The sequence below is a fragment of the Vitis riparia genome, chromosome 15, assembly GCF_004353265.1.
Source record: "Vitis riparia cultivar Riparia Gloire de Montpellier isolate 1030 chromosome 15, EGFV_Vit.rip_1.0, whole genome shotgun sequence".
Taxonomy (NCBI): Eukaryota; Viridiplantae; Streptophyta; class Magnoliopsida; order Vitales; family Vitaceae; genus Vitis; species Vitis riparia.
The window spans coordinates 16,011,950-16,084,038 of NC_048445.1; the positions used below are offsets into that span (position 1 = coordinate 16,011,950).

The following is a 72,089-nucleotide window of genomic DNA, read 5'->3' on the forward strand; positions in this document are numbered from 1 at the left end:
TCTTTATGAATTGTGATTAGGCAAGTTATTTGATAACTCTTGTTGAAGTTTGAGTTTTAAATCTTTAATGTTCCATGTGAGAGTATGATCATCATGCCACTTGAAATTTTTTGGAGTGATCAGCATGATGTTGTAAATTATAGTACTGTTTATTTTTATTTTTCTCTCATTCATTGCTAAAGGACTAGCAATATGTCGGTTGGGGAGAGTGATTACTACTCAAAAAGTGCTATTTTATAGCTTGTAATTAACTCTTTTAAACACTTTTGAGTAGTAGTTATTACCTTTTAACTCAATTGGCATGTTAAGGACCCTTGCAATCGTTTCTAATCAAATTGTGTTAAGTTTTGGTGTTTTTCATAGCTTTTTTATCACCAAAGCAATCCAAGAATGAGGAAGATCTTTGTATAGTTCATGGCAAAGCAAGTTGAATCTCAAATTCATGAAGAAACTAAGCTTTGGAGCTTCATAACCCATTGCCAAAGACAAACGAGGATGCAAGGAAGAAAATCACAGAAGATATCAACCATCCAGTAATTTCGCAAGTTGTGGAATCCAACTTGCGAAATTTTCGCAACTTGCGAAATAGGAAGAGGAAAGGAATCGATGCAGGACAAAGAGCTGATTAGTTGCAGGACAATTTTGCAACTTGCGAAACCACAATTTCAACTTGCAAAATGGACAATTTCAACTTGCGAAATTTTTGCAAGTTGCATTTGAACTTGCGAAATCCACCTGTAATCTGAGATATTTGCACACCGACTCCGTTTGATGTTTGTCTTCAGATATTTGTGTGTAAACCCCTATTTTCTCCTTGTAACCCACCAATGACTAGTTTTCTTGGTTGGAAAATTAGTAGGAGGGGTGAATAGCCTCTCTATATAATATCTATTGTAATTTTATTTAAAAAAAAAAATCTCGGGGGAGTTTTACTCGGAGACGAACTTTGTATAGTTTTTTAGAAAGTAATACACAGAGCTCTGCTCTGCCTTACCTTCTCTTTTTGTTTTCTCTTTTATTTTTATTTCTAGCAAATCAAACTCTGATGATGTTTTCCCAAAGGATGAGTGGCTAGGCTTTTTGTTTCTTGGAGTGAAGGAAGATAGGTAAGGTTCGGGATACAAAAGTGGAAGTTTCGTTGTTTCAATTTTTAATGAAGAGAAAGTGTGACCCGGTAATGGTTTTTATCTTTTTACTTAACTTAAAATCCCTTAAAATCATCTGATCCAACACTTGGTAAGGCAAATGGACTCCGTCCATTGAGATCCACTAGTTTATATCTTGCGAGCCTCTAGGAGGTGGTTTAAAGGTAGGATTATCTAGAATAGCCAACACTTGGTAAGCTTTTGGACTCCTATGAGACATCCATTAGTTATCTCTTGCGAGCTTTTGATGGGTAATCCAAGGTTAAGGATCACCTTGAATGGCCAATACCAGGTGAGAGGTATGAACCATTGCAAGATGATTAAGTGATAGGGATTTAATGTTTGAAACCATTAAGGGGAAGCATCTGTACCACACCGGTTCAGGAAATAACTATATGTTAAATCCCCAATGCGAGGAAAAGATCCAAGTGATTGGAATCTCCCTTTTTGTATAAGGAACCCGAGCCTAGTGATCTAAAACTCCAAGAAGCACTTTTCTTTGTAAGTAATTTCAGTTACTTTATTTTTGGTTTCACTTAAAACCAACATTTTCACACATACTTATGTTTTCTTTTAAAGCTAACCTTGAAAAGAAAAAACACCAATTTAGTTTTGAACTAATATCAGTTGTAATTTGAAAACCCATCCCTGTGGACGATCCTAGAGCCACTATGCTATGCTAGCTAATGCTACCCTAGTATATGGTGAAATAGGTTTATAAATTTTGTTGATTACTCTTGTCTGAGGACTGAAATCAAAGCACACCAGTTGATTGAACACCAATCAACAGGGCATACACTAGCTGGGCACGAATCAAAAGGAGAAATGAAACAAATTTTGTTGCTTCCCGAATTTTATCCCCTTGATACTGTCCAGAAACATAGTATTTATTGATCAATTGTTAATTTGTTACCATATATACTAATGAGGAATGAAACTGGTAGAGAACTTTTCATATATTACTTTTGGGACACCAAATCAAGATGCATAATGTTGTTGCTAAGATTTCAAGTGGTAAAAGAAATTATATTAATTGCGAAACAAAAACATTAGCAATTAGATTAAGATACAGAAATCTCATTCTTTTAAAGGTGATTTAAACCATTTATAGTTTGACTATTTGAGAAATCGGTATACTTGACTTCTCTTTGGTTTGTTGATTACTACTCAAAAAGTGCTATTTGATAGCTTGTAATTAACTCTTTTAAACACTTTTGAGTAGTAGTTATTACCTTTTAACCCAATTAACATATTAAGGACCTTTGCAATCATTTCTAATCAAATTCTGTAAGTTTTGGTGTTTTTGTTAGTAATTTGATCACCAAAGCAATCCAAGATTGAGGAGAGTTCTTTGGAATCCATGGCAAAGCAACGGAAAGCTCAGAAACATGAAGAACCAAATTATTGAAGCTTTAAAGTCCTTTGCCATAAGAAAATCCGGAATGCAAGGAGGGGAAGCAAAGAAATCTAACATGAAGCATTCTAGATGACATTCATGTCAGCCACTTTTGGAGCACTTCCTGGAGTTCAATTTATACATGCTATATGTCGTTTCGAAGCTCAGGAAGTCAACAATCCAATGCTTTAAATGGTGCGCAATTTGGAGTTGAAATGAAGGAGTTACAGCCATTGGAAGATGATCACTCCAAGCTGAAGGAAAATTTTGCACGGCTGCGAAATCAGCCTTGGGCTGCGAAAATGTTGTCCTTTTGCTGCACAATTTCGCAGCCCTCTTGCACGCACAGCTGCGGTGTTCTCCTAAAGCTTCCCGATATTTGCGACCGACATTTTGAGATATTTTGCTTTAGATATTTGATGTCTAAATCCCCAAACTCTCCTTGTAACCCACCTATCATAGGATTCCTTAGTCTTTAAGTAAGAACAAAGGGTGAATAATCTCTTATATATAGTTTGTAATTTTCTTTACACAATATCATAATGTAATCAGCGAAAGGAAGAAAAATATTTTACAGAGCACTTGCTTTGTTTTTCCTTCATATTTTTGTTTTCTCGTTATTTTTCTTTCTAGCCAATCAAACTTTGAGGATGTTTTCTCAGAGGATGAGAGGCTAGGCTCTTCGTCTCTTGGAGTGAAGAAAACCGGGTAAGTTTCCTCATGTATAAATTGGAAGTTTTGTTGTTTTAATGTTTAATGAAGAGAAAGTGTGACCCGTTAATGGTTTTTATCTTTTTAGTTAACTTAAAACGCCTTTAAATCACCTGGGCCAACACTTGGTAAGGCAAGTAATCTCCCTCCATTGAGATGGACTAGTTTACCTCTTGCGAGCCTTTGGGAGGTGGTTTGAAGGTAGGATTTTCTAGAATAGCCAACACTTTGTAAGCTTTTGGACTCCACAGAGACATCCATTAGTTATCTCTTGCGAGCTTTTGACGGGTAATCCGAGGTTAAGGATCACCTTGAATGGCAAATGCTAGGTGAGAGGCATGAGCCATTGCAAGGTGCATCAGTGAGAGGGAATTAGTGTTTGAACCCATTAAGGGGAAGCATCTGTACCACACCGGTTAGAGAATTAACTATATGTTAATTCTCTAATGAGAGGAAAAGAAACAAGTGACCGGAACTCCCTTTTTGTACAAGGAATCTGAGCCTAGTGATCTAAACTCGAAGAAACACTTTTCTTTGTAATTAAAATCAGTTACTATTATTGGTTAGTTTAAAACCAACCCTTTTTTCACTCAAATATCTTTATGTTTTCTTTTAAAGCTAACCTTGAAATGAAAAAGCACCAATTCAACTTTGAATTAATATCAATTGTGAGGTGAAAACACATCCCAGTGAACGACCCTAGAGCCACTATGCTATGCTACCTAAGGCTATCCTAGTACATGGTGTAATAGGTTATAAATTTTGTTGATTACTCCCTTCTGAGGACCACAATCAAGGAGCACCAGCTGGACACGAATCAAATGGTACCACTTTCAGGGACCATTGAGAGGACATGAATCAGCTGAGACACCAATTGGGAACGTATCATTTGTCCCCTCAAGGATACAATAATCTAAGTGATTTGTGGCATAGCTTACATTGATATGCATAAAGCATATAACTTAAAGCTTCACAAAGAAAACTTTTTTTTTTGCCAAGAGACAAAAAAAAAAAAAAAAAAAAGGAAGGCAGAAGATGACTAAAAAAATGTGTTAAGTTATATGACATTAGGAGGAGGATTCAAGACTCGTCATAAAGTTTGAAATCTTCAACAATTTCAAAAGAATTCAATTTCTTAAATTTTTATAAGCTAAATCCCATTCACATAAATGATATTTAATACATTTCAATTTCAATAATTTTACATTTGTAACTACAAATTTAATAACCCATTATGCCAACTTTAAACTTTGTAACTTTCATATATAACAATAGTGTTAGTAACTAGTTTAGATTGACAACTTTGTTCCAAATATTCTTGGATCTGACTTTAATATTTAATAACTTCATGTGATTTACATTGGCCTTGAAAACTTTAAATTATTGTTAATTCCTCCTTAAGTTCATTCAAGTAACTATGCTTGAGTTTGTTCAGAGAATAATGACATTAAAAGGTGTATGTCAATTTTTATTAGATGATGTAAAAAAAAAAAAACAAATGGATTTTGGTGACAAGTGATCAAGTGATCCTTATGAATGCTTAAGCACTCATAAGCACTATTACATATTTTTATTAATTTTCTAATTCCAATTTTTTCATGAAAATTATTCAACAAACTATATAGAGAATCAAAATATTTAATTTCTAAAATTTTGAAGATTTTCAAAATTTGATAGAATCCACATATAAGTGAAGTGGAACTTCAAGGTACGAAGAATGTGAGGATCTCTCACATTCTTTATACCCTTCCTCACATTCTTCGTACCTTCTCCAATTTTTTAGTGTTTTAATTTTTTAATTTTGTTTAGGATAATTTACATTATTTCTAAGCTTAATTAATACCAATAAACAATATTATTGCATTTCTAAGTGGAAAAAAAAAATTCAAAAAATTATAAAATTTCGAGGGTACGAAGAATGTGAGGGAGGATACGAAGAATGTGAGGGGATTGAATCTCCATTTCCCTGAACTTTTAAAAACTTTTTTGGACCTCATATTGCTTGGATATTGATTGGATAGGTTGATTATACTTAGAGGGTGTTCAATTGATGCTTGAAAAAAATCAAAATCGAAAAATACTATGAAATTAGTAAGGATATGAAGAAAGTGAAGAATCCTCATATTCTTTGTACCCTCCTGAATCTCCACTTCTTTGAACTTTTTTTTTTATAAAAAAAGTGGACCTCATATGGCTTGGATATTGATTAGATAGGTTAATTACACTAAGGGGGTGTTCAATTGATGCTTGAAAAAATCAAAATAAAAAAATTCTAAAAAAAATAGCAAGGATACAAAGATTGTGAGGAATCCTCACATTCTTCGTACCCTCCCAAATCTCCATTTCTTTGAACTTTTTTTTTTATTTAAAAAAAATGGTCCTCATATGGCTTGGATATTGATTAAATAGGTTAATTATACTTAGGGGGTGTGGAATTGATGACCAGAAAAAGTGAAATTCAAAAATACTAAAAAATTAGCATGGGTATGAAGAATGTGAGGAATTCTTGCGTTCTTCATACCCTCCACTTCTTTGAACTTAAAAAAATAAAATTGAACATCATATGACTTTGATATTGATTAAATAGGTTAATTACACTTAGTGGGTGTGGAATTGATGCCCGAAAGAATCAAAATTGAAAAATACTAAAAAATTAGTAAGGGTATGAAGATTGTGAGGAATCCTCACATTCTTCATGCCCTACCAAATCTCCACGTCTTTCATTTTTTTTTAACCTCATATGGTCTGGATATTAATTAAATATGTTAATTACACTTAGGAGGTGTGAAATTGATGATTAGAAAAATTAAAATATAAAAATACTATAAAAAAAAATTAGCAATGAGTGTGGAATTCCATATTGTTAATAATTATATATATATATTTTTTGTATTTTCAATATTTCAACCAATATTTTATGTAATTAAATTTAAAATATAATAAAGAATTTATTAATACAATTTTCAATTAATAATTAGTGCACAACTATTTTAATTTTTAAACAATTTATACATATTTAAATTTATTTAATTTATTTTCATATTTTTATAAAAGTGTAGTTACACTTACAATTCATTGGAATTATTCAATTTTCTTTTCACTTCAAAAACCAAAATTATATTGCTTTTCACACTTTCAATATTCATCCAATTTTTTCCAGAAATAATTTCAAATTAAAATAAAATAAATGAACTAATTCTCAATTTATAAATTATATCACCAAATTATTTTTTTTACAATATATAGTTTATTTCAAATTTTATTTTTCTTCACTTTTAAGATTTATCATTTTATATTACAAAATAAAATAAATTGCAATTTCCCTTTCACAAAATTTTTATTTTTACAAAATATTCAATGTTTTCCAACTTTTATAAAATAATTCTTGAAATTATATAATTGGTTGTTGTAAAGATTTTAATTTTTTGTGGTGAATAGGATTAATTTCTTGGGAGACCCGATTGGTAACCTATAGACTAAGTTTTTTCCTTTATTTTTTTATTTACATAACCTTCACATGTGGCTTATTGCCATTGGTGGAAAATTGTGGGTATGGTAAGATTTCAGTACAAAGCATGACCATATATATATATGGGTATGGTAAGATTTCGGTACAAAGCGTGACCATATATATATATATATATACAAGGCTATTTCAAGGAAGGTGTATGTCTGGAGTATATGATATACAACTACAACCCTTATATATGTATATTACAGCTTGGGTACTGAGCAAGAGGGCATGTAAGCAGTCTGGCCATGGATGAAAAAGAAGAAAAGCAAAGTCAAACCCACATTCATGGCCAATTGGTAGAGATAAACAACAATTAGGAGAAACGAATACTTCACAAAGAAACAAAAGCGCAGAATCTAACAACTGGGTTTGCGGTCGTCCAAGCTTTATAATTTAGTCTATTATTATATTTCACCCATTGGGTCCATGAAGAGCTATTACATGGATATCCTGCAGAAATATGTGCCAAAGTCCTCCTAAAGGCCAAGACGTTTGATGATATGCTATATTAAAGCAAAGATACGTGGGCGAGCAAACGAAAAGTAGTACGGCAAAAAGGGGTCATAAATAAGGGATGCTTATTTATGGTCGTGAAAACATCAGTGTACAACAAATAAACCCAACAATTAATAATTAATATAAATTAAAACAATAAATAAAAATTAATATATGAATAATCTTACTTATGAAATGCTCGTGGATCCCTTAAAACATCAATAAGCAATCTGAAATCTTTAGTTTGATTCAAAAAGTCATGCAAGACACGTGCAATATTATTATGGATAAACTGAAGATCTAGTCCACATATTGTCATCACATGACCTTGTGATTTTTCCTCTACCATTCACCACTGCTTTATTATCCATACCAAATTCATCTTCCAGCTTCTTTGATGATACCAAGTATTGAATAGTTTCAAACATGTCACCGGATAGGAAATATTAACTAAATAAAAATAAAATAAAAAACCATAAAAAGTAAATAAAATATTTATTACAAAAATACCGTAGAATTGATATCAATTCTTGCATAAGTCTATGTCTGATTACAAGTTGGTGTTGTCGTATCCAATGTGGAGTTAAAAAAATATTATACGTTGTCCACATTTTACAAAACTATGATAGCCAAATAAAACATACTGCTTATCCAAAGTTCCCTCAATATCATAAGGATGAAATTCTCTGCTATTTGGATGCACCGTTTTCAAAGTCACCAACCTAAAATAATTTCCTTTTGCTTGCGCTTCATATATATTGTCTTTAATATGTTTGACATGATAGTAGCTAATAGTGCTACGGACGTTGAACCTGTCATTAATATCAATCATTCGTAAAAAAAATATATAGTAATTTTTTTCACAATCTATCCACTGTACATTGAGACTCTCAATGTGTTAGAAAAGTTAATAAGGAAAATAAAAGAATGGCATAAGTATGTTGTATGTAACACTTACTCTTAATCACATTTATGTGAAATGCTAGTAGCATATCGAATACCATCCCAAGAAAACCAAGCCAAAGAAGGTTTAACTCTTCGTTTAAAACTTGAGCATTTCCCTATACTACATTAACACATACATCTTTAAGATTTATATAAAAATTAATAATGTATAAATAAATCAGAAATAGATTAAAATTGCCACGACATCATGAGATACAAGATTCCCCATGAAGAAAAAAATTGACCAAGGGTAATTTGAATAATGAGAACTTGGCCATGTCAAAACCCTTTACAATTCTTAGCTATAATTTGGTCTATTATTAATTTTCACCCATTGGGTCCATGAAGAGCTATTACATGGATATCCTACAGAAATATGTGCCAAATTCCTCCTAAAGGCCAAGACATTTGATGATATGCTATATTAAAGCAAAGATACGTGGGCGAGCAAACGAAAAGTAGTACAACAAGAAGGGGTCATAAATAAGGGATACTTATTTATGGTCGTGAAAACATCAGTGTACAACAAATAAACCCAACAATTAATAATTAATATAAATTAAAACAATAAATAAAAATTAATATATGAATAATCTTACTTATGAAATGCTCGTGGATCCCTTAAAACATCAATAAGCAATCTGAAATCTTTAGTTTGATTCAAAAAGTCATGCAAGACACGTGCAATATTATTATGGATAAACTGAAGATCTAGTCCACATATTGTCATCACATGACCTTGTGATTTTTCCTCTACCATTCACCACTGCTTTATTATCCATACCAAATCCATCTTCCAGCTTCTTTGATGATACCAAGTATTGAATAGTTTCAAACATGTCACCGGATAGGAAATATTAACTAAATAAAAATAAAATAAAAAACCATAAAAAGTAAATAAAATATTTATTACAAAAATACCGTAGAATGTATGGGAGAGACAACCTGACCTTTGATGAGGTGCAATCCATTTTGCATGCTAGAGAATTACAAAAACAAGAAGAAACCAAGGATGAGTCGAGTGAGGGTTTAAACATCAAAGACAGATCTGACAAAGGAGAAAAGAAGGGCAAGAATTCAAGGGCTAAATCAAAATCCAGACCAAGAAGTTCAAGTGTTTTATCTGTCATAAGGAAGGGCACTTCAAGAAGGATTGCCCGGATAGGAGACAAAACATAGTCAAGAAAACTGTGAATGATGGTGATGCTACTGTGATTTTGGATGGATATGATAGTGTTGAGGTGCTAAATGTGGTAGAGGTGGACTCGGTCTAGGAGTGGATACTTGATTCATGGTGCTCTTTTCACATGTGTCCTATCAAAGCTTGGTTTCAAGACTTTAAAGAAGTTTATGGAGGTCATGTCCTGCTGGGCAATAATAAACATTGCAAGATTCTTGGTACTAGTACTGTCAGGATCAAGCACTATGATGGCATTGAAAGAGTTCTTGAAGATGTTAGGTATATACCCGAGTTAAAAAGGAACCTTATCTCACTTGGAATGTTGGACAAGTCAAGATATACATTCAAGTCAAAACCTAACTATTTGAGAGTGGCTAGAGGCTCACTTACTATCATGAAAGGGACAATTAAAAATGGGTTGTATACCCTTATAGGCCAGACTGTGACATGCAAGGTTTCTACTGTGCTGAAGGAGGATGTGGGGATAACCAAGCTATGGCATCAGAGGCTTGGTCACATCAACTACAGGGGACTACAAGAGCTGCAGAAGCAAGGGGTGCTGGGAAACTACAAGCTGACAAATTTGCCTTTTTATGAACACTACGTGTTTGGCAAGGTTACAAGGGTGAAGTTTGCCAAAACAGTACATGAAACACAAAACCAGTTGGACTATATACACTCTGACTTGTGAGGACCATCACGGGTACTGTCGTTAGGTGCAACAAGGTACTTTTTAACTCTTATTGATGATTACTTTAGGAAAGTGTGGATTTATTTTCTTAAAAATAAAAGTGAGACTTTCTTAAAGTTCAAAGAGTGGAAAATTCTTGTTGAAACTCAAGTAGGCAGAAAAGTGAAGAAGTTGAGAACAAATAATGGACTTGAGTTCCTACCAAATGATTTAATTCATTTTTTTCAAAAGGAAGGCATAGCTACAGATAAAAATGTTAGATATACACCTCAACAAAATGGCTTTGCTGAGAGTATGAATAGGACCACTTTGGAGAGGGTGAGATGTATGCTGTCAAGTTTAGGGTTGTCAAAGGTTTTCTAGACTGAGGTTGAGGTTGCAAAAAAAGTTGTCCATTTGATCAATAGGAGCCCATCATCAGCATTACAATTCAAAACCCCTCAAGAAAAGTGGACTGGGAAAGTTGTAGATTATCAATATCTCAAATTTTTTAGGTGCACAGCTTATGTACACACCAAAACAGATAAGTTAGAACCATGGGTTGTAAAGTGTATTTTCTTGGGGTATCCGAAAGGAGTTAAAGGTTACAAGTTATGGATAGAAACACAAGGCAAAGGGAAGTGTATAATCAGCAGAGATGTAACTTTTAATGAGCAAGATATGCCAAAACAAACTCCAGCCAAAGATGTGGAAGGGTCAAATCAGTTGCAATTTGAAGTGGAGCATGAGACTTTGCAACCTAAAAAGTCTACAGAGAAAGTTCAAGAAGAAGTAGTACAAGAAAGACTAGATGAACCAACTCAACGATTGGAGTCCTATAGTCTGGAAAAAGATAGGCAGAAAAGACAAGTTAAACCTCCCAAGAGGTATGGTCAAGCTAAGATGACAACATTTGCATTGAGTGTAGCTAAAGAAATAGTGGATATGGAGCCAAAAATGTACCAAGAAGCCATCAATAGCAATGAGGCTGATCAATGGGTAAAATCTATACAAGAGGAGATGGATTCCTTGAGGAAAAATGAGACTTGGGAATTGGTCACTAAACCCAAGGATCGAAAGCTAGCAGGCTCCAAGTGGGTTTTCAAAAGAAAGCAAGGGACACTACGGGAGGAGGCTCCAAGGTACAAGGCAAGGTTGGTGGCTAAGGGATTTTCACAAAAGGAAGGTGTTGACTATAATGAGATATTTTCTCCTATAGTAAAAAATAGTTCAATCCGATTGCTGGTGGCTTTTATAGCTCATGAAGACTTGAAGTTAGATCAACTGGATGTGAAGACAACATTCTTCCATGAAGAACTTGATGAGTTGATTTATATGCAACCACCCAAAGGCTTTGGGGAAGGAATCAAGGATGGTCAAGTATGTTTACTTAAGAAATCTCTTTATGGCCTAAAGCAATCACCTAGGCAATGGTATACAGGATTTAATAAGTACATGCTAGATATTGGTTTCAATCAGAGCAGCCATGATGGATGTGTATATTTTAAGCTAACTGAAGGCAGCATGGTATATCTTTTACTATATGTGGATGACATGCTGGTGGCATGTAAGGAGATAAGACACTTGGAGCAGGTCAAAGAGATGCTTAAGGCTAAATTTGAAATGAAATATCTTGGTTCAGCCAACAGGATTTTGGGAATGAAGATAGAAAAAGATAGGAGCAAGAGGGTACTTAGGTTATCTCAAATTCATACATCTCAAAGGTACTAAGCAAATTTGAGATGAATAATGTAAAGACAGTGAGTACTCCTCTAGGACAGCATTTTAGACTTTCCATAACACTAGCACTCGAGACTCATGAAGAGAACAGGTTTATGGAAAGGATACCTTATGCTAGCATAGTGGGAAGTGTGATGTACACTGTGGTGTGTTCTCGGCCTGATCTTGCATATGCGGTTAGCATGATAAGTAGATACATGAGCTACCTTGGAAAGCCACATTGGCAAGCAGTAAAGTGGCTTTTTCAATACTTAGCTGGTACTAAAAGCTTGGGGCTGATTTATGGAGGTAATAGTCAGTTGGGAACTCAGTTACAAGGGTTTGTAGATGTTAATTATGTTGGGAACATTGACGCTAGAAAATCTCTTACTAGGTATGTATTCATAGTGTTTGGAGGAGCAATGAGCTGGATGGCCAATCTTCAGTCAGTGGTTGATTCGTCCCCTGTTGCAGTCATGCCATTTGATTTTGGCCTAGACGGGTGTTATCAACAAAATTTATAAAACCTAAATCACCTTACACTAGGGTAGCATAGCTAACATAGTATAGTGGCTCTAGGATCGTCCATAGGGATGGGTTTTCATCATACAGTTGACTTAAATGAAGGAAATAAAATAGTGCTTTTTCTTATGAAAATTAGCTTTTAAAGAAAATGGAATTGTGGTTGCAAAGATTGATTTTAAGTTAAGCAAAAATAATAAGTGAAGTTAACTATAAAGAAAAGGTCTCTTGGAGCTTTAGGTCACTAGGATCGGGTTCCTTAAACAAAGGGGGAGATTTCAAATCTTCTCCTCGCGTTGGGGACAATAACATAAAGGATGGTTATCTCCCGAACCAGTTTTATATTTAGCAATTAAGAATTGATCCAAAGGGTTCATGGAAAATGATAGTTGCTTCCCATTAATGGCTTTAAACACTAAAGACTCTCACCTTGAAGCACCTTCCAATGGCTCGTAAATGATAACTAATAGACATCCATGGATCTAGCAATAAGCATCCATGGAATCCAAAAAGCTTACCAAGTATTGGCCATTTAAGGTGATTTTAAGGGATTCAAAACTAAACCTTAAAATAAAAACCATTAATGGTTAACAACTACTTTCATTTAAAGCAAGGACAACTCCCATCTTTGCATTCAGGTCCTTCACCTAGCTTCCATCACTCCAAGAAATGTAAAACCTAGCCACTCATCCCTTGAGAAATCATCCTCAGAGGTTGTTTGGCTAGGAAGAAGAGTGAAAACAAAATGAGAAGGAAAGGCAGAGCAAAAGCTCTATATATTTCTTACTCTTGGAAATTTACAAGTGTTCAATGAAAAACATCCATAATCTCTCATATGTCTCTCTCCTTATATATAAGCTATCTAAAAGATATATAAAAAGATATAAAAGAAAATATCTAGGTTGGTCACAAGGAGAAACTAGGAAATTACACAAAATATCTGAAGATAAAAATCTAATGGAGTCGGTGCACAGGAAGATTTCGCATACCATGCGAAATTTGGCATGGTGTGTGAAATCCTTTGGATGCCTCAAGTGGTTTCGCATGGTGTGCGAAATTTCACATAGCCATGCGAAAATGCTGGTTGTTGGATTTCTTTCTCTGGATTTCTTCCTTGCATCTATGATTGGCTTGGCAAAGGGTTATGAAATGCTCCAAAGCTTGGATTCTTCATGTATTTGAGCTTTAACTTGCATTGCCATGGATTTCACCAAATTCTCCCTCATTCTTGGCTTGTTTCAATGATCAAATAGCTACCAAAAACACCAAAACTTGCCAAAAACTTATTAGTAACCCTTGCTAGGTTCCTTAATGTGCCTATTGAGTTAAAAGGTATTAACTACTACTCAAAAGTATTTAGAATAGTTAGTTTCAAGCTATAAAAGAGTACTTTTTGAGTAGTAATCAGTGGTAGCTCTCTCAACCACTGAAGTTGAATACATTGCATTGACAGAGACTGTGAAGGAGGCAATTTGGTTGAATGGTATTACAGAAGAATTAGCCATGTACAAAGGTAAAGTTGTTGTATATTGTGATAACCAAAGTGTAATACATTTAGCCAAGAATCAATCCTTCCATGAAAGGTCCAAACATATTGATGTAAGACTGCACTTTGTTAGAGATATCATTATTGCAGGAAAGATTAGAGTTGGAAAAATTCCTATTGAAGACAATCCATCCGACATGTTGACTAAGTCTCTAAATGTGACTAAGTTCAACCACTGTTTGAATTTAGTCAACATTGGAGACTGTTGAAGACTTCCCATTAGGGAAGGTACTGAGACCTTAAGGTAGTTTAGACACTTGTCAACTTAATAGGTTGTCAAGGTGGAGTTTTGTAGAGTTTGCCAACTATCAAGTGACAAGTGGAAAGGCCACTGACTAAGCTCAACTAACAAACAATAAAGCTTGCTAACCTGGGTAGGAAATAACAACAATCTTGGGAGTATTGTTAGTTAGTTAGAGCTTTTGACTATTATAAAAAAAGGTGTAGACTCGAGAAAACTTGATCAGGGCATTCAATTGTATAGAATAGAAAGCAAGAAAAGAAGAGAGCTTTGAAATCCATAACTATAAGTCTGTTTCGGTTTTCCTGTATAGAAAGAAAGAAATAGAGGTGAGGAGGATTCTTGGGGAACAACTATAATTTCTTTGTTTTTTATTCTTATGTAAACTCTGGTTGGTACAATTTAATAAAGGCTTTAGGAAGTCAATGTGGATGTAAATCAAGTTGATCAATCCATGATAATTCTCTTGTGTTCTTGATCTTGGTTGATTGTGTACAAGCTATTTGATTTTATTCATAAGAGAAGTTCTTTGTAAATTGGTCGTCTCTTTTTGGTTTAGTTTATGCTCTAACAGTCCCTAGTTCAAGGTTGGTTTTCTCAATAAGAAGTATGTTTTTGGGCTTCATATCATAGTGGATGATCTAGTTCCTGCACTGCTCATGAAAATAAGCAATCCCTTGTACAGTAGCAATGTCTATATGGAAGCGAGTTCCCCAATCTAGAAGTTTGTCCCATCAATTCTTTGAGGGGAATATCCACTTATCCAAGGAACCGGATTTCATGAAATCATAAATCAGAAGCCTGTGAAGAATCATCAAATTCCAACCCCATTATAAGCTCGAAAATATAGTATATATGCTTGACCCCCAAAGAGGATGATAAGAATTTAAATATAGTTAGTTGTAATTGGTATTAGGCAATGAAATGAAATGCATACCGGTGAGAGCCTTCCAAGCAGTAGCCGTGGAGTCGAACTAGGTTCATGTGATGCATAGAGCCAAAGTGTTCACTTCAGTTATGAATTCCTTCTCCCTAAGAGGCAAAACCTTATCAAGCTTCTTCACTGCAACCGATGTCTCATCTTGTATACACTCCCAAACCCTCTTGAAAAAAAAAGAGAAGACAACATTAATCCTCATTGATCAAGTCTAATTGGCTTTGTTTAAGCAATTTCATCCATTTCAAAGTCTATATATGTATAAGTACATGCTGACATGTGCAAATTGCTGATTCTGCATTGCAAATCGTGGTAACTGAAATTCAATGGAGCAACAGACACAATCAAGGAGCTTTCCAAGGCTTTCTTCAAGGCCCTCCTCCTGTACACACTGTGGTATAACAACATGTAGAGGAGTGCTACAAGGCAGTCATGCTGAGAACAATTGGAAGAACCAAGACCTTGTCCCGGAGGCCATTTGATGAATCCCCAGATCCTATTGTGTTGCCTTCAGGTGATCCCTTAGGCCCAACCTTCATCATAAACAAGATTGAACTTGTGTCCTTGAATCCACCAAACTCCAAGTTGTTCGGCAGACAACACGGAAGTAGCACAATCAGAGTCTAATAAACAAGCATCACCGCACTTTAATAATGGGGAGATGTTGTTGTAATTTGCTATAATCAAATAAATGGGATAATAGAAGTTAGTTTGTAGCATTATCAACATCTTCAGCTTGGAAGCAGTCAAATTCCAATGATTATTATCACATTTTACGGCCAACACCGAAAAATTCTCTAAGCACTGGCTGTTGTCTCCTATCTTAGTAGCCCCGAAGCAGGCATGTACATGCAGGAGGCATTAGTCTTGCTTCTATCCAAGCTACACACCCTGTTACGGTAAACCCCAACAATATCACATGGATTAGAAACTGCAGCCCATTCAGGCACTCATTGGCAAGTGCCGTTTACATCATCATCCCTACGATACAACCTCAAATTCCCATTCATCTCGAGTATCAGTCTTCAAAGAACTAATGGCCTATTTGATTCACAGAACAAAATATTACTTTCTTTCAATGCATTCATAACCACAAAAATGTAGGGGCAAGGTTTACTTGATTCATCATCATGATACCCAATATTGATTATAATGCTTTAAAATAGATAGCAAAATTTCCCATTTTTCTGTTTGGTCAAGAATTTCAATGCAACCATGACATTATATTCCCCCATTTATCATATGATCGTGTTATAAGATGAAGGAAAAATAATAACAACAATTGCTTATCAAATTAGTTGTAGTAATAATAAATATAACAGTAACATCATCATCAACAATGAACTTCTAAGTTGTTGAAATGAAAGGGGAAACCTTTTGGGTTAGTATGCAAGTCGAAGGATTTGATCAGATTTAAGAGAAAATGAGTCAACCCTTAATCAGACTAATCATAAATCTAACTTGTAAAGAAGGATGTGAGTTGTTTAAGGCTCTTTAGAATATTCCAGTGATAGTTTAAGCACTAAATCTAACATGCAAATCTACAAAATGGAAAAGCCAGCATGGTTAGACAGATATCACAGAGCTATATGCAAATTTATTATTATGTCCTCAATAAAAACTTCCCAAAAGAAAATGCAAATAGTGAAATTTGAGATGGGTGTGTCAATACAGATCCCAAGAAGTAAAGGGAACTCCTGATCCTTGGTCCTTGTTCTTTGTTCTATGATGTGTAAGACACTTTCACCATCCATTATTCATCTGTTTCAAATTGGGACACTTACAAACGAACCCATGAGAAGGGAAAAAACTACATATAAAGTTCGCTTACCGTTCTGTCATTAAAAATCAAGAACTATGTTGCCGCATGTAAGGAGCCTTCAACCCCCATAGATACCCTATCTGTCATCAAATATCATCTGATGATGCCTCAACAGGCATTTTGACAAACACCCAAACCTTCACTGAAATCTCAATATATTAAATAAAAATGAGGTACAATGGGGAAAAAGTAAAGAAACAAAATTTTTTTAACAAACTTTCTATTGTTAGTCTTGGTGTGACTGATCCAATTCCCACCATTATCATCCCCTGAAGGTGATTGATGGCCAAAGCGACTTGCAGTAATCTGCATATGAAGTACCTCAAGCAATTTAATTCACAGTTGGAAATCAGACCTCGCTATGTGACAATAGCTTTCATGCTTGGACACCATAAAAACAGAGTACTCTATTTTCAGTAGTAGAATATCCCAATTCATACTATTGTGTATTCTAACACAGCATTTCCCCAAAAATAACAGCTCATCTTCTAAATCATTGAAGAATAACAACTCCAAAAATTGGTTACTCAGAGATAAAAATCTAGTGGCATGCAAACTCGTAGCCTTCTACTACAACGAGATGTTTTGAATAGCTAAAATGTTCTAAAATAGAGCAAATTGTTATATATATATATATATATATATTGTTGGTTAAAAATAAAGTGTAAGAAGAGTTACACTTTTGAAAAATAACTTTTGAAAATAAAGTGTAAGAAGGGTTACACCTTTAATGTGTGAATTAAACACATGATTAAGTTTTGAAATGTTACAAAACATGAAAGGTTGAGGAAGACAATGAGTCTTCTCATCTTTGTAACTTTATAAAACTTAAGAGGTTAAGTGTAAGAGAGTTACACATTTGAGATTAAATCATGTTTAATGTGTGAATTAAACATATGATTTAATTTTTTGAATGTTACAAAGATGAAGAGATTGAGGAAGACAATGGGTTTTTTCTCATCCTTGTAACCTTTTTTCAACCCTAAGAGTGTTATATATGACTTTTCTTCTTTTGAAATCTTATGCAGAAAAGTGAAAAGGCTTGATCAATCCCAAGACTATTTCCATTAATTCCCTATAGATTTCTAGAAGTGGGAGGAAATAGAGTATTTGGACAAAGTTCCAATAACTTGTTTGAGCCTTTCTTGTGTTCGTCTTCTTCTTGTTCTTATTTTGCAACTTTGAGATTTTTATTGTATCAAAGTGAGTGTTTGAGAGTATTTCTTTTCTCCATTGTATCCATATTTTTCCAAACAATCAAAGACTCTAATTTCAATGGAAGGAGAAACTATCAAGATTATGAACCAAGATCTTGTGAGGTTGGATCGTTTTGATGGTTCCAACTTCACTAGGTAGCAAGACAAGGTGAGATTCCTTCTCACAGCACTCAAGATTTTCTACATCCTTGATCCTACCTTGGCACCGTTACCGGAACCAAAGAAAAATGACACACCTCAAGTGGTGGCGGCAAGGAAGAAGAGGGAGGAGGATAAGCTCATATGTAGGGGTCATATTTTGAACGCCTTATCCGATAGGCTATATGATCTCTACAGCAACAACAATTCCGCGAGGGAGATTTGGGAGGCTCTTGAAAACAAGTACAAAGCCGAGGAAGAAGGTACCAAAAAGTTTCTTATTTCTCAATACATAGATTTCAAATTTTTTTATGAAAAGCCTCTCTTACCACAAATTCATGAGTTGCAAGTAATTGTGAATAAGTTGAAAGTTCTCAAAATTGAACTTCCAGAGGCCTTCCAAGTTGGTGCTATTGTGGCTAAATTACCATCAAGTTGAAAAGGTTACCGGAAGAGGATTCTCCACAAGAGTGAAGATTACTCCTTGGAAGAGATTCAAAAACATCTTCGCATTGAGGAAGAATCGAGATCAAGAGACAAAATGGTGGAAGAGTCCAATGGTGGGACTAACAAAGCTAATGCGGTTTCAAAGGCCAATCATCTTAGAGGTAAAAATAACAACGACAAAAGGAATTCCAGAAATTATATGAGCCCCAAGAAAAATCAAGGGCAATTTAAGGGCAAGAAAGGTCCTTGTTTTGTGTGTGGAAAACCCGGGCATTATGCTAGGGAGTGTAGGTACCGAAAGGACCAAAAATGGGCTATGGTGAATGCAATTGATGAGGAGATCATTGCAACACTAAGCGATGTGTGCGTTGTCCAAGGAAAGGTGCAAGGATAGTGGTATGATACTTGTGCCACAGTTCATGTTACCTATGACAAATCTCTTTTCAAGACCTTTGAAGATGCAAAGGGAGATCAAGAGGTTCAAATGGGCAATGAAGGAAGATCCAAGGTGCTTGGCAAAGGCACTATTGAAGTTGTTTTTACCTCCGGCAAAAGGGTTACCCTTATAAATGTATTGTATGTCCCCGATATGAATAAAATTTGGTTAGTGGGGATTTGCTTGGCAAACCGGGTATCAAAGCGGTGTTTGAATCCGGTAAGCTAATTTTATCCAAATCGGGGAACTTTGTGGGAAAGGGGTATTCTTGTGATGGGATGATCAAACTTTGTACCAATGACAATACCTATAAAATGGCTTCTACTTCCGCTTATATTGTGATTCAAATTCTTTATTTTTGTGGCATAATAGGCTTGCACATGTTGGTTTAAGCACTATTAAAAGGATTGTGAAATGTCATTTGATTGCTTGTGATACCAAGAAATTTGAAAAGTGTGAAATATGTGTTAAATCAAAGATGATTAAAAAGCCTTTTCATAGTGTTGAGAGATCATCTAATTTGCTTGATTTAATACATAGTGATCTTTGTGAACTTAATGGCATGTTAACAAGAGGTGGAAATAGGTATTTTCTTACATTCATAGATGATTGTTCTAGATTTACCTATGTGTTTTTGTTGAAAAAAAAAAGTGAAACTTTCAATGCCTTTAAAGTTTACAAAGCCGAAGTTGAAAATCAACTAGGAAAAAATATTAAGGTGCTTAGAAGTGATAGAGGTGGTGAATATTTCTCTAGTGAATTCAATTCTTTTTGTGAAGAATATGGCATAATACATGAGTGCACCGCACCCTATACACCTCAACACAATGGCATAGCGGAGAGAAAGAATAGAACATTCTTGGAAATGGTGAATGCTATGTTATTGCATGCTAAATTGAATTTCAATTTGTGGGGTGAAGCTTTGTTGACTGTTTGCCATATTTTGAATAGAATTCCTATGAAGAAAAATGAGATATCTCCATATGAGTTATGGAAAGGAAGGAAGCCTAATATAGGTTACTTCAAAGTGTGGGGGTGTCTTGCTTATTGCAAGAAAACGGATCCAAATAAAACAAAATTGGGTCCAAGAGCCATTAAGTGTGCATTTCTAGGCTATGCCTCAAATAGCAAAGCTTATAGGCTATTAGACTTGGAGTCTAATGTGATAATTGAATCAAGAGAGGTAGAGTTCTTTGAGAATTTGTTGAGTGATAGCAATTCTCAAGTACCTACTAGTGTTGGAGAGTCTCAAGAGGAGACACCTTCAAAGGTTGTAGAGCAACCCATTCTGCCTCGGAAAAGCCAAAGAACTAGAAAAGAGAAAGTATTGGGATCGGATGAGATTGAATCTCAAAGAATTTCCTTAATTTTACTTAGTAGAAGGAAATAGAGAAGATATTATAAGAAAAATTCCTATAGTACTTCAAATAGAGGAGGATCCCAAAACATACAAAGAAGCTATGGCTTCTAGAGATGTTGCTTTTTGGAAAGAGGCTATCAATGATGAAATGGATTCAATTATGTCCAACCAAACATGGGAATTGGTAGACCTTCCACCAGGATCTAAACCAATAGGGTGCAAGTGGGTATTTCGAAGAAAATATCATACCGATGGCATGATTCAAACCTTTAAGGCTAGATTAGTAGCTAAGGGGTTTAAACAAAGAGAAGGTATTGGTTATTTTGATACCTATGCGCCGGTGGCTAGAACAACATTGATTAGGATATTGTTTGCTTTGGCATCAATTCATAATCTATTTGTTCATCAAATGGATGTCAAAATGACATTCTTGAATGGGGATCTCAATGAGGAGGTCTACATGGAACAACCAGAAGGTTTTGTTCTACTGGGAAATGAAAACAAAGTGTGTAAGCTTGTCAAATCATTATATGGTTTAAAACAAGCTCCCAAACAATGGCACGAAAAATTTGATCATGCTATTCTTTTGGATGGATTTAGACACAACAATGTGGACAAGTGCTTATATTCTAAGACTTGTGATGACTATATGGTCATAGTGTGTCTATATGTGGATGACATGTTAATCTTGAGTGATGACATGAAAGGAATAATAGAAACGAAAAGGTTTCTATCCTCAACCTTCAAGATGAAAGATCTTGGAGAAGTTAATACTATATTGGGTATCAAAGTGAAAAGAAATAGTGGGGGTTATACTTTAAACCAAACCCACTATATTGAGAAAGTAGTTAGCAAATTTAGTCATCTCAAGATTAAAGATGCTAATACTCCATTTGATTCAAGTATAAAACTTGAAAAGAATGATGGTAGATCGGTGGCTCAACTTGTGTATGCAAGTGCAATTGGAAGTCTTATGTATGCTGCTCAGTGTACTAGGGCTGACATTTCATTTGCAGTTAGTAAACTAAGTAGGTTTATTAGCAATCCAAGCGTGGAACATTGGAAAGCTATTGGTAGAGTTCTTGGTTACCTAAAGAATACCAAAGAACTAAGCCTCCAATATTCAAAGTTTCCTGCTATACTTGAAGGGTATTCAGATGCAAGCTGGATATCGAGTGTGGGAGATAATTTATCTACCACAGGTTGGGTGTTTACACTTGGTGGTGGGGCTGTCTCTTGAGGATCCAAGAAATAGACTTGTATATCACACTCAACCATGGAGGCGAAGTTTATAGCTTTAGCTGCAACTGGAAAAGAAGCTGAGTGGCTTAGGGATCTCATGATGGACATCCCTTTTACTGCAAATAATGTGTCAACAGTGTCGATACATTGTGACAGTCAAGCCACACTAGCTCGTGCGTACAGTGGAGTGTACAATGGGAAGTCTAGACATATAAGCATTAGACATGAGTATGTGAGACAATTGATTCAAAATGGAATCATCTCAATCTCATTTGTGAGGTCAAGTGGAAACTTGGCGGATCCTTTTACTAAACCTCTTACAAGAGATTTAGTAAGGATAACATCTAGAGGGATGGGACTAAAACTCCTTAAATAAAATTCACCAATGATGGTAACCCAACTTAATACTAAGAAATGACTAGTCTTAAGTTCAATGGGTAAAAACAAGTCATTGATAAGTGGGTTGTGGCAGCATTAGAACATGTGAGTTCCATCTGTGATGATTAATGCCGGTTGTTACCATTGGAGGGTTAAGCTTAAAGCTTTTAATGAAATTCAGTCTATGTGTGACAAGCATCTTAAAGGTAACAAGGATGCTGGAAAATTTCACCTATGTAAACTTAGGGGTGGTGCCGCCTCTCATGAGAGTTGGAGTTTCTTTCAAGAAAGTTCATGAATGGATTGAGCACATGGCCATAAAAGTGTTAAGCAAGAAAATAATGGGCACTTGTGTGGTTAGTGGAAGTGTGTGTGTTGTTACCGGTTTCGTTACAAGGAATAACTGGTTCAATGCTATAAGCAACCTGGGATTTCAACGGAGCTTTGTGACAATTACACTAAGGTAAAATTCAAATCGAAAGATATTTTATTTTATGCATTTTCACTGTTAAGGTTAAAAGGGTTGATGTTTATTTTTAACCAAGTGGGGGATTGTTATATTTATATATATATATATATATATATATATATATTGTTGGTTAAAAATAAAGTGTAAAAGAGTTACACTTTTGAAAATAACTTTTGAAATAAGTGTAAGAAGGGTTACACTTTTAATGTGTGAATTAAACACATGATTAAGTTTTGAAATGTTACAAAACATGAAAGGTTGAGGAAGACAATGAGTCTTCTCATCTTTGTAACTTTATAAAACTTAAGAGGTTAAGTGTAAGAGAGTTACACATTTGAGATTAAATCATGTTTAATGTGTGAATTAAACATATGATTTAATTTTTTGAATGTTACAAAGATGAAGAGATTGAGGAAGACAATGGGTTTTTTCTCATCCTTGTAACCTTTTTTCAACCCTAAGAGTGCTATATATGACTTTTCTTCTTTTGAAATCTTATGCAGAAAAGTGAAAAGGCTTGATCAATCCCAAGACTATTTCCATTAGTTCCCTAAAGATTTCTAGAAGTGGGAGGAAATAGAGTATTTGGACAAAGTTCTAAGAACTTGTTTGAGCCTTTCTTGTGTTCTTCTTCTTCTTGTTCTTATTTTGCAACTTTGAGAGTTTTATTGTATCAAAGTGAGTGTTTGAGAGTATTTTTTTTCTCCATTGTATCCATATTTTTCCAATAGCCCAAGCTGGACAAATTTCCAGTCATTCTCTATGAACGCTTCACCATGTGGCATGGGGTTAGTCATAAAAACAAAGCCTAAAAACATAATAATGAAAAAATGAACAGAAACCTAAGCCCCGAACAATAAGAAATTGTTGCAGAATTCAACTGCATGAACAATTAGTCTGTTCAGATACAAGAAGCATGTAAGCAGTAGAGAATTAAAAAATAAAAAACAAAAGCTAAATTTAACCTCAAATAAAAAACAATGGAATGTACAATCAATGTCTCGGAATCTTACCACAACCATTTTTGTTGCTTAATTAATGACCAGTTGCACTTCCATCCTGCTAAATCACATATGTATTCAAGAATGGTTGGTAAAGGCTTTATGATTACCAGGCACCATCCTGCTAAATCACATATGTACTTAAATAAGAACACAATAAATTGAGAAGAAATTGGATTAAAGTAGTCTTCTGTCTTGCATAAAGGTTTTAGTTTTATCAAATATTATCTAAATTATTTTAAATAACAATTTCGTTTTCCTGTGTTTAGGAACAAGTATGGCTAAGAGTATGATATTGCTTTCCAATGCATGTTAAATTCTAAAGTTAATATCTTTTAATTTTCCAAATATCTGTAAGTATGAATCTTATTGTAGCTAGTAATATGGTCATAATGATGAAGTTCACCATGAGTTAAAAATAGAGGAAAAATTGTGTAGTTATACTTTCTATCTAAGCAGAGTATGATTTTTCTTCCCAAGATATTTGAATAATTTACCATGTAAATCCTGACAGAGGGCTCCACCATGTGACCAAAACGTCATCACTGATGTTGGGACATTGGAAAAAAGGGAACCGTGGGCCAATGTTTCTACTTTCCTTGGATGTATTTTCAAACAACTTGCACACCAGAATTAGACTTTAGCGTGCCGATTCTTTGCATTGTGTCTACTTTTTTTAAAGGGAAATAGTAACCCGGAGAGAAATAAGAATCCAGACAAGAAGAGGGAAATGTAGGGTTCGCAAACCTACAAGGGGTCTATTTGATACATACGGTGAAATATGGGGGAAAATCATGAAAATTTCACTGCCCAAAATGTGTACAAAAAGGAGCCGAGCTGCTGCTATGATATCAAAACACTATGGCAGAAGAATTGAAACTTTTCAGAACATGGTCAAGTTTTTTTGCTCTGAGGATTGTTTGGGCTCTCAAAATCAAAGGCGTGGAGTATGAAACCATATTTGAAGATCTCTCCAACAAGAGCCCTTCACTTCTCCAGTATAATCCTGTCCACAAAAAGGTTCCAGTTCTTGTACACAATGGAAAACCCATCGCTGAATCGCTTGTCATTCTTGAATACATCGATGAGACATGGAGGGAAACTCCCTTGTTGCCTGAAGACCCTTACGAGAGAGCCATGGCTCGCTTCTGGGCCAAATTTGGTGACGATAAGGTTGTTCTTGTTCCTTGGTTGAAACGAAATTGGTAAAGACTTTGCATAGAGTTTGATCCATATTCATTTGTTTTGTTTTGGATGTAGGTTTTGACATCAATATTTTGGGGTGTCTTCCTCAAGGAAGGGAAAGAGCAGGAGGAAGCTATGGTTGAAGCCATGGAGCATCTCCAGTTCTTGGAAGACGAGCTGAAGGGGAAGAGGTTCTTTGGGGGAGAGAGGATCGGGTTTGTTGATCTTGCCTTGGGATGGCTTGCTAACAGGATCAGCATATTTGAAGAGGTAGCTGGCCTGAAAATGGTGGATGAGGATAAGTTTCCATTGCTGGCGGCGTGGATGCAAGAGTTTGCAGATTCTCCCATAATCAAAGACAACTGGCCACCTCGAGACAAGATGATTGCCAAGTTCCAGGCCCTTCGTGATGCCAAACTTGCAGCAGCAGCATCTAAATGAACCGCCTTCCTGAAATAGCATAAATAAGAATCAATTAATTTATGATGTGTCATGATTCACATCAATATGTGTTTGTCTGCAACTGAAATTAAATTTCTGATACAAAATACTCTCAGTATTGTGTTGAATCCGGCATCCATGAGATCTAAGATTAAAACTCCTCAAAACAGTTTCATATAAAGTTTTTTTTTTTTTTTTTTTTTTGGGTAATGGTAGAACATGGCACTGGATAGCGACCTCTCCAAGTAAGATGAAGGAAAGATAATAACAACAATTGCTTATCAAATTAGTTGTAGTAATAATAAATATAACAGTAACATCATCATCAACAATGAACTTCTAAGTTGTTGAAATGAAAGGGGAAACCTTTTGGGTTAGTATGCAAGTCGAAGGATTTGATCAGATTTAAGAGAAAATGAGTCAACCCTTGATCAGTCTAATCATAAATCTAACTTGTAAAGAAGGATGTGAGTTGTTTAAGGCTCTTTAGAATATTCCAGTGATAGTTTAAGCACTAAATCTAACATGCAAATCTACAAAATGGAAAAGCCAACATGGTTAGACAGATATCACAGAGCTATATGCAAATTTATTATTCTGTCCTCAATAAAAACTTCCCAAAAGAAAATGCAAATAGTGAAATTTGAGATGGGTGTGTCAATACAGATCCCAAGAAGTAAAGGGAACTCCTGATCCTTGGTCCTTGTTCTTTGTTCTATGATGTGTAGGACACTTTCACCATCCATTATTCATCTGTTTCAAAATTGGGACACTTACAAACGAACCCATGAGAAAGGAAAAAACTACATATAAAGTTCACTTACCGTTCTGTCATTAAAAATCAAGAACTGTGTTGCCGCATGTAAGGAGCCTTCAACCCCCATAGATACCCTATCTGTCATCAAATATCATCTGATGCTGCCTCAACAGGCATTGTGACAAACACCCAAACCTTCACTGAAATCTCAATATATTAAATAAAAATGAGGTACAATGGGGAAAAAGTAAAGAAACAAAATTTTTTTAACAAACTTTCTATTGTTAGTCTTGGTATGACTGATCCAATTCCCATCATTATCATCCCTTAAAGGTGATTGATGGCCAAAGCGACTTGCAGCAATCTGCATATGAAGTACCTCAAGCAATTTGATTCACAGTTGGAAATCAGACCTCGCTATGTGACAATAGCTTTCATGCTTGGACACCATAAAAACAGAGTGCTCTGTTTTCAGTAGTAGAATATCCCAATTCATACTATTGTGTATTATAACACAGCATTTTCCCAAAAATAACAGCTCATCTTCTAAATCATTGAAGAATAACAGCTCCAACAATTGGTTATTCAGAGATAAAAATCGAGTGGCATGCAGACTCGTAGCCTTCTACTACAATGAGATGTCTTGAATAGCTAAAATGTTCTAAAATAGAGCAAGCCCAAGCTGGACAAATTTCCAGTCATTCTCTGTGAACGCTTCACCGTGTGGCATGGGGTTAGTCATAAAAACAAAGCCTAAAAACATAATAATGAAAAAATGAACAGAAACCTAAGCCCCGAACAATAAGAAATTGTTGCAGAATTCAACTGCATGAACAATTAGCCTGTTCAGATACAAGAAACATGTAAGCAGTAGAGAATTAAACAATAAAAAACAAAAGCTAAATTTAACCTCAAATAAAAAACAATGGAATGTACAATCAATGTCTCAGAATCTTACCACAACCATTTTTGTTGCTTAATTAATGACCAGTTGCACTTCCATCCTGCTAAATCACATATGTATTCAAGAATGGTTGGTAAAGGCTTTATGATAGCAGGCACCATCCTGCTAAATCACATATGTACTTAAATAAGAACACAATAAATTGAGAAGAAATTGGATTAAAGTAGTCTTCTGTCTTGCATAAAGGTTTTAGTTTTATCAAATATTATCTAAATTATTTTAAATAACAATTTCGTTTTCCTGTGTTTAGGAACAAGTATGGCTAAGAGTATGATATTGCTTTCCAATGCATATTAAATTCTAAAGTTAATATCTTTTAATTTTCCAAATATCTGTAAGTATGAATCTTATTGTAGCTAGTAATATGGTCATAATGATGAAGTTCACCATGAGTTAAAAATAGAGGAAAAATTGTGTAGTTATACTTTCTATCTAAGCTGAGTATGATTTTTCTTCCCAAGATATTTGAATAATTTACCATGTACATCCTGACAGAGGGCTCCACCATGTGACCAAAACGTCATCACTGATGTTGGGACATTGGAAAAAAGGGAACCGTGGGCCAATGTTTCTACTTTCCTTGGATGTATTTTCAAACAACTTGCACACCAGAATTAGACTTTAGCGTGCCGATTCTTTGCATTGTGTCTACTTTTTTTAAAGGGAAATAGTAACCCGGAGAGAAGTAAGAATCCAGACAAGAAGAGGGAAATGTGGGGTTCGCAAACCTACAAGGGGTCTATTTGATACATACGGTGAAATATGGGGGAAAATCATGAAAATTTCACTGCCCAAAATGTGTACAAAAAGGAGCCGAGCTGCTGCTATGATATCAAAACACTATGGCAGAAGAATTGAAACTTTTCAGAACATGGTCAAGTGTTTTTGCTCTGAGGATTGTTTGGGCTCTCAAAATCAAAGGCGTGGAGTATGAAACCATATTTGAAGATCTCTCCAACAAGAGCCCTTCACTTCTCCAGTATAATCCTGTCCACAAAAAGGTTCCAGTTCTTGTACACAATGGAAAACCCATCGCTGAATCGCTTGTCATTCTTGAATACATCGATGAGACATGGAGGGAAACTCCCTTGTTGCCTGAAGACCCTTACGAGAGAGCCATGGCTCGCTTCTGGGCCAAATTTGGTGACGATAAGGTTGTTCTTGTTCCTTGGTTGAAACGAAATTGGTAAAGACTTTGTATAGAGTTTGATCCATATTAATTTGTTTTGTTTTGGATGTAGGTTTTGACATCAATATTTTGGGGTGTCTTCCTCAAGGAAGGGAAAGAGCAGGAGGAAGCTATGGTTGAAGCCATGGAGCATCTCCAGTTCTTGGAAGACGAGCTGAAGGGGAAGACGTTCTTTGGGGGAGAGAGGATCGGGTTTGTTGATCTTGCCTTGGGATGGCTTGCTAACATGATCAGCATATTTGAAGAGGTAGCTGGCCTGAAAATGGTGGATGAGGATAAGTTTCCATTGCTGGCGGCGTGGATGCAAGAGTTTGCAGATTCTCCCATAATCAAAGACAACTGGCCACCTCGAGACAAGCTGATTGCCAAGTTCCAGGCCCTTCGTGATGCCAAACTTGCAGCAGCAGCATCTAAATGAACCGCCTCACCACGCCTAAAACAACCATTTGGAGTTCCTGAAATACCATAAATAAGAATCAATTAATTTCTGATGTGTCATGATTCAAATCAATATGTGTCTGTCTGCAACTGAAATTAAATTTTTGATACAAAATACTCAGAGTATTGTGTTGAATCCGGCATCCATGAGATCTAAGATTAAAACTCCTCAAAACAGTTTGATATAAACCTTTTTGTTTTTGTTTTTTTTTTTTGGTAATGGTAGAACACGGCACTGGATAGCGACCTCTCCAAGTCAAAGTCCAATCAAACACAATAAAATATCCATAGGATAAGAAACAAATTGCTGACCACAATTATTTGTAATTGTGTATTTAAAATAATTGTGTTGCTTGAATAGATTTAATTTATTGCAAATGTCTCCATTAGTATAAGATTGCTCTTGTTATTTATATAAACTATTATTATAAGTATCAAAACATAAAGATATTTGTAATTCAATGGTCTATTTTATTAGACTAAATTATAAAATGTCAGTGACGTGTATTTAAAATATTTATAGAATTTTCATAATTTCTTTTCAAATTTTACTCTTTACAATATTTAATATAAATACAATCATTTTCTAATTGTATTTTGTATATCTTAAAAAATAAATATTTTACGATTATTTTAATTTATTTCATAATTGTTCATATATGATGCCAATGAGCGTAATTTACAAATAAATATATTTTATTATTGATGGTATATCTAACATTCTATTACTTTGTATTTCTTTTCTAATAATTCCTTTTGGAGAGAAAATCATAAGAGATCATTACTATATTTTTGAAATATTTTAAGTATATAAAAGTAATTATTTTCTAATAGTTCCATTTGGAGAGAAATCATGAAGCATCATTAATATATTATTGAAAAATTTTAATTTTTTTTTTATAATTACTTGAATTTTTTCTTAATTTTTTTATCACATCATACAAATAAATATTAATTCAATGTTTAGTTAATTTGATCCTCAATATGTACATGGTAGGAAATTGTTGTTTTTTAATTGTTTTGAAAATTTTTGAGCTATTTTTATAAGCTTATGGCTATCATATTGTAGATCCGCGTTTTTCACGTGCCTCCTCACTTGAATGGCAAGACCCACTTTTTTATTTCTGAAATTTTGATTCTTTGAAAAAAAAAAACTAAACACTTAAGAGTAGTCATTTATTTTAATTTTTTTAATAAAAAAAAAAGAAAGAAAACTTTGTATGACTCTTTATTTAGAAAAAAAACATGTCTTTAAAAACAAAGTCTAGATTTAGGAATTAGGTTACCTATTGAGAAGATACAGTGGTGAGTCATGACATTCCTCTAAGCTCGTATACATACTACCTCTACTAAACGAATGGAGGAAATTGTAATAATTAATTAATTAATTATGGATACCAAGATTAACGACATAAATCAATATACACAAAAATGACGATAAAATCAAATTACAGGAATGTACAAAATAAATGATAAGAGAATTGTGTAAATTGATTGATCAAACTAATTAAAAAAATATTTCAAAAAATTAATTTTTTAAGAAATTCCAAAGAAGTTTATTAAAAATAATTTCAATTTATTTATTTTCCAATAAGTGATTAATTCAATTTTATTTATATTCAATTTTTATTTTTAATAAAGTTATTTGCACTTGTTCTATCAAAATAATTTTTTTTATAAAATTTCAATTTGGCAATAAAGCTTATTTTTACTTGCTTTTATTAGAAAAAAGAATGAATTTTTACAACTTTATTTAAAAAAATATTTCAATTTGATTTTATTTACAAAGGAATTAATTTCTTTACAAAGAAAATATTTTCAATCCAATTTTATTAAGAAACTGATTTATATAACTTCAATTTGCAAAAAATGATTCTCATTCTATTCTTATTAAAAAGATTATTTAAAACCTTTATTTACAAAAATTACTTTTAGTCACATTCTAATTAAAGAAAGAGAACTTATTTAAAAATCTTTTTTTTTTTTTGGATAATTTTATTAAAAAGTAACATTTTGGGCAATTTTATTTAAAAATCAGTTTTCTAAACAATTGTTATTAAACAAATAATTTTTTGGAGAATTATTATTAAAAACAATTTTTTCAATTTAGTTAAAAAAACAGTTTTTTGAATTTTCCTAAAAATATTTTATTTTGAATTTTTATTAAGAAAACTTTCTTTTATTAAAAAATGTATTTTATTAACCATTATTTTTATTAAAAAATAATTATTGAACTATTTATTTTATTAAAACAAAATTTATGAGCTATCAAATGTTCAATTCTGTACACACCCAATAAATATATACAAAAAAAAAAAAAAAATTTACAAGAATCAATAGAAGAAAAACTAAATAGAAGTAAAAAATAAAATGTGTACCCAAACAAACTAACATGAAGTTCAATGTTCTCCTATAGCTTTTCAAGTCTTATTTTCTTCCATGAAATTCAATGCTTTACGTGTCATAAATTCATACTTAACCAATAGAATGTCAATAGAGTATTGAAATGAGTCCATGCAAAAACAAAAATAAGTCAAAGATAAATATCCAGAAATGTACAAAGCCCAAAACAAATATTTAAGTCCAAATTCAAACTTCAAATTAGTCCAATAAATTTCACCAATTAAAATAAACCCAAATTAACAAATATAACACAATAGAAATATCCCACATGCCATAAGCCCCAATCCAAAAATTTCAAATTAATAACCAAAATACGAGTAGAACCTAATAAACCCAAAATATGATAAATTAAAATAAATTTCACTGTGCCTAAATTTAATATCCCATAATCCAAAACAAATGAGCCCAGTTTAATACGTAAGCCCTAATCCACAACAAAAATCGAGTCAATTTAACATGAAAAGCCCAAAATAATATCCAAAATATACCACAATTGTCTTACTCCCAAATAAATAATTCAAATGGGCAAAGCCCATATCAATTATCAATCTATCCAACAAATTTCACCAACTTTCATATTAATTAACAAAACCAAAATATGACAAGTCAAAATAAATTCAATATCCCATATTCCAAATAAATGAGCCCAAATCAATATCAAGTAAAAAATACAAGCCTAAAATCCAAGAATAACAATATAAAAACAACAATAAACCCAATCAAACATTCTAGTAGCACAATATCCATGGACCTCAATCACTAAATAAATCCAAATTGAAGTCCACAAACATGCCCATAATCAGAATCACTTAGTGTGCAAACCAAAATTAAAAAAAAAAGTAAAAAATAAAAAATAAAATAAAGTAAAAAGGAAATTTACCCATTTTTTGAAGAACTATGGATGGCCGGAGTTGCTAGTCGATTGGTAATGATTGGCTGATTGTGGCTGGCAGTGATAGTGAAGGGTGGTGGATGGAGAAAAACTAAGGGAAAATGAAGAAAAGAAATGGGAGTGACAGATAGAGAGAGAGATGAAAAGAAAGGAGAGGGAAAAAAATGAAAGAAGAAAAGAAGAGAAAAAAAGTGGGAGGGAAGAGTCTTTTGGCCATGTGGGTGGGGAGTAGAGGAGGAAGAAGAATGGAAGAAAAAATGGGGAAGCCAAAAGGAAAGAAAAGGAAGAGAAAAAAAAAAGTTAGGTGTTGTCATGGGCCGTGAAAGGTATGGGGGGGGGGGGGGGGGGGGGTGTGTATGGGTAGGAGAGAGTGAGGGAATGGGTGGAGTAGGTGAGGAAAAAAAGAAAGAAGAAAAAACAATAGTACAATAAAATAAAATAACATAAAATAATAGAAATAAAATTTTAAAAAGACAAAATAATAAAAATTAAGATTTGAATGGTATAAATGGGCTAAAAAATATCAAATATAATCGAGTTTGAAATTTAAAAATAAAATTGGGCTAAAAAAACATTAATGTAAAAATAAAATTGGGACAAATTTTAAGGTCTACACATATATTACCTCTACTTCATAATTATTCATTAATGTAACAAAAGCATTATATTCTTGATTTTGACCGCCAAACATATAGATCAAATGATAATTTCATGAACCAAGCTCACCAATGGTTGCCTAACTATTGAGTAATCCTGAAAGCTTCAGAATGGAATTCATGACAGATATTTCCTCTCTCTTAAGAGTTTATAGTTTTATCAATCTCACCATTAATTGAAAAAAGATTAGTCTTGCCCAATGCAAGCCGAATGATCTCAAGTGCAATAATGTATCCCACAACTTGGGCATAACTCCCTCAATCAATGAAGCATATATAGAATCATCTCATAATCAAACTGAAAAAAACATATGTCTAGTAGGGTAACACCAAGAGGGGGGTTGAATTGGTGATTTTTTTTTTTTAAAATTACAATATAAGAGTTGAAAAGCTTAACCTAAATTAAGAACTGAAGATATTATGAATGATCAAAGGATGAACAAAACATACAAGAGACCGGGACTTTTATGTGGAAAACCCCCACACTAACTGTGGAAATAAAAAAAATAGGGGATCTAAGACTTCTAATCTAATAATCCACTATATGAGAACAAGGTACACAAATTTACCTGACACCTTTACCCTAGAGACTTGCTCTCTAATACCTATACCTTGATCCACATACGTTATGCATCACCTTTAATGCTCTAGTGTATTCACCTCAACCTGTAAGGGGATATAGGTCCTTCCAACAACCCAAAATTCTAAATGTTGAATTCTTGTTGAGAGTTTGAGAATGTTAGGGCAAGTTGGGGCTTGATCTCTCTAAGCATCGAACGCAAAAACAAATTTAGGTTGGGTAGATATAGGTCTGAGAGCCTAAAGAGTTGAAAATGGAATTTTCTTAAAAAATAAAATATCAACTTTCCAAAAATTAATTAAGAAAATAATTGTATTTTTTTTACAAAAAATAAAAATAAAAAAATCAACTTTATAAAAAATAATTAAGAAAATAATTTTACTAAGCATTTCTATATATGGCATGGTTCACATCATCATACTTTCAAACAAAGGGTTGGCCTTCAGTTGTTTGCTGATGATGAAGCGCAACACAAGCCCAGTTTTGAATTAGGGTGGCCATGGTCCTGGAGACACCAGAATCCAGAATTCTCCCAACCCAAGCATTTTCTTGTCTTGGTCATTAGAAAGACCATATCATAAAACCAGGACTAAATTGCCAGTGCCATTTGACTTCAGTCCAACAAGGAAACTGAAAATTCAAGTCTAGCCATTTTATATAATTTAGCTATATTAATATTGAAGTTCTTATCATTTTATTTATATTAATTCTAGTGGTCAGCTTTAAGTCGACCATGCAGTTAAATTTAATCCCAACCTCTAGATAAATTAAGCACATTCCAAGGTAGTTTAAGTTATCTTCATTTATGGAATTGTTTGAAGTCCTCACTAAAACGATGGTCACCTTAACATGCAAAAGTGCACATGGGCTGAGATTCAACTGAGGTTACGTTTGGCCATAAACTTCCTGACCTGTCCCATGAGTGACTAAGAATACCCAACCAAGGCCAAAATTAGGCTAATTTTTAGGCCTAAGCCTAGACCACTTGTTATCTAGATATAGACCAAGCCAAGACCAACAAATATCATGATAAATTTTACTGGCATCCCCATCTCAGTAACCTAGGGGCAATTATTTTGGAAAAACAAACAACACTAAGCGTTGAAAGTTTCAAACTTCTGAGAATCCTCTTTACTCAATTTGTTTTGAGAAGGAAATTTCACTGGACCTTCTTTCTCTCTTTCTTTTGCTTCAGTACAGGGAGTATGATTTTTATGAAAGGCTCAAGAATCTTACAAAAGTCAGTTTGTTAATAGGATTAGGATTTCTAATTTCTTATATTGTATATTGATTTGTCAAACTTAATTAGTAGCAAAAATGATATACAATAAATACAATCAAATGTTCAAAAAGCCTTGGGTTCTTGCCTGCCTCTCACCCAGGGCAAGGGAAAGAGAAGGCCTGGGCAAATTCCAAACTCTAGAGCAGATGCAAATTAAAGCCCATGTCAACCCTAAATAATAAACTTGACTTGGCAGACCAGATCATTTACCACCTATATTTTTAGGTTTATATATGTCATTTGAAATATAATCGAATAAAAAACAACCTTCATTTTCACTAGAAATCTGTGAGAAGCAGTCAGAAAAACACTAATCACCTTTTTCACTTCCATTGTTCAAACTTAGAACTCTAATATGTTCAATTTTTCCATCAAACAACAACGGTCTAACAAGCTTATTAGTATCTAGTACATTATGAAAAATACCCTAATTGGTCCAAAACTAACAAATTGGGAAGAAGAAAAAGGTAAAACTAATTTTTTATACTTCATAAATACAAAAGGAAGGAAGGAAGAAGGTAAAACTCATTGTTGTAGTCACAAGAAGAAGAAGCAGCAGCAGAAGAAAAAGACAAAGAAATATAGACCAATGACATTCAGATAACATATGATTAAGCTGAGATTCAATTTCCAAATAAAACAAAAAAAATAATATTTACATAACAAACGATTTAGCTTAGATTAAATTCCCAAATTAAAAAGAAGCAAATAAAACAACAAAAATAAAATCCAGATAATGTATGATTAACTTTTGATTCAGCTCCCAAATTAATAAGGAGATAAAACAAAAATAACATCTAGATAACCCATGATTAAGCTTAGATTCAATCCCAAATTACCTTCACTGGTAGGTTTTCATTGTTTAGATTACTCAAATGGCGAGTTTTGTGGAATGACAGTTCACATAGCTGCATCAGAAATTGTGGTTATCTTTCAAATCATAATATATGCAATATTCAATTATAGCAGTAAAATAAGCGATATAACAATTTTTTTCATTATATGCCTTGTTATAAAGACATCCAATTGCAAGGCCCATCCCACTAGTTTTACAAGAAGCCAAAAAATGAAAGTCCAACCAACAAAAAATAACAGGAATAAGAAAATGGAGGGTATTTTATTTCACATTCTTATATCCACAAATGAATTGCCAGATATTGCTATGTTTTTCTGGAAAACCATAAACATACACCAAGAGAGTAAGAAGTAGGACAAGATTCTTCAAGCCATGTGCATTGAGGACAAAGAAAAAAAGAAGGCATCAACCAAGAAATAAAACAGAGTAGCATAGCCACCCTGCCCAAAATCCCACCACTCCCCTAGCTAGAACCAACCTGAAGCCAAAACCTATAATGGAGTATGTGAATGTCTCCTAAAAACCATCAAGGAAATCAGTTTCCCTTTGACAAGATTTTTTGCCTTCTGGATCAGGGAATCCATCTAAATTCCAACCCCATGCTATTCTACCTATTTACAATCTCTTTTTTCTTTCTCTTACCTTTTTCTTTTTTCAATGAAAGAAAATAAAATTCATTAATATTGATGAAAGTACAATGAAGGATAAGATATTCTTCAAGAAAGATAAAAGATGATAAAGCAAGAAGACTAATTAAAAACACTAAGAAAGTAAATTAAGACATCTATGGAAAACCAAGGTGGCAAAGAACCCACAAAAAATGTCTCATCTTCCAAGGTGTATGGAAGATGCTTTACTAAGAAAAGGTAGATCTTAAGTCCTTATGGTGGAAGGATGAATGAGATTTCAGAGACTAAAGTTCCTTTCCCACACAGAAAGGGGAACTTGTATAAATTCAATACTTGGTTAGTTGGGATGATGAAGGAGATAGGGTGTCAAAGAAGCACATAAATTGGATAATAAAGCTTACTGATAGCGTAAAGAAAGGCTATAGAAGAAATTCGAGATATCCTTCTAATTTTATTTTTTATTTTTTTAAAAAAACCACTAAATATAAACAAAAAATAGAGTAGAATACAACAATTGGTTGTAACATCCTATCAAGTCAAGGAAAAACAATAACAAAAATGCACTGTATTTATTTAGGATACCATCTCCTTGATTTTGTCCTTCCAAAATAATTTCCCCATCCATGAAACAATAATATCAAATATTTGGAATAATGAAAACCCATCCATTTGTCTTCATCCATACTAATCTATTCAAGTATGAGGAAAAAAACTTTAGTTGAGAAAGAGATTTACCCGTAACTATGATGCTCCATGGTAGATTTTGACAGTGGTGACCTCCCATGGAAGTTAGACATGGTCATTCCAATGGATTAGGGCATTTTAGTGGTGGACTTTGCAAGGGGAATGGATTTTGGCAATTGATATGGAGTAAATGATTTAGGGCATTGCAAATTTCACTAAAAACAAAAGCATTAAGGCAACTTAATAATGGATGAAGCAAGGGTTTCTCACCACGTTGGTTACTTACGAAAGCACTAATGTTTATAGAGAAACCTGGGAACTCTTCGAAACAAGGTTAGCTTCGATAGAAAAAGTTGGGGCTTAGGATAATGGCTCTACGGTAAGTCTCTGACAACTCATCATTTGGTCACCATTCATTAGTTAATCTTAGTGAGAGCTTCAGGGTTTCGGGGTTTATTGAGTTCTGAAATGGTGGAGGGAATGTTTGGCGAGCACTTGTAGAGAGGGAAAAGGTTTTAATTAATATATATTCAGAACACACATATATATACTATTATTTAATGTCACTTGATATAAGTGCCAATGTAAAATATCACAACTATGACTACTATAAAGCGTCATGGCATAACTAGTTATACTTATAAAAACCACATCAGGCCATGATACTTTAAATAAGTGCCATGAAAAAAAAAAAAACTACTATAAAAAATGACACTTTTGAAAAGCGCCATTGTATATCCCAATATAGCGATACTTTATGAAAGCGCCCAGGATTAAAGTGTCATAATTTTCTATTTTTGTAGTAGTGTGAACATGAAGTTAAAGGAAGGAATACTAATGATAGATCACTTGAATGCTTTTCAGAGTATTGTCAATCAATTGGTTGCTATGAAAATGACTATAGATGATGAGATGTAAGCATCCTTATTGCTTTGTTCATTCTCAAACAGTTGGGAAACTTTTGTGGTGATCATTAGTAACTCTATTCTAAATGGTGCATTGTCTATGGAGCTTGTGAAGGGAAATTTGTTCAATGAAGAGACAAGAAGGAAGGCTTATACCATAAAAAAAAAACCACATGCTCTCATCATTGAAAATAGAGGAAAAAACAGGAATAGAGGATAGAAAGGCCATGACAAGTCCAAGGAAGGTCCTAGTCTAGAAATAAAATAAAATGTTTCCATTATGGAAAAGATGGGCATATGAAAAGGAATTGTCATATTTGGAAAAGGGAACAAAATAAGTAGATTCAGAAAAAAGGAAGATGACAATAATACCATAGCCTTTGTATATAATAGTGATGAAGTTTTAAGGCTCTTAGATGAGTGTGTACATGTAGACGAATAAGGAGTTGAGTGGATTGTAGACACTGTAGCCTCCTACCATGCTACTCCTCACTTGGAATTGTTTTTTGATTATAGAATTGGAGATTTCAGCATAGTTAAGATGAAAAATTCTAGACACTCCAAGATTAATATAAGAATTGGTGGTGCTTGCTTTGAAACTAATATGGGGTGTAAGTTGACATTGAAAAATGTAAGGCCTATTCCATATTTATGCTTTCATTTGATGTTAGGTTTTGCCTTGGACAAGCAAGGTTATGAAAACCACTTTGGCAAAGGCAAATGGAAGCTCACTAAGGGCCTATTAGTTGTTGCAAAAGGAGAAACATGCTGCATTTTGTAGAATACCCAAGGGAAAGTTTGTAATGATGAGTTATATGTTATAGAGGGTACTTCCTTAGAGTTGTGGCATAAAAGGTTGGGCCATATGAGTGAGAAAGGATTGTAAGTTTTGGCAAGGAAATTTTTAATTCCCTTGGCCAAAAATGAATCCTTATCTTCTTATGATCATTGTTTGGTTGGAAAACAACATAGGGTTTCCTTTAGTAGCAGTTCTAAGACGAAGTTAAAGAAATTGGAGTAGGTATGCTCTGATGTTCGTGGGCCTATGCATGTGGAAACTCTTGGAGTAAACATATACTTTGTCACTTTTATTAATGATGTTACCAGGAAGGTATGGATTTATTTGCTTAGATAAAATGATCAAGTCTTTCAGTTTTTCCTTCAATTTCATGCCATGGTTGAGAGAGGGACTAGAAGGAAATTGAAGTGTCTTAGGTCTAATAATGGAGGTGAGTACACCTCAAGGGAGTTTGAAACTTACTGCACTAAGAATGGTATAAGGCATGAGAAAAAAATCCTTGGCAATCCATAGCATAATGGTGTGGCTGAAATGATGAATCGTATAATCATTAAGAGGGTTAGGTGTATATTGAAGACTACAAAGTTGCCTAAGGTATTTTGGAGTGAAGTTGCTTCGATTGCCTGCTATTTGATGAACAGATTTCCATCAGGCCCATTGAACTTTGAGGTTCCGAAGAAGGCATGGATAGGAAAAGATGTTTCTTATTTCCACTAGAAAGTCTTTAGGTGTAAAACTTTTGTGCGTGTTCCTAAAGAAGAAAGATCCAAACTTGATGATAAAGTAGTTCCACGTGTCTTTTTTGGTTATGGTGATGAAAAGTTTGGATCCAGATTGTGGGATCTGACCAAAAAGCAATTGGTGAGTAGAGATGTGGTCTTCCAAGAGAATCAGACCTTGGGAGATTTTGACAAAGCTAAGAAATCCAAAGGTACAAGTGATGAATTTGTTGAGTTGGTACCTATTCCTTCATCATTAGAGCAACCTAGAAATGAAGAAAAGGAAATTGATGAGCTACCAAGAGATGATAGTGCAAGTGACATACTTGCACAAGTGCTAGTTGAGCATGAGGAACAAGATGAGTAGTCAGTTCATTAAGAGGGTTTGGTACCTCAGGCTAGGAGGTCTACTAGAGAGCATTGTCCCTCTACTAGATATCCTTCTTCTTAGTACATGTTAGTAATTGATAAGGGGCAGCCACAAAGTTTTTTGGAAGCTAAGTCTCATGAAGATAGTAGTAATTGGATGAGAGCTATGCAAGATGAGATGGATTCCTTGTAGAAAAATAAACCTATGAGTTGTTACAACTTTTTAAAGGAAGCAAAGCATTGAAAAACAAATGGGTGTACAAGTTCAAAAGGGACAATAGTGGAAAACTAGTGAAATATAAGGCTTAGTTGGTTGTTAAGTACTTTAGACAGAAAAAAGGTGTGGATTTTAATGAAATTTTATCCCTAATAATGAAGATGACTTCCATCAAAGTTGCTTTATGATTAGTAGCTAGTTTGAATCTTGAGCTTGAGCAGATGGATGTGAAGACAACTTTTCTTCGTGGTGGTTTAGAGGAAGAAATCTACGAGGAACAACCAGAGGGTTTTGTAGCAAAAAAGAAAGAGCACTTGGTTTGCAAATTGAAGAAAAGTCTTTATGGGTTGAAGCAAGCTCCAAGACAATGGTACAAAAAGGTTGACTCGTTTATGATGGGCCATGACTTCCTAAGAACCAAAGCAGATCCTTGTGTCTACTTCAAGAAATATTCTACTAACAGTTTTGTGATGTTATTATTATATGCTAATGATATTCTTATTGCAGGACAAGATGCTAAGTTGCAGAATAAGTTGTCAAGTGTTTTTTACATGAAGGATCTAGGATGTTAAATAGATTTGAGGGATGCAAATCACACATGACTTGAATTCCAAGAAATTATGGTTGTCTCAATAAAAATATGTTGAGAGGTTGCTTGAGAGGTACAATATGAAAGAAAATAAGCAAGTTAGCTCTCCTCTTGGTGATCACTTCAAGCTTAGTAGGAAATGTTGTTTTACTTTAGATGAAAAGAAAAAGAAGATGAAAAATATTCCTTACTCCTCAGTTGTGGGGAGTTTAATGTATGTTATGGTATGCATAAGGCCAAATATAGCTCATGCAATTGAAGTTGTGAGTAGGTTTTTGTCAAATCTAGGAAAAGAGCATTGGAAGGTAGTAAAATGGATCTTCAAGTACTTGAAAGGTAGCTTAAGCACATGCTTATGTTTTGGGGGAGCTCAGATAGTCTTTGAAGGGTTTACAGATGCAGATATGATTGGTGACATTGATAATAGAAGATCTACACTTGGGTATCTAATCACTTTTGTAAGAGGAGCTGTGTCATGGTAGTCTAAATTGCAAAAGTGTGTTGCTTTATCCACAACATAAGCTAAGTATATAGCAACCTGAATGAATGAAAGAGATGTTGTGGTTAAAGAGTTTTCTCCAAGAACTGAATCTAGAACAAGATGAGTAGATGGTTTATTATAATAGTTAAAGTACCATGGATGTAAGCAAGAGCACCATGTATCATTTCCCTAACCAAACATATTCATGTAAGATATCATTGGTTAAGGGATATAGTTGAAGAAAATGCAACAAGTTAAAGAAAATTCATATAAACAGCAATGCCTCGAACATGTTGACAAAGGTTGTTCTTAAACAAAAGCTTCAGTTGTGCATTGGTAGAGCGGGTTTCAACTCCATGTGATGGAGTTACAAATTGGCATTCCTCCCTCATATGTTGGAGGGGGAGATTGTTAAGCTATGCTTGTCAGCCTATGAGCCCATATATTAGGCTATTTTATATTTAGGTATTCCCTAAGCCCTAATATATATATATATATATATAGCATTAGGGCTTTGGTATTATGAGAGAAGGGGATTTGATTGAGAAAATGAAAGAAAATCAACGTTGTTTTTTGGGCACTGTTCTAAGCCTCAAGGGTGAAATTATAGGTTCCTTGATCAACCTGTTAGGGGAATTTATGTAGTATGTTTTCTCCTTGATTTCTTTTTGATAATTGTTTTTGTGGTGATGATTATCACCCCAAGCATTAAGATATTTATATAAATCTTCAAGGTGAACAAACCTATGATGACTTAATTATTGTATTCCTATTTTATTGAAGTGGAAGAAATTTTCTTTGTGGTTTTTTACTTCCATTTGGAGGGTTTTTCCCCTTATATTTGGTGTCTTTTTTTTTAGTTGAATGTTCTTGGATTATCATTCTTGATTCTTGTTAGGTTATTATTATTGTTGAGTGGTGGCTATTATTGTGGAGAATCTTTTCTTGGCAGGTGAATACTCTAGATCTCTCCTTTTATCTTCCCAACACCTTTATCACCCTGTCAACTAGACTACCCATACCAGATAGATGCAATAGGCTAGTTCACTGGAGTTGTCACACCCCAAATTCTTGGCAACCCAAAATTCGACTCGTGACCTAAAGTCAAAGGTTTGACCCTAAGGGTTACTCCTATACACACTGGCAATCAATCCTGCTAATATGATTTTTCTTAAATAAATAAACATCTAATCTCAAATAAATTTATTAAGCTAAGATTTACTATATGATTTTTTTTTTTTTCCAAAACCAATCATCACCTATTCATAAGTATCATAAATCTACCAATAAATCCTACCACCTAAGGTGATAACCTAAATATTTACACTAATCTCTAAGTCAAAATTATTTCGAAAAATATTTTACAAACTAACAAAATATAATTTAAGTTACAAAAGTTCATATAACTCAAATTAATACATGAAAAAAGGTAATATAAATTAAAAACAACCATTATTATTGTTCTTTTACTTTCTTAGGCTTTCTAGAACACTTTATGATCTTTTTGTGGTTTCTTAGAAACTATATCTACATCTAAAAATTTTAGAAAATAAAGGGCCGAGCATTTCCACATTGCTAGATGCTGAGGATACCAAGGCTTGGGACAAGCAAGAACTAGCCACACATACACTATGGTGGCCATGCATGCAGGTTGCATGCACATGAAAAGGACAGTGCATCAAGAACTCCTTTAGCATTTTGGATCTTTGGCAAGCTAAAGTTCGATGAAACAAACTAAAGATAAGATCGGACGGTTGTACCATCTGTGGTTCAAAGTCGTAGTATCGGTCACTAACTCGAAGGGTCCCAAGGCGTATCGGTCTCATTATATCGGCTTGGTATCGGATGACACGTAAAATAAGCTAATTAGAAAATTCAGAAAATTATAAAAATATTATGTAAATCATTAGAAAAATATATGTAATTAAATAAGCTCAAAAAATTAATAAAATAAAATTGTCTCAAATTTAACATTATTTAAATAGTTATAAAAGAATATGCTCAAAGTTATTTATGATAATGCTAATAAAAGAAAATTATTTTATTGCAAATATAATAACATTTTTACTAACAAACATACAATGCAATAATCAATTCCATGTTGAATGACAAGGGGGTTCAAAATCATCATCATCAGAGTCTTATGACGAGTATACAAATTGGGATGATAATTCTCGTAGTGAGGATGTGGTTGAAAGAGTTGTTCATAACTCGAATATGTTGGCTGAGATGATTGGCTTGATGATCCATAATCAAGAAAATATGGTTTCGAAGGCTGTTTGGGATTAACACGATATTGATAGCATCTAAAACCTCGATAAGCAATGCTATTACTACTAGAAGATTGATCATATCCATAGGAATCACTAGCTCGTGTTCTAGTATTTGAATATCCCTTTGGATGCATCATTGGAAATCGAACAAAATCATTTGTACTAAAAGTACTGGAAGAGATATCATGGTCTCTAAAGTTGTGATATGATCTACCATCTACCCCTCTAAAATACAACCTTGATCTTATACCCAAATTTTGTAAGGGCTCATCAATATGGTGATAATTTGATCTATGATAATCATGTCCACTAGAATAATCATCATCGTTAGGAAATGTAGTTAGTCTTTCCAAATGCTTTTGTTGTTCCCATATCCTCGGTCAATATCGATGATCTCTATCTTGTGTGGCATAGTAATTTTCATTTCCTTGTGCCCATGACATGTTAGGATCTATTTGACTATCATAACCACCCCTAGTGCTACCATCTCCTCCAATACCCTCACCAGTGCCACCGACTCCTCTACTGCCCCCACTAGTGCCACCACCCCGCCTATTGCCCCCATTGTCACCATCATCACTACTAAAACTTGAAGAAGTTTTTCTAGGAGCCTTACCTTTATGGCATGAATCAATATCTCTTTCTTGTGTAGCATTACTTGTACACCTACTAAATCTACGATTTGTGGCACCATCATCTTCATGAACTGTTTCTCTACTTTCTTCATTAGTGGGAAGACCTTTATCCAGCCAATCCAAATTATCAGATGATAAAATAGGCTCCTCTCATTCTCATATCCACTCATCTAATATATCATCATGATTAAAGATATGATTTAGATCAATTGGATTGTATAAATCTTCATTGTTTCGCTCTTACATCAAATTTTTAACTTGAAGTCGCCTATTGTAGTGCACATAAACTAACTTATGCAACTTTTTCATTGCCAAACGATTGCGCAACTTTGTTTGAATTAATGACCTGTGCTCCAATTTCTTTCACAACCTGATGAAGAACAAGTTTGGCTTAAAATTTTAACAACAATGTTTTGGAGATGTGGACCTTCGTCGCCATAGTTGTTCCACCATTCATCAATAATAAAGAAAATGCATACTTATTAATCACTATGATATATTTAACAAAAAATGATGATAATTTCTTATTAGTAATAGACGTAAATGTATTGAGTACCTGGAAGAGATTGATTTATTACTTTCTTTGTAAGTGCACGTCCAAATTCTCCTTGGCCATCAACAAATAATTTCACCTACATCATTAACAGCTTTTTTTGTTAATGCACATTGCATATACAAAATGTATTATATAAAGGTCACAAACTATTATTATACCTTGTTAATAGCTTTTTCTTGTCTATCCAAATATGGCTCTAATATCTTGATAACCTCCTTTAATCCAATTTTAATTTCTAAATGGTTGGAGAAATACTTTGAATATTGGAACATTAGATTTAAAAAAATATGTTGCCATAAGTTAAATAATGATCAATTTATAATAATTTGTACTTGAAAAAAATAATAAAAAACATATAAAGATTTTTTTATTACTTACAACATACAAATCTATGTGCAATTGACCTTTCCACCTTCTATCAATGACTTCCCAATACTTTTTCCATTGCTTGATCGATGTCTTGATAGCCAATTTAGCTCTATCCATTGCTTCATAAATGACTGATAGTGTGGGTTTTTATCTTGATCAACTAATTTCAATACTTTAACGAGAGGTTCCATGATGGTTTGAACTTCCCCTGTCTTATTCCAAAATTGATCAGTTAAGATAAGGTTGGATACCTTATCTCTTAGACTTTTTCTGCTCCCATCTTTATTGAATTCACGCCACTCATTTGTTGTGCACATTCTCTTCAAATCAGCCTCATAACATATAAGACTCTCAAGTGAAATGAATTAAGTGGCAAAACGGGTTATTCCTGGCCTTAATAGATCTCTATCCTTGGTGAACACTTTCATCAAATTCACTACTTTCAAGCTATTATAAATAAATCATGTGATCATCTTAGCTTGATCTAATGTCTCCTTAATCTGCTTCATGATTGCAATATCTTCAAGCATTAAATCAATATAGTGGGCTACACAAGGAGACCAAAACAAATGTTTTTGCTTCTCCATCAACAACATAATGGTTTCTTTAAAACTTGCCTCGTTATTAGTGACTATTTAGACAACATTTTCCTCCCCAACCTCCTCTACAACTTTATCCATAAGGGAAAATATGTAGTCTATAGTCTTAGGTATGTTGGTAGTATCAACTGAAGAATGGTATATCATACTTCTATCACAACAAATCATGAAATTGATGATAGGCTTTCTAGTCCTAGAACTCCAACCATCACACATGATTGTGCACCCATATATAGGTCATTTAGCCTTCAATGTTGTTATATATACCTCAAGCTCTTGCACCTTCTCTTCCAAATATGTATTTCCAATTTTCTATCCCATGGGATCCTTGATGCCTAGACGTACTTCTGCTATGGTATCAATCATTGATTGATAGCAAGGCCCACTGTCAGCTGCATTAAAGGGTATTACATTAAAGAGAAAGAATTTAGAAATAGCTTTGCCCACTTTCTTCATGCCTTTAGTAGAAAATAAGCTTTTTATTGATTTCTGCTTTGATGGGAACATGTAGGGATCAATTCCTTTTAGAGGTGTGCTAGCTCCTTCTCTTACATTGAAGCTACATGTTAGTCCACGCTTAATCAAAGCATTAGAAGGTTGTGAGGAATTAGTACCCTTTTGATGCTCTTGTCTACCTTCTTCAAAAATTTGACTACTTTCTTTCATTGCTTGTTTCATTTGTCTTTTTTCAAATTCAGCCATAGCAACTCCTCAATTTCATAGAAATTTTCTTTATTTAAGGAAATCAAAAGTCGTTCTTTTTTTTTTTTCTTTAACTGTGCTTTTTCTTTTGAAGTATCAGACATATGTTGTCTAACACTATGTGACACTTTTACCGGTACACGTGGACATCTTTCCACTTGTCCAGATACATGTACGATGTGTTACTTTAATCTTGTTATACCGCCATGTATAACTTTCCCACAATATTTACACTTCGTGGTTCTTCTACTACCACCAACAGGTTCTACATGCTCCTAACCGATAACATGTTTTGAAGCCATTTTGAAATTTTAACCTAACCATGTATAAAAGGAAAACAACTTATTTTTCAAATTAAATATATATAAACACATTTATATAAGAATTATAATATTCAATTTTCCACTCATATGTTTTATATTGTTACCAAATAAAAATAAATTATACTAAAAAAAGCAATAAACACGATCTCACCTAAGTTCACCATATTTTATTTTCCACTTATTTATATATTTTTTAAATAAAATAAATAATAGTTAAATAAATGAATATTTTTATAAAAAAATTTCTTTTTAAAAAGTTTGTTTTGATAATTATTGATTTCCTATTGTAATTTAATTGTATAATATTACAAAATAAAAAATCTACATGATATAATGAAGTAAAATTGATTCAAATATAAATCTAATTTCTCTATACCATGTAAATACACACCATTGAATCTGTATTATTAAATCATTACTTTTATAGTTATGATTATTTGAAAAACCAAATTGTTTTAAATAATTATTAATTTTCTAATGTAATTTAATTTTGTAGTATTATAAGATAAAAACATAAATTAAAAATACAATATCTATATCACATAAAGTTTACCATAATGTATTTTATATTAAGAAATATAATTTTTATACCATGCAAAAATAATTTAGTGAACCAATTTATTGTTTTGATAATTGTTGATTTCCTATTGTAATTTAATTGTAGAATATTATAAAATAAAAAGTCTACATGATATAATGAAGTAAAATTGATTCAAATATAAATGTAATTTCTTTATACCATGTAAATGCATAGCATTCAATCTATATTATTAAATCATTACTTTTATAGTTATGATTATTTTGAAAAAAAAATTAAATAATCATTAATTTTCTAATGTAATTTAATTTTCCAATATTATAAGATAAAAACATAAATTAAAAAAATGATATCTATGTCATATAAAGTTTACCAAATAAATGTATCTTATATTAAGAAATAAATTTCTATATCATACAAAAATAATTTAAGTGAACCAATTTATTGTTTTGATAATTATTGATTTCCTATTGTAATTTAATTGTACAATATTATAAAATAAAAAATCTACATGATATAATGAAGTAAAATTGATTCAAATATAAATGTAATTTCTCTATACCATGTAAATGTATACCATTCAATCTCTATTATTAAATCATTACTTTTATAGTTATGATTATTTGAAGAAAAAAATTGTTTTAAATAATTATTAATTTTCTAATGTAATTTAATTTTGAAGTATTATAAGATAAAAAATAAATTAAAAATACAATATCTATATCATATAAAGTTTACCGTATAAATGTATTTTATATTAAGAAATATAATTTCTATACCATACAAAAATAATTTAGTGAACCAATTTATTGTTTTGATAATAATTGATTTCCTATTGTAATTTAATTGTAGAATATTATAAAATAAAAAGTCTACATGATATAATGAAGTAAAATTGATTCAAATGTAAATGTAATTTCTCTATACCATGTAAATGTATATCATTCAATCCGTATTATTAAATCATTACTTTTATAGTTATGATTATTTGAAAAAAAAAATTGTTTTAAATAATTATTAGTTTTCTAATATAATTTAATATTTCAATATTATAAGATAAAAACATAAATTAAAAATATTATATCGATATCATAAAAAGTTTACTATATAAATGTATTTTATATTAAGAAATATAATTTTTATACCATACAAAAATAATTTAGTGAACCAATTTGTTGTTTTGATAATTATTGATTTCCTATTGTAATTTAATTGTAGAATATTATAAGATAAAAAATCTAAATGATATAATGAAGTAAAATTGATTCAAATATATATAAATGTAATTTCTCTATACCATTTAAATGCATATCCTTCAATTTGTATTATTAAATCATTACTTTTATAGTCATGATTATTTGAAAGAAAAAAAATATTGTTTTAAATAATTATTAATTTTCTAATGCAATTTAATTTTTCAATATTATAAGATAAAAACATAAATTAAAAATATAATATCTATGCCATATAAAGTTTACCATATAAATGTATTTTATATTAATAAATATAATTTCTATACCATATGAAAATAATTTAGTGAACCAATTTAATATTATAAGATAAAAAATCACATAATTTAATAAATTAAAAATATAATCTCTATATAAAATAAAAACATTACATATAAATATATTTAATATTATCATAATACATATAAATATATCGAACTTGTTGCGGCTGGCGTTGAGGCGGATACAACTCGGCCGAGTTGTATCGGACTTGGCCGATTTTTTGAACCCTGGTACCATCATAGACTCAAATGGGGTGAAATAATGTCTTCAAGGTGGTTTAAATAGTGAACTTTGGTTTCCCAAAACTTAAAAAAAATATGTAAATCCCAAAGCTCAAGGTTCTAAGAAAAACCCCAAAATGAATTCATTTATGTGATACCCAATTCTCCAAAATAAACCCAAACGGGTAAAAGATCTAGAAATCTAAAACCCAACTAAACAAGGGTGTGTTTAAGCCTTAACTAGAATATACACACCTTCGAATCTCTAAGGAGATTCAATGAAACATATCTTCAGGTTATTAGGATCCATCAGAAAGCACATTGTCTCAAGGAAGGCTCTGCTATCATTTATATAGCGGTCTGGATCCAGAATCAGAATTGACATCCCTTTAATAAGAATTCACGGTTGAATCAAATCATTCCTGGCAGAACATGACCAAATTTACAAGACCCTCTGGTCTCATTTTCATCCTTGAAACCAAATAATCATAGATTGATAGTACTGTTAGAGGCATTCCGAAGAACTAAAACAAGTAGGTTGTAAAGCTCCTTCATCATGGTGATCTAACTACTAGCCCTCTCTAAATCTTTGAAACAGGGTGAGATTGGTGTTTGAGAAGAAGGTTTGCATGTATGGACCCAGTGTCAGACTCGATCTCCATGGCAATGGCTCGCACCCATTCGCGTAGTCTTTTGTACTATTCCAACTGATAGGTGAAGCTCTCAAAATACTTGTCCATAGAAGAAGGTATGGTATGAAGGCGTATCGTGAAGCCAAGCATGATAGTTTTCATATACTCCCTACATATGCTCTAATTTCTATTAACAAGCACCGAGTGCTATCTTATATTCATCCATCTTAGTTTCCTTATCCTCAAATATAGCATCAGTAGGAGAATCATGATCATCATATTCTCTGCTCTTCTCATTGACATCTCTTTTGGGCTTCTTCTAGCACAGGGCCTCCCCTTCTTTATCCTCCTAAATTTCAACTCATATGAAACTTTTGTAAAATAGTCACTAGAAAACTAGGAAGAAGAGGCCAAAACAAGTATAATGGAGAATAGAGAAAACTATAAGAGAGTAAATAGGCAAAATAAAAATCAAATGAAGCCACATCTCATGATTTTTCAATGGGCTTAGACTAGTGGAAAAAATCACAAACAAATTCAAAGCAAAAGTGCAACCAATAACTCTAAATGCCCCATAATGAACTTGATAAAGAGCCTTACCAAATTTCAAGTCAAACCAAGGAAATAAAAAAGGAAGAAACAACAACAAATATGTATGAACGACCCATAAATTAACAGAGAATCAAGTAAGGTAGTATTAAAAATGATAAAACGCATGGTTCACAATGAACATACTTGGAAGTCCTCTGCTTCTCCAAAAACCAACGAGCTCCCCTTCTCTTTGACCAGACCCCTATAACCCAGATGAACTCCCTCTCCTCTTCAACGTGTGCTCAAAGTTGAAAACCTCTCCTACCCTCCAAAACCACCAGCCCATGTTTTTATGGTAATTGGCAGTCGTCCATCATGAGGAGTCCTCCTCTCTCCAAATTCTATGTCTTCTCCACCAGAAAAATCCTTTTGAATTTCAAAAACCAATCCATGCATATCACCTAAGGAGTTCCACCACTTTCAAAAACTTTCTCATCCATGTTCAACTCACCAAAGGTGATCTTCAATAACATCCAAAAGAGTTTTTTCCTTCTCAAAGTCTTACAAAAATCAACTCTTTCTTATCCATTGGTAAATTTCCCTATAAAAACATAAAATTTTTATATCAAATAAATGAATAAAAATTTTAAATAATGATAAAATATTAATAATAATAAATAGAAAAATAAAAATAAATATAATAAATAAATAAATAAAAGTGATTGATAATAATAAAAAATAAAAATAAATAAATAAGTAAATAAAAAAAAATAAGCCATGCAACCATGCAAGTCATACAAGTCATGCTAAGAATGTCTAATGGGCCAAGTGTGCCTAAGTGAGCTAAGTGGGCCTAAGTTACCTACGTAGGCTTAAGGTGGTGCCTAATGAGCCCAATGTACCTAAATGGGCCTAAGGTGAGTCTAGGTGAGCCTAACCGAATCTAACCTAAAGTACACCTAAGAAAAAGTCTAATCTAAACTCAAATGGCAGCCAAAGTCACAATGAGGGGCCAGATAAACCCTCAACCAAAGTTTCTAAGGTGGCTTAGAAAAGATAAACTACATGAGAAGTAATGGGCCACCAGGGAATCGCTATAAGGTACCAAACGAATACTTAATAGGACATGTGATAGGAGGACAAAATGGAGGGTCTGCAAATATGCCCATCCTCGGTAGAGATCACAAGTGTAGGAAATGTGAGTAGAAATACAAATAATGAGTGGAACGAGCAAAAAAGAAAACACTAGAGATTTTTTCCTAGCACATGACAAAGGTAAGCTTGGAACATAGGGTCGCAATGACAAGGATGGAACAACTCTATGTGGGGGAGATGACAATGAAGGGAAAAAGGGTATGTAATGAGTAGCACAAAGATGAAAGGGGTGAAAAAAAGGACTCAAGGTCATGGATGAGATGAATGGCTTTAAGTCATGGACAAGATGAACGACTTTGGATCAGAAATAGGATAAACGAATCTAGGTCAAGAGCATAGGACCCTAAATATAAATAAAGACCCTAGGTCATGGATGAAATAAAAGACTTTGGGTTAGGAACTCTAGGCTTTAAGTGCTATGAACGACGCTAGGTCGAAAGCTTAGGCCTTTAAATGCTATGGAAGACTCTAGGTCAGAAGCTCAGGGCTTTAAATGCTATTAATGACTCTAGGTTACAGACAAGAATAACAACTCTCGGTCATGAGCTTAAGGCTCTAAATGCTATGGATGACTCTGGGTCATAAATTAGAAGAACGACATAGGGTCTTGAGCTCAAGGCTCTAAATGGATAGTCGATTAGGATGCTTTTCAACTCATGGTGTCAGGTTAAGACCACTCGTAGGTGGCTAGAATGATGAAAACGAAACATCTTAGGGATGTAAAGGATATGAACAACTCTAGGTCATGAGCTCAAGGCTTGGAATGCTATGAATGACTCTAGGTCATGGATGAAATCAGTAACTTCGAGTCACGATGAATAGCTCAGGGCCATGGATGACATGAACGAATTTGGTTCATGATGCGATGAGTAACTTTGGGTCACAATGAATAACTCAGGGCCATATGAATAGCTCATGGCTACGAGCTCTGGGCTCTAAGACTAATCTGCTAAGAGGAGAATGCAATATGCAAACCCCAGGTCAAACCACTCATGAGTGACCAAATGATGAAGGCTTAGCTCAGGGTTGGAAAGGTTTTGAGTCTTAAGAAAATGATAGCTCTAGGCTACCAGACTGAGAGCCTAAAAGGAAAAAGGATAGCTTAAGGCTACTAAGCTCAAGGTCTATAATGAATGGATAGTTCAGGGCTATGAGACTTAAGGCCTAAGAGAAGAAGGATAGCTTAGGGCTACAAGGCCTAGGGCTTAGAAGGAAAATAAGAAAACAAAGGCTATGCTTAGTTAAGAAAAACACCCAAAAGGGGGGGGGGGGGGGGGTGAATTGGGTTTTTAAAATATTTTCAATCACAACAAATTCAAACACAATATAAGCAAAGTAAAGAAATAGAACTTAGAGAATTCAAACTCAAGTTTATAGTGGTTCGGCACTTCCTTGCCTACATCCACTCTCCTCAACCTCCTAACCAAGTGAGGGTTCCACTAACTTGAAGCTTCAACCAAGCTTCCAATCTTCATACAATTGGATTCCGGCTCCAATGGGCTCTTACACAACCTCTTCAAGATTCAACCCTCTTAAAGGCTTTAACACTCATATTTTTACAAGATGTATTCCCTCAACCTAGCTTAAGGATAGCTCAAATACAAGACAAAACTAGGATGACACACAAGAGTGCACTAAAGGATATGCAAGTGGTGATTTAATGCACTATGAAAGAAATGAGAGCTTTTTGATCAAAAACTAGTAGGTAGGCTATTGAATGCAAGTGTTCTCTAGTCAATAAATGAAGTGAAGCTCTCAATTTATAGGTTTCCAAGCTCGGGAGTTAAAAACAGTAAAAGGTAACCTCGTCCGGTCGAGCTAGGGGTCGACCAGTTCACTAGCCGTTGGAGCATTTAATGCATGACAAGTTACCGTTGCCTCAACCGGACCTCAACCGGTCCTCAACCTAACATTGACCGGTAAGAGAAACACCTCGACCAAGAAGAGAAAGTTACTAAGAGAGAGAAGGTTTTTGACCTCCCTCGACTGGACGAGTACAACCGATCGACCGATTCCTCAACCGATTGGCCATAGCCTCAACCGGTTGAGCCTTTTTGGCCCCGAAAACCTTTTTTTTTTTAATTCCTTTCTTCTCTAACACTTAGGCAAGGTCTTTAGGTAAATTATTAAGCCAATTTTGAAACATTTTGCCTAAGGCACATTAGTTAAAAACTCGGGTTTTAATGAAATCAACGTTTTAAATAATAAACCGAGTTTTCAAAGATGCATGAAACGTGTGAAAATCCTAAGTGCACTTATGCATTCATCTTACATTAGTTTCCTATGATTACAAGTCTTCTAAGCATCTCGATCTTGTATCCATTTGGTCATTTGATGAATTTTCGAGTTTATACTTGAGATTCTTAATCATTAACCAATTAGTCACTTAACCATGGTTTGTTATCATCAAAACCTGATTAGGAGAACCCTTAGGCTAACAAAAAAGATGGCTCAAGGCTATGAGGCTCCAAACCTAAGAAAAAAGGGCCGCTCGAGGTTATAAAGCTTAAGGCCTAAAAGGAAAGGAATAATGAAAACTAACTTAAAAGTGAATAGGAAAGAAACGGACTTTGAGCTGCAGGCTCCAAATGCCAAGAATCACACTATTAGGCTTAGGAAGGAAAATATGCCCCAGTATCCAAGGTACTTGCATTGTTGAGACAAATGGTAAATCAGTCATCTGCTGAAATCAATGGGTTGGAAATCGATGCATCATGGTAAGAACCTTTGAAAAATCTGAATTGAAAGAACTCTTTGTGTCTTAAAAGTTGCTCTATTGACAAATCTTAAAAGATAAATCTCGAAGTGTGTACATCACAACTCATCTAAAAAAACAAAGCTCAAAGTGCACAAAATACTACTCATCTGGATAACCCAATCTACAAGGTAGCTATGACGAAAATAATTTATCCCATAAACGCTCGACTAGAGAATCCATCAATGCTCCTCAGGTGAAACCTGATGTGATCCATCTCTATCTCAACGAAATCATGTAGGGAAGTCTTAATATCATTAATCGTTGGAAGTCCCAAACGAGTGCTCAATCTAAAACGAAGTTGGTCGTTGTCTCAATCTTAAGGATGCTCAAAGAAAAAATGGGGAAATATGCCCAGTTTAAGACCTGATGTCAAAGTGATGAGGTAAATCATCCATCCTCATACCTCTACCTAAACAAAATCTCATCAAGGAGAAGGGAATATGACCCATTATAATATCTGATGTCAAAGTCATGAGGTAAACAACCAAAAATGATCAAGGAGAGGAAAATATGCCTTAGTATAGATATCTAATGTATAATAAAGAATCTACCAACATCAATCAAACATCTCTATAACTATGAATAAGGATAGCCATACAACCCAACAACTAATAGGGATCTCGATGTAAGAAGGGAATATACCCCAATGTGGATATCTGATGCACAATCGAAAGGATGAATCCAATATCTTGAATCAACTATCTCTAAACTCAAAAACAAAAATCTATCAACCATCAATATGCCAAGCAAGAGGGAGAAGCCGAATGTCTCTACAAGCATCATCCATAAGAGAAAACATAGTAGCAACTATACTTCAACCAATTTTCAAAAGCCTTCCCAAGTGAAGACTCTCAAAGATAACATTTGATCTCATGGCCTCAAGGTGGTCTTAAGACATGAGACGTAATGTAGGCTAGGGTGAATAGATAAAGAAATGAAAAGAAACTAAACTCAAATACCCAATGATCGAACCTATACCTTTATGTATAATGTACAACACATAGGAGAATCTCATGCGCATGTGAACTTAAGAGTAGTCGATGGAAATATCGAATGGTGAAATGAAAAAAGAGAAGAAGTGATAAGCCATCAATGGATCATGTAAATGATGTGAAGAAAGGTGTCAGGTCAGGAATGTGCATCGGTGTTGGAATGGGACGAAAAAATGGAATAAATAATAGAAGAGAAATTATGGGAAATCAAATGAAGCTAGTGAGAAAGCAAAAAAATGATGATCAACACATATCAATACAGTAAAAGAAAATCATATCACTAATGGTAGAATGATGGAGAAGACACTGATTCGAAGACCCTAGTGAAAGGTTACTCAACTCTCATACCCACAATGTATATCAACTCTGATCCAAGAGGCAAATGATCTCATAAAACTCTCGCAACAACTCTCATCACCCCTTAGTGCATAACAAAAGTGACTTAAGGAGTGAAAAGCCCTCATGGAAAACTCACATGAACCCTCCATGATAAATAAACCCAATGAACAACCCTCAAATAACAACAAAAGACAATGGAGTAGGATACCATATACGAACATAACACTGTGTTTTTTCTTACTCTTTTTTGTTTTTGTTTTTTTTTTTTTTTTTCTAAAATGAACAAATGTGAATACTCTAACCATCAATGAATCATGCCCCAATGAGGAAAGATATAAAGAATGAGCAAACTCTCCCCAATCACTAATGAAAATGTGAACCCCCACCTAGGAGATAACCTCTCAAGCTAAAATCTTAGAATCAATGCCAAATGATGGGATGAATGGAGTGATATGACTACCCTTTTTGCACTAAGACGTGAATAATCATCAATCCAGGGGAGAGAAGAGATAAGATGAAACAAATAATGATAAAAACAAGGAAAAGAATGGAGAATGATAAATAAATAAAAAATAACAGAACCGTGAGATGGGGTGATAATATCAAGGATGAGGAAAGTAAGCTTATAAGTTCAAAGCTCATGAGACTTTCCTAGCAAAGCATACCTATACATCAAGAAGGCCCCAACCCAAGTGTAGAAATGGTAAGCAAGGCTATAAGAGAGAAAAAGGCTATAACATACCACATAAGACTCAATGGGCTAGCAACGATCTATATATATCGATAGAGGTGATAAAGTGTAAGGCTAACTGAAATGATGGACACCCATCCTACAACCATGGTCTCAAATGTAATACTTCTTCAACTGATCCACATTAGTCGATTTTGAGAACTGGTTTCCATCTAGATTTGTCAACCATGTAGCCTCATCTACAATCAAATCTAAAATAACATAAGGCCCACTCCAACTAGGTCTGAACTTTTCTCTAAGGTCTCTAACCAAACCCTCTCTCTATAGTGGTCTTAGCTTGACCCGTTTCTTAAAGGTATGGGCCATCTTCCTCTGATAAGCCTGAACATGATATGTTGCTCTCAATCTCCTCTCATCTAAAAGGTTAAGCTAATCAAATCAAGCCTGAGTCTACTTTGTCCCAGAAATCTACTGCTCAAGAACTACTCTCAATGAACCCATCTTTGTCTCAATTGGCAAAACTGCCTTCATACCATACACCAGAGACTAAGGTGTAGTTCTTGTAGAGGTGCAAAAGGAGGTACGGTGTGCCTATAATGCAAAAGGGAATTTCTCCTACTAGTCTCAAGATTTCTTGACCATCTTGCTGAAAATCCTATTAATTTTCTTATTTGTAGCCTCTATTGCCCCATTAGTCTATGGCCTGAATGCAGATGATTTGTGATGTTGGATGCCATACCTCTATAACAAAGTGTCAACCTCAGCTTGAAAGTGTACCCCTCTATCTAAAATCAACTTGTGAGGAACCCTATAATAGCAAATGACGTGTGATCTGATAAAACTAGCAACTCTAACAAATGTCAACCTTGCATACAATGCAGCTTCCACCCATTTGGTGAAATAATTTATGGCGACTAGGATGAACTCATGACCTTTGGAAGATTTTGGTGAGATCTTCCAAATAATTTCAACACCCCATATTGAAAATGGCCATGGTGAGGTCAAAGCATGTACCTCTGATGGCAGTGCATGAATGAGATCACCATGTATCTGACACTCTAGGCATCTTTGATCAAATTGACAATAATTTGTCTCCATAGTTATCCAAAAATAACTTGTCCTCATAATCTTATGGGCTAGCATGTGTCTTCCCATATGCGCACCACAAACTCCTACGTGAACCTCCTCATCACATAGCCTATGAAAGCTTGATCTAAACATAATAGAAGCATACCATCAGTTGATCGCCTACATAGGATCTCCCCACAAATCACAAATCTAGTGGCCAACTACCTCAATGCTATCCCATCCTTGGCTATGGCTACCTCATGTTATGTGCCAAATTTGAGAAATAGATAAATGTCATGATACCAAGGTAGATCATTTCATACCTCTATTTCTCAAATCAAATAATAGTTAGCAAGTGCATACCTCAACTCAATCAGCAATGGACATATATCCACATCAGTTCCACAGAAGAAGCTAGGGTAGCTAAGGCATCAACAAACTGGTTTTGCAATCTAGGTAGATGAATGTATCTCAAGTTCTCGAATATCCCAATGAGTAACTCTAAATAGGTGTGATACAACCTAAGCTTTGCATCCTTAGTCCTCCAATCTCCCTGAATCTATCTAAGTACTAGATTGGAGTCACCAAACATCTCCATTTTTCTTATGCTAAGCTCTAGTGCAGTCTCTAAATCGAGGATACAAGCCTCATACTCAACAATGTTGTTCGTGGCAGGATGTCGATCTGAAAATGCCAAATGAGAAAACCTCAGAATATGATCACCTTGAAGGGATACCAACAAAACACCTATTCTATACCCTGAGTGATTAGCTACACCATCGAAGTACATGCACCAACTTGATAAGCTAGTCATAGCAATAAACTCCTTATCTAGAAAGTCATCATCAACTGGTCTGCTCTTAGATATCAGTAATGAGACCAAGTGATCGGTGACAATGCTCCCATTAATAGACTTTTGAGAAACGTACTAGATATCAAACTCTGTTAAAAATATGAGACATCTGATAAATCTACCAGTCAATACGGGTTTGTCAAATAAATATCTTAACAGATCTAGGCAAGAATTCAGATGCATTGAGTACTCTGTCATGTAATGCCTCAATCTCTTAGTGATCCAAACTAGCGTTAAACAAAGGTGCTCAATCATAACATATCACATCTCATACTCTAGCATCCTCTTACTCAGATAATAAATAGCTTACTCCTTCTCTGAGTCATCAAGCGGAGCTAACATACATCCTAAGGCCATATCTGAAACTGATAAGTGTAGAAGAAGTGGACATTTTGGTATAGGAGGTACTAAAATTGGAGGGGAAAGAAAATACTCCTTAATCCTCTCAAAAGCAAGCTAGCAATCATCATTTCAAACTGTTGGCTAGTTTTTCCTCAAAAGACGAAAGATAGGCTCACATATGTCTATCAATCTAGTTATGAAATGACTGATGTACTATAACTTATCTAGAAAACCCCTGATCGTTTTCTTAGTCTTTGGAATGGGCATGTCAAGTATGGCTCTAATTTTATCTAGGTCAACCTCTTTGCCTCGCTCACTGACCCTATGCCCCAACAATTTCCCAAAAGTCACTCCAAAGGTGCACTTCTTAGGGTTTAAACTCAATCTGAACTTTTGGATCCTCTCAAAGAATCTCTTTAAAGATATTAGTTAATCTGCTCTATCTCGGGATTTCATAATCATATCATTCACATATACCTTAACATCCGATGCATCATTTCATAAAACAAAGTGGTAGCGACCCTTTGATAAGTGGCTCCTGCATTCTTCAACCCAAATGGCATAATCCTATAACAGTAGGTATCCGACTCAATGATGAAGGTTGTCTCCTCCATATCCTTTAGAGCCATCAAAATCTAATTATACCTAGAAAAACCATCTATGAAAGACAACATTGAATGACCTACAGTGCTATCAACCAACAAATCAATATGTGGGAGGGGAAAGTCACCCTTAGGACTAACTTTATTAAGTTCTCTAAAATCAACACAAACTCTAACCTTGCTGTCTTTTTTAGGAATAGGGATAACATTAGTTAACCACTTTAGATACTCAACCACTGATATAAAACCAACATTAAGCTGTTTTTGAATCTCCTCTTTCACTTGTAGGCTCCAACATGGGTGTAATCGCCTTAACTTCTACTTAATTGATCTAACATGTGGCAGAATAGGCAAATGGTGTTGAACTATGGAGGAATCAAGGCCAAGCATGTCCTCATAAGACCATGCAAAGACATCCAAGTATGACCTGAGTAAATGAATAAGTTTATTCTTCTCATTTGTAAGTAGGGGTAAACCAATCTTCAACTCTCTAGGCTGATCATTTAGACCAAACTAAACAGTCTTAACATCCCCTGTAGCAGGTGAAACTTTCTTGTTTATGGGATCTAAGTCATGATAGAAAGAATCTCTATCTGAATCAGGCTATGCAATCTCATCATCTATATCAAATATCTATGAAGTGGGTAAGTGGGGTGTAGATATAGAGATACTATCATAAGAGATAGAAGAATACTAAAAAAAAAAAAATACTCAAACCTATAAATGAAGTAATAGAAACATTATCAAAGCAAGAGACAAATCCTAATAAAACATCAAAGGAAAGAGGTGGGTCCAGAAGGTCGAATGCTCCCTCAACTAGGCTAACAGTGCCCTCAAATAAACTACTATCATCCTTTAAAGCTCTAGAAAAATGATAGTCTAGATCTCCTCAGCAACCTTAATGGTAGACACCCTAAACAAATCAAATGACAAAGTAAGCTCAGGCTGAGTAATGCTAGTAATCTAACTCATACCCAACACGTCCATCTCATCTCAATACTCATCATGGGGGACAACTCCATCAATCATCTTAGTGGGATCAACGACCACTCCATCATCAGTGACCTCCACTAGGAAGCATAAGATCAACAAACTAGCTTCATAAGGAGAAAGTGGAGCAATCACCATAGAAACAAATGTGTCAGGAGTCCCATCATCCAATTGTAACTGATGAAATAATAGCTAAAACTCAATCTCTCTATTTGTATCAACCACATAATCAATCTCCTCTAAATGAGGTCAAATCTCTAACCCTCTAACAAAGTAATCGACCAAACTCTTCTTATTAGGGAGAATAAGATAATCAAATGGTACGTGAGACAATTGGGCCCTCACCCTCTCCTTGTGCAGTCACGCCATGAATCAATAATCAGCTTCAGTAGGAATGAAACCAAGTCCAAATCTTGTATCATGATCAATGGTAACTATAAACTCATTAGGCATATGTTGACGTCATTATAACCTCATGCTAGGTAGAAAAGACATACCCCTCATCATGTTAAGAACCACTGTACTGTTGTGTTGATCAAATGAAATAGCTACAAAATCTCTATAGAAGTCTTCAATCTCAAGAGTCTATACCTCGTTGAATGTTAACCCAATAAAAAATAAGTCATCCTCACTGTGACTAATATGAAGCATTAGCTCAGAAGATGCAAACATATCTTTGGTAGACTATACCATGATGACCTGCCCATTATGAATGAATTTCACCTTTTGATGGAGGAAAGAAGGAATTTCTCTAGTTATATGAATCCAAGGTTGGCCTAGTAGTAGGTTAAAGGATGTGGGAATCCTCAAAACCTAGAATAAAGTAGGAAATCCAGTTGGACCAATCAGTAAATCAATCACCAAGATACCCATAACCTCCCTCTTGGTACTATCATATGCTCTGGCTGTCTGAGTAGAAGAACCAAAACCTGAAGGTGCAAAACCAAGGGCTATAGCGATGGCTAAGGTGTAGACGTTTAGGGTCGAGCCATTGTTCATCAAGACTAATGGGACTTTATAGCTTGAACAACCAATATAAATGTATAAAAGGCGAGTGTGGTCTGAACCCTCAGGTGGCAAATCATCATCTAAAAACACAATACAAGTGGCTTTGTCAATTGTCATAATGTAAATCAACCCCTCTATAGTGGTGGTAATCTCTACCCTGATCTGACTCAAAGCTTGAATCAAAGCATCTCTATGAGTAATGGAAGATGGCAATAAACTCCAAATAGAAATACAAGTCTGGATGTTCTGCAACTATCTTAAAACCTCATCATTCTCTTTCCTAACCTCCTCACAAGAGGCTACACCCTCAAATAGCGTAGTTTTTAGAGGTGGAGGTTGGGCTATCCTCCCACTATGGATCACAATTTGAACATCCCTATCCTCAAACTTAACATTCTTCCCACGTGCATACAATCTGCATGCATGGCCACCCCCTCTCTCTTTTTTCCTCCTTAGGTGCAGAGTCCCAAAACTTAGATCATTGTAATTCTAATTTTAATACATACTCCAATGATTTTTGTATGCTTTTATATTTGTTTTAAAAATACATGTGTCCCTCTTCTTCATTGTTTGGCCAAAAGGATGCATGCTTCCCACATGCATACAATTTGCACGCATGGCCACCCTTTCTCTCTCTTGTCCTCCTTAGGTGCATAGTCCCAAAACTTAGATCACTGTGATTCTAATTTTAATAAATAATCCAATGACCTTTGCATGCTTTTATATTTGTTTTAAAAATCTTGTTTTCAATGAAGTTACTTCACTTTTGTAATTCTTTCTTAGAAATTTTAGTTTACTAAAAAAATAATTTTAATAAGCTTGCTGACATACTTCCTTTCAACATGCACCTTTCTTTTACTTTTCTTGATTTTTAATAATTTTCTCGATTTTAATAAATATGAATAAATTCTATAACTCAGAAAATAATGGAATTCATCCGAATTCCTGTGATCCTTTTCCATGATCATTAGGGAAACGAAATTCATAGAATTAATTCATGTAGAAATAAATTAGGCAATGGTGAGGCCTAACATACATGATAATCTCATTTGATTATTAATTCTAGTTATTGTGCTTATCGAATGATGATTGTTTATGCCTCTCATTATGAGATATATGCATTGTTTTATACTTGATGCTATACAAAAACATTATTTCTCATGAAACACTCAATTAGCTACTCAAGTACGCCCTTTATCCTTTCTCATTAGTTTGATTATATGTCTATCCATATCTTGACCATTGTATATTGTGTTTATTGCTAATCCATAGATTAACCATCAATTGTCATACTTACCTTAACTTGATTAGTATAGACCTGATTTTAAGGCTTAGAGGGGTGGTATGACTTATTACCATACCTTTCAAATAGGTGACCTAATTCCTGAACCCAAACTCAATTTTTCCTAGACCTGTCTTTTCCTTTTAGGAGTTACGCTTAAGGTTTTCTTTATTACTTTGTTTTTCCTTTAAAAAAAAAGAAAAAAAAGTGATAACTCTAAACACAATTTTCAAAAAATTATTTTTCACAATAAAAAACAAGTCTCACCATTGAGTAAGAAAGCACGTGAAAATGTAGGTCCACAGTAATCATACTTGGTTGAACCAAGTTGACCAAACCCTAATCGATAAGGTCCTGGATAGTGATTACTACTCAAAAAGTGCTATTTTATAGCTTGTAATTAACTCTTTTAAACACTTTTGAGTAGTAGTTATTACCTTTTAACTCAATTGACATGTTAAGGACCCTTGCAATCATTTCTAATCAAATTGTGTTAAGTTTTGGTGTTTTTGATAGCTTTTTTATCACCAAAGCAATCTAAGATGAGGGAGAGTTTTATATAATCCATGGCAAAGCAAATGAAAGCTCATTTACAAGAAGAATCCAAGCTTCAGAGCTTTGTAGTCCTTTTCCAAAAGCAAATCATGAATGTAAGGAGGAGAAGCAAAGAGAGAAATTTAACATGAAGAAATTCAAGAGGATAGAAACTATTGGACACATTTCGAGTACTTTCTGAAGTCCATTTTATGCATACTATATTTTTTTTCGAATCTCAGGAAGTCAGGAGTCCAACGCTTCAAACGGTGTGTGAATTGGAGCTGAAATGAAGAGGTTATGGCCATTTGAAGACAACCGCGCAAAGTTGAGCGAAAATTTCGCAACTGCGAAATGAAATCCACTTGCGAAATTTCGCAAGGTGTTTCGCAGCTGCGAAACCACCTGCAAGCATACGTGTGCCACTTCACAAGTTGAAACTCCATCTTCGCAGCTGCGAACCACCTTGCGAAATCACCTCCAAGCTACGAATCAAGTTGCAAATCACCTTCAAGTTGCGGAATCACCTCCAAGTTGCGAAATCACAAATTCAAGTTGCAAAATCAAAGTTCAAACTTGCAAAATGGATAATTCAACATGTGAATCACCTTGCGAAATCCACCTATGCAATCTCAGATATTTGCAACCGACTCAGTTAGATTTTTTCTCAAGATATTTTGTGTAAATTTCTATTTTCTCCTTGTAATCAGTCAAAGATATTATTGGGATATTTCTTAAAAAATATCTTCTGTATATATATCTTTGAATCAATGTAAAGAACTAATGAATATATGATAGATCATATATGTGATCCGACGAGAGGAGGATCATAGTAAGAAATATATTTTATAGAGCACTTGCTCTGCTTTTCCTCATATTTTTGTTTTCTCGTTATTTTTATTTCTAGCCAAACAAACTCTGAGGATGTTTCCTTAAAGGATGAGTGGCTAGGATTTTTGTCTCTTGGAGTGAAGAAAGCCGGGTAAGTTTTCGAATGCAAAAATTGGAAGTTTTGTTGTTTCAGTTTTTAATGAAGAGAAAGTGTGACCCGTTAATGGTTTTTATCTTTTTAGTTAACTTAAAATGCCTTGAAATCACCTGGGCCAACACTTGGTAAGGCAAGTGGTCTCCATCCATTGAGATACACTAGTTTATCTCTTGCGAGCCTTTGAGAGGTGGTTTAAAGGTAGGATTTTCTAGAATAGCCAACACTTGGTAAGCTTTTGGACTCCAAGGAGACATCCATTAGTTATCTTTTGCGAGCTTTTGACGGGTAATCCAAGGTTGAAGATCACCTTGAATGGCCAATACTAGGTGAGAGGTATGAACCATTGCAAGATGCATCAGTGAGAGGGATTTAGTGTTTGAACCCATTAAGGGGAAGCATCTGTACCACATCGGTTCGAGAAATAACTATATGTTAAATCCCCAATGCGAGGAAAAGATTCAAGTGACCGAAACTCTATTTTTCTATAAGGAACCTAAGCCTAGTGATCTGAAACTCCAAGAAACGCTTTTCTTTGTAATTAAAATCAGTTACTATTTTTAGTTAGCTAAAAACCAACATTTTCAAACATCTTTATGTTTTCTTTTAAAGCTAACCTTGAAATGAAAAAGCACCAATTCAGCTTTGAATTAATATCAATTATGGAGTGAAAACCCATCCTAGTGAACGATCCTAGAGCCACTATGTTATGCTAGCTGAGGCTATCCTAGTACATGGTGTAATAGGTTATAAATTTTGTTGATTACTCCCATTTGAGGACCGAAATCAAGGTACACCAGCTGGGCACGAATCAAATGGCGCCGTTGTCGGGGATGGTGCCACTTTACAGTGATATCACGTTTCCAGTGATATCACGTTTCCAGAGTACTTGTGATCTTCATCACAAGTTTAGTGACTTTTCCTTTCTTTTTACTAACTCTTTTTATTTGTTTATTTTTCTTTGTTCATATTTTAGTATATCTTTTAGTTAGCTTTTAGTTTACCTTAATTTTTTTTTTTCTTCTAGAATTGTTTTTCTTTTGTTTTCTTTGTTTTTATTTCAGAAGTTACTAGTTGTGCATGCTCTATTGGATACAAGATAGCGGAGGAAGCCATGGACTTCTTAAGTTATGTGACTGAAGTTTCAAGAGGATGGGATGAACCAAATGCTAGAGATAAGGGAAGAATGAAGTCTCAGCCTAATACCAAGGGTGAGATGTATATTTTGAATGACGACATAGACATGAAGGCAAATATTGCAGCTATGGCAAGGAGATTGGAAGAGTTAGAAATGAAGAAGATGTAAGAAGTGCAAGCCATCTCTTAGACACCATTGCAAGCTATGCCTTGTGCCATTTGTCTATCTTATGAGCACTTGGTGGAAGAGTGTCCTACCATTCCAATGACGAGAGAAATGTTTGGTGATTGCAACACCTACATTCCAATTGGAGGAACCATCCAAATTTCTCTTGGAAACCACAGTCACCTCAGTACCAGCAACCTGCTCAAGCACCTCAGCAAGCCTCGAACCTTGAACAAGCTATGGTGAATCTTAGCAAGGTCGTGGGAGACTTTGTTGGAGCTCAGAAATCCATCAATGCTCAACTCAGTCAAAGAATTGACAGTGTAGAAAGTTCATTGAATAAAAGGATGGATGGAATGCAAAATGATCTATCTCAAAAGATAGATAATCTCCAATATTCAATTTCAAGGTTTGCCAACCTCAACACAGTGCAAGAAAAAGGAAACTTTCCTTCTCAACCTTATCAAAATTCCAAGGGTATCCATGAAGTGGAGGCTCAAAAGAGAGAATCTTCAATGGTGAAGGAAGTTAAAGCGATTATCACTTTGAGGAGTGGTAAAGAGGTTGATTTGCCCACATCCAAGCTAGAGCATAAGGTAGAGAGTGAAACAGAGAAAGAAAAGATGGAGGAAATCAAAGGAAAGAAAAATGGGAAAAGCATAGAGAAAGATGACTCTAATCTTAATATAGATGAAGAACCACAGAGGATAGTTATCAAGGAAGAAATGATGAAGAAACACATGCCTCCACCTTTTTCCCAAGCTTTGAATGACAAAATCATACAAAGCAAGTCTCAAGTGAGAGATGCAAACTTCATATGGGAGAGGGCAAGCTGAATCAGGATCAAATTTTTTGATGGACTTAGTCTAGCTAGTCCATATCTTTTTGTTTCATTTTATTACTTGTTTTAATTTTGATTTCAATGCTTTAATTTTACTTTGTTTTGATTTAACATAGGTTTTTGGATGATCAAAATCAGGAGGAATTTCAAAAGAGGTGAAGGAAGGTTTAAAGGAGCCAACAGGAACAAAAAGCAAAGAATTCCAGAGCCTTGCGAAATTTCGCAGCCAAAAAGCCCCCCTGCGAAAAGGGGCTTCCTCTGCGAAATGATTTCGCAGCCCAAGACCCCCCTTTGCGAAATCAAGGTTTCACTGCGAAAACGACCATCCTCTGCGAAATCATTTTGCAGCCCAAGCCTCACCCCTTGCGAAAATTTTCACAGCTATGAAACGCCCCTTTGGCACACGAGTGCCATTTCGCAGCCCCACACTCCCATTTCGTAGTTGCGAAATGGCCTGCGAAATTGCTCATTGGCTGGGAAAATGGCCCTTGGCTACAAAAATGGCCTTTGGCTGCGAAATCACCTTTGAGTTGCGAAATTTCCCTTTTGCTATGAAATCCCCCTTTGGCTGCGAAATGGCCTCTAGGCTGTGAAATTGACTTGCGAAATGAAAGGGGTTTGCAAAAACACCTTGCAAAGTCAAGGAAAGTTGCGAAAATGCCAACAAAGCCCCGTGACCATGCATCTAAAGAGGAAAGCCCCATGCACCCTGAGATCACACACACGAAGCCTCTCACTCCATCTCTGACCTCCCTAAACCATCACAACCCATAGCTCCAGCTTAGAGCTCTAGTTAAGGAGACTATGGCATCCAAGGAGACTACCAGAACAGAGGTCAAAGTCCTAATCCAACCCACTTAGGAGGCTACCACAGATGCATCAGCTCCACAGGACCTTACCATTACTTGATCATCTCTTTACTTTTTGTCTTTACTTATTATATTAGCTTAGATAATTCCATGTTTTGATGTTTTATATTCTGGGATTGAATATATTACTGATGATACATCATATATAGACATCATTGTTGTTTAAACTTGGCAATTTTCTATTTCCTCTACTCACTAACTCGTTTGTTTTTTTGAAACATGTGGTTTCTCCTATACGACTCAGACTCCATGTCACTCAGGAGGTACCACTTCCTCCCTATTTTTCAATCGCTTTTGTTACATTGAGGACAATGTTCAGCTTGGTTGGGGGGAGAGTTGAGGAAGGAAGTCTTGTTATTAATGCTAAGTTATTTTGATAATTTAGTTGCTTTTTGCTTAATTTTTAAATTTTTTTAAAGTTTTTATTCTACTCTCCATGGTTATTAAGGAAAAATTCTCAAAATGAAAAATGAGAAATTGAATTTTTATCTTTTTACTTGACTTAGATTTTGTATTATGCTTACTAAAGTTGATGAATTGTTGAAACTTCTATTGAATTCAACCTTAGTTGTTCCACTTTAAGCTATTCACACAATGTGCACAATAGGTTCCGATTATAAGATGAAAAACTATTTCCCTCTCGACTTAGGAAAATTTAGACTTGGTACCTTTGACCTCATTTTAGTAGTGTTGGGACACCTTATAAAAGGCCAATGAGCCTTTGAAAAAAAGCAAGAAAAAATGTTTTACTTGCCTTGAAACCCGAGCAAGGTCTAAGGGGTATATGGTGAAAATCTTTAAAACTTGGTGCCCTAAGCCTTAATTGGTTGGGAGTCACCGGCCTTAATGCTTGTTACAAGGGTGAATAGGTGAGTTTAACATACTATAGGTGCTTGGGTATTAAATTCATTCTCAAAAGTCCGGGGTAAAATCCGAGGAGTTCGTGGTTGAAAGATCCTTAAAGCTTGATGCCTTAAACCTTAATTGGTTGGGAGTCATTGATGGACCCCCGTTATATGGACAATTTAGAAAACAATACCTTTTGCTTTGTACTCCTACAATGAAAAAAAGTGTGAAATAAATGAGGTGCGTTCTTAACCTATTGGAGGTTGATCAGTTTGCTAAGCTTTGAAAAAGAACTAGGTTGGGGGGAGAGATTAGTTCAACATACTATATTCAGAAGCTAATAAATAACACTTAGATTTTTGTGGAAGAGTAAGGTTTGACCCCTTGGGAGTGGAAACTCTTTTAAAAGCTTAAATTTGCATAATGCCTTCTCTTTATGAATTGTGATTAGAAAAGTTATTTGATAACTCTTGTTGAAGTTTGAGTTTTATTTCTTTAATGTTCCATGTGAGAGTTAGATCATCATGCCACTTGAAAATTGTTTTTTGATCAGCATGATGTTGTAAATTATAATACTGTTTATTTTATTTTTCTCTCCTTTATTGCTAAGGGACTACCAATATGTCGGTTAGGGGGAGTGATTACTACTCAAAAAATGTTATTTTATAACTTGTAATTAACTCTTTTAAACACTTTTGAGTAGTAGTTATTACCTTTTAACTCAATTGGCATGTTAAGGACCCTTGCAATCGTTTCTAATCAAATTGTGTTAAGTTTTGGTGTTTTTGATAGCTTTTTTATCACCAAAGCAATCTAAGATGAGGGAGAGTTTTATATAATCCATGGCAAAGCAAATGGAAGCTCATTTACAAGAAGAATCCAAGCTTTGGAGCTTTGTAGTCCTTTGCCAAAAGCAAATCATGAATGCAAGGAGGAGAAGCAAAGAGAGAAATCTAACATGAAGAAATTCAAGAGGACAGCAACTGTTGGACACATTTCGAGTACTTCCTGGAGTCCATTTTATGCATACTATATCTTTTTTTTGAAGCTCGGGAAGTCGGGAGTCCAACACTTCAAACGGTGTGTGAATCAGAGCTGAAATGAAGAAGTTATGGCCGTTTGAAGACAACCGCGCAAAGTTGAGTGAAAATTTCGCAACTGCGAAATGAAATCCACTTGCGAAATTCGCAAGGTGTTTCGCAACTGCGAAACCACCTGCAAGCACACGTGTGCCACTTCACAAGTTGAAACTCCATCTTCGCAACTGCGAACCACCTTGCGAAATCACCTCCAAGCTACGAATCAAGTTGCAAATCACCTTCAAGTTGCGGACTCACCTCTAAGTTGCAAAATCACAAATTCAACTTGCAAAATCAAAGTTCAAACTTGCAAAATGGATAATTCAACATGTGAATCACCTTGCGAAATCCACCTATGCAATCTCAAATATTTGCAATCGACTTAGTTAGATTTTTTCTCAAGATATTTTGTGTAAATTTCTATTTTCTCCTTGTAATCAGTCAAAGATATTATTGGGATAAATATCTTCTGTATATATATCTTTGAACCAATGTAAAGAACCAACGAATATATGATAGATCATATATGTGATCCGACGAGAGGAGGATCATAGTAAGAAATATATTTTACAGAGCACTTGCTCTGCTTTTCCTCATATTTTTGTTTTCTCGTTATTTTTATTTCTAGCCAAACAAACTCTGAGGATGTTTCCTCAAAGGATGAGTGACTAGGATTTTTGTCTCTTGGAGTGAAGAAAGCTGGGTAAGTTTCCGAATGCAAAAATTGGAAGTTTTGTTGTTTCAGTTTTTAATGAAGAGAAAGTGTGATCCGTCAATGGTTTTTATTTTTTTAGTTAACTTAAAATGCCTTGAAATCACCTGGGCTAACACTTGGTAAGGCAATTGGTCTTCATCCATTGAGATACACTAGTTTATTTCTTGCGAGCCTTTGGGAGGTGGTTTAAAGGTAGGATTTTCTAGAATAGCCAACACTTGGTAAGCTTTTGGACTCCAAGAAGACATCCATTAGTTATCTTTTGCGAGCTTTTGACGGGTAATTCAAGGTTGAAAATCACCTTGAATGGCTAATACTAGGTGAGAGGTATGAACCATTGCAAGATGCATCAGTGAGAGGGATTTAGTGTTTGAACCCATTAAGGGGAAGCATCTGTACCACACCGGTTCGGGAAATAACTATATATGTTAAATCCCCAATGCGAGGAAAAGATTCAAGTGACCGGAACTCTATTTTTGTATAAGGAACCTGAGCCTAGTGATCTGAAACTCCAAGAAACGCTTTTCTTTGTAATTAAAATCAGTTACTATTTTTAGTTAGCTAAAAACCAACCTTTTTAAACATCTTTATGTTTTCTTTTAAAGCTAACCTTGAAATGAAAAAGCACCAATTCAGCTTTGAATTAATATCAATTGTGGAGTGAAAACCCATCCCAGTGAATTATCCTAGAGCCACTATGCTATGCTAGCTGAGGCTATCCTAGTACATGGTGTAATAGGTTATAAATTTTGTTGATTACTCCCGTCTGAGGATCGAAATCAAGGTACACCAGCTGGGCACGAATCAGATAGCATGCCAAAGAGCAGTACAATGGTTTGTATCATTTCCTAAGCCCTAATTTATACAATTGAATAAATAGAATCCCATATTTAAAAAATTGAAACAAAAAAGAAAAAAAATAAATGAAAAAAAATAAATGAAAAAAAAAAAAGAGAAGGATGTAACCCAAACATAGCAAAATAGTCTCGAGCAAAAGCTTAAATACAATAAACTAACTTCAAAACTGTTTTGCTAAATCTAAGAAAAATATTAAAGGAAAAAAATATAGAGATAGCTTCCTTAGAGGCTTGTCACCCATACTTATCCTAACAAAGCAATCAAAGAGTAAACACTAAATTGAGATAGTTGTAGAGTTGCCTTCCTCTTTTGCATTGTCTCCCATCACCTCAATCAATCATTCAATTTAAAGCCCAAATAAAATGAATAAACAAATTGGAAAAAAAAAAAAAAAAAAAAAAACAGCATCAAATCTTCAATTTAACACTACAAATATCAAAAAAGGTTTTGCCTATACTTGACTGAAGAAAATAAAGAATAGATGGGTGGCTATGAATAGTGGTTGCGGTAGCTCGTGGGTATAGTGGAATGTGGACCGGCATCGAAGATGAAGAGGATGGAATTGTGGCAATGGATGGAGATGGCAGCAATAGCGTGTGGGTATCTACAAAGATCAAAAAATGTTTTACCTATGCTTGATTGAAGAAAATAAAGAATAGATGGGTGGGTATGAATGGTGGAATGTGGACTGTAATCGGAGATGAAGACGATGGAATTGTGGCAATGGATGGAGATGGCAACAATAGCATGTGGGTATCTACAAAGGTCAAAGAAGGTTTTACCTATACTTGATTAAAAAAAATAAAGAACAGATGGGTGGCTATGAATAATGGTTGCGACATCTCGTGGGTATAGAATTTATTTTTCATTCTTCTTTAGCATCATATTTGTTTATTTTCAATATGAATTTCACAAATTCTTTTGCTTTTGCACAATAATTCCCTCTTGGCCATATCATTCCTTATTGGTTCTCCTCTGTTCTTTTCCAATTTTGGTTACCATCTTTATTCTCTACTCCATTTATGAACTTCTCTACATTTTCCTCTTTTCATACACAGCTTCCATCTGTATCATCAGCCATATGTCTCCATTTCTTCTGCCTCTAATCCATATCAACCCCTGCATTTTTTGGTCCAAGACATGGCAGTTGCTCACACCATTTTGACATTAATTCTATCTGCGGGGAGAGTATATATACCTCCATGTATCTAAGGATAGTAAAAATTCCCAAACAATATTACCTAATAACTTTAATAATTATACTTACATAAAAAGTTTTAATTCAAAAAATTGAGAAGAAATTGGATTAAAGTAGTCTTATTTCATGCATAAAGGCTTTAGTTCTACCAAATATTACCTAAATTATTTTAAATTACAATTTTATTTTTCTCTATCTAGGAATAATTATGGCTAAGAGTATGCCCATTTAAAGTTTAGAATTTAATTTTAGAGTTAACATCGTTTGCTTCTATAAATATCTAGTAAGTATGAATCTTATTGTAGCTATATGTTCATAATGATGAAGAAATCATCATCATACACTCGTGATTATAAAAAATCTTTCACCATGAGTTAAAGTAGAGGAAAAATTGTGTAGTTATACATTCTATCCAAAAGTATAATTGTTTTTTCTAAGATATTTGAATATATATACATTAGCTAGGGCCAAGCACATCCTTACCAAGGGGTCCACTATGTGACTGAAAGTAATAATTAATCAGTCCAAAGGCTTCAAACATAAAGAAGAAGACTTGTTTGAGGTTTGCCTTTATATTACTTTTTCATTTTGCCAGCGTCATCACTGACGTTTGGACATTACTTTTATTTTCCAAACGTCATCGATGATGTTTGGACATTGGATAGAAAGGGAATTCTTGACCAATATTTCTTCCTTGCTTGGATGTATTTTGAACAACTTCTATTGTGTAAATTTTACAGCCTAAATGCATACATAAAGGAGCTCAGCTGCTATTTCATTTGCAGATATCAAAACATTATGGCAGAAGAAGTGAAACTTTTCAGAACATGGTCCAGTCCTTTTTCCCTGAGGATTGTTTGGGCTCTCAAAATCAAAGGCGTAGAGTATGAAACCATATTTGAAGATCTCTACGACAAGAGCCCTTCACTTCTCCAGTATAATCCTGCCCACAAAAAGATTCCAATTCTTGTACACAGTGGAAAACCGATCGCTGAATCGTATGTCATTCTTGAATACATTGATGAGACATGGAAGGAAACTCCCTTGTTGCCTGAAGACCCTTACGAGAGAGCCATGGCCCGCTTCTGGGCCAAATTTGGTGACGATAAGGTTGTTCTTTGTTGAAACGGAATTGGAAATGGCCTTGTATAGTTTAATTTGATCCATGTTCATTTGTTTTGTTTTGTTTTGGACGTAGGTTTTGACATCAATTGTTTGGGGTGTCTTCATCAAGGAAGGGAAAGAACAGGAGGAAGCTATGGTTGAAGCCATGAAGAATCTCTGGCTCTTGGAAGAAGAGCTGAGAGGAAAGAAGTTCTTTGGTG

At 34.4% G+C, this 72,089-nt stretch overlaps 3 protein-coding genes and 1 long non-coding RNA gene across 4 annotated transcripts in view; 3 read left to right on the forward strand and 1 right to left on the reverse strand.

Annotated features, from left to right (window-relative positions):
• The first annotated feature begins 24,257 nt into the window (after nucleotides 1–24,257).
• On the forward strand, nucleotides 24,258–25,272 carry LOC117932196 (probable glutathione S-transferase). The gene is made up of 2 exons (XM_034853305.1): nucleotides 24,258–24,704; nucleotides 24,792–25,272. The coding sequence occupies exons 1-2, from the start codon at nucleotides 24,393–24,395 to the stop codon at nucleotides 25,155–25,157; spliced, it is 678 nt and encodes a 225-aa protein (XP_034709196.1). The 5' UTR covers nucleotides 24,258–24,392; the 3' UTR covers nucleotides 25,158–25,272.
• Nucleotides 25,273–25,363: 91 nt separating this feature from the next.
• On the reverse strand, nucleotides 25,364–27,559 carry LOC117932198. Its single transcript, XR_004654120.1, has 3 exons — nucleotides 27,357–27,559; nucleotides 26,873–26,983; nucleotides 25,364–26,756 (listed from the first exon to the last, which is right to left on the reverse strand). It is a non-coding gene; the product is annotated as an uncharacterized LOC117932198 (long non-coding RNA).
• Nucleotides 27,560–27,617: 58 nt separating this feature from the next.
• On the forward strand, nucleotides 27,618–28,641 carry LOC117932197 (probable glutathione S-transferase). Its single transcript, XM_034853306.1, has 2 exons — nucleotides 27,618–28,032; nucleotides 28,120–28,641. Exons 1-2 carry the CDS (start codon nucleotides 27,721–27,723, stop codon nucleotides 28,483–28,485), a joined length of 678 nt encoding a protein of 225 aa, XP_034709197.1. The 5' UTR covers nucleotides 27,618–27,720; the 3' UTR covers nucleotides 28,486–28,641.
• Nucleotides 28,642–71,502: 42,861 nt separating this feature from the next.
• Nucleotides 71,503–72,089, forward strand: part of LOC117931705 (probable glutathione S-transferase) — a 1,088-nt gene continuing 501 nt past the window's right edge. Inside the window, exons 1-2 of the mRNA XM_034852728.1 lie at nucleotides 71,503–71,874; nucleotides 71,963–72,089. The exon at nucleotides 71,963–72,089 is cut by the window's right edge and continues 501 nt beyond it. Coding sequence (XP_034708619.1) covers nucleotides 71,563–71,874; nucleotides 71,963–72,089 — 439 coding nt within the window. The 5' untranslated portion in view covers nucleotides 71,503–71,562. The remainder of the gene's footprint in view (nucleotides 71,875–71,962) is intronic.

What these genes read in the sequence shown, in the direction of transcription:
- LOC117932196 (XM_034853305.1), top strand. Translation starts at nt 24,393, where the DNA reads ATGGCAGAAGAATTGAAACTTTTCAGAACATGGTCAAGTTTTTTTGCT. An exon ending in CCAAATTTGGTGACGATAAG is followed by an intron (nt 24,705 to 24,791) that starts GTTGTTCTTGTT and finishes TTTTGGATGTAG; the next exon opens with GTTTTGACATCAATATTTTG.
- LOC117932197 (XM_034853306.1), top strand. Translation starts at nt 27,721, where the DNA reads ATGGCAGAAGAATTGAAACTTTTCAGAACATGGTCAAGTGTTTTTGCT. An exon ending in CCAAATTTGGTGACGATAAG is followed by an intron (nt 28,033 to 28,119) that starts GTTGTTCTTGTT and finishes TTTTGGATGTAG; the next exon opens with GTTTTGACATCAATATTTTG.